The 72089-nt window shown below is 34.6% G+C and overlaps 1 protein-coding gene across 1 annotated transcript; it reads right to left on the bottom strand.

The window, feature by feature from the left end:
* Positions 1–27079: 27079 nt before the first annotated feature.
* On the bottom strand, positions 27080–67737 carry LOC145248283 (putative inactive peptidyl-prolyl cis-trans isomerase-like 6). Its single transcript, XM_080110155.1, has 8 exons — positions 67602–67737; positions 56571–56666; positions 54871–55059; positions 50137–50199; positions 47518–47659; positions 39788–39844; positions 36367–36502; positions 27080–27628 (listed from the first exon to the last, which is right to left on the bottom strand). Exons 1-8 carry the CDS (start codon positions 67686–67688, stop codon positions 27304–27306), a joined length of 1095 nt encoding a protein of 364 aa, XP_079966281.1. The 5' UTR covers positions 67689–67737; the 3' UTR covers positions 27080–27303.
* Positions 67738–72089: the final 4352 nt, after the last annotated feature.

Raw genomic sequence — 72089 nt, 5'->3', positions numbered from 1 at the left:
TTTCTGTCTGTTTGTCTCTCTTTCTCTTTCTCTCTCTCTGTCTCCCTCTCTCTCTCTCTCTCTCTCTTTATCTATCTATCTATCTCTTCCACACATACAACACATACAAACGTGCATTAGGAAACATATACTCTCTTCCCTCCCTCACACACACACACACACAAAGCACATACTCTGATAGATACACTTTTTGTCTTACTTAAACATATACATTGAGAGACTAAAGAAACTCTCTCTACTCTCTCTCTCTCTCTCTCTCTCTCTCTCTCTCTCTCTCGCGCGCGCGCTCTCTCTCTCTCTCTCTGTAAATATATATATATATATCCTCTCTCTCTCTCTCTTTATATATATATATATATATATATATACATATATATATATATATATAGAGAGAGAGAGAGAGAGAGAGAGAGAGAGAGAATGCTTCTATATATGTTTGTATTTTTTACACATACAAACATATGCACTGAAAGTTTTCTCTTTCCTCTCTCTTTGTCAAGCACATGCGCTAAGAGACACAATTTCTCTTTCTATCTGTCTTCCTCTCCTTTTCTATCTCTTATACACACGTTCACTGAACGATATTCCCCCCCCCTCTCTCTCTCTCTCTCTCTCTCTCTCTCTCTCTCTCCCTCTCTCATGCACGCACGCACACACGCACACACACACACTCACACACACACGCGCGCGCACGCACACACACACACGCACACACGATGCAGACAGATACACAGAGACATATTTTCTCTCCCTCGAACAAACTGAGCCATACAACCACATCGTTTCCTCTTTTTCGTCCGACTCTTCTCGTCTCTAACGTGGAGCGTCAATTTCCGGTTGCTAGGAAAAGCTAATGAAAGCATATTAACGGATCCAGCTGCTCTTCGTGATAGTGATGATTGTGATGTTTCTTGTAGATTACGTCGATGACGTGTATTCGACACGTTCTTGCATTCCATTGGTCAACGGGTTGTGCTTCAATCAACGGCATGGTCTTGTCTGTGTTACGCATGCGTGTATAACGATGCGCAGACGACAACAAAAAAGTGAGAAAAATAGGAAGTCAAAAGAATGGGCAACTAGCATTTATTTATATATTTATTTATCTTTAACTAGCTGTACTTATCCGATGTTGCCCGGGATGTCTTTTTTATTTTTGTTTTTCTTTTACACCTTCAAGTTTTTTTTGTTTTGTTTTTTTTTTTACTGTTATTATTGTTGCTGCTTTTTGTTTTTAAATTTATGCATAATTAGAATATTCGTCCCAGGAGAAGGGAAAAATAATTCCCAAAGCAAAACAGTTGTGTCCTCTTTTATATTTATTTATTTATTTATTTATTTATATATTCAATTTTCTTATTGTTTCCTTCTAGCTGGAGATGGAGCATCCTTCAGGATTCTAGGCATCCATCCGCTATCTCATATATTCCAACCGAGAACTCTTTTTAAGATTCTACCCAACCCTTTAAGTGAAATTGTTTTTATCTCTCTTGCACTTGGTTTATCAAGTATATTTACCAGGTAGATCTTAGAATTCTTTTCGTGTGTCCCGTTGTTCCTATGATTACTAGAATGATGGAGATCTTTCTAAGATTCCGGTTTCTTTTATGTCGTACTTAAGGCCTTGGTATTTCGTTATCTTTTTATCTCATCTCACTTGGGGACGCTAACTTCTACTAGGGTTGCTTCTTTCTCTTTCCTGTTCCATATCATTATGTCAGTATTATTAAAATCAAAATATAATACTAGTAAACCTTATGTCTGTAATACTCATTCTAATTTTGATCAAAACTCATTACATGATTCTGACTTTAGGAAATGTCTAAATTTGAAGGTTTAAGCTTTTGTTATTATAGCGGCGCCGCTTATCAAGGCCTGAGAGCCACTCAAGGATAATGGTTAATGAATGACAGGTGATATAACACTGTGATGATCTGTCATGGTGGAACTTGAGTAGAAAATAATTATTTAAAAGTACGGCTCAACAAGAACTTGTTTACATTGAACTTGAAAGCTACTGTTATAGCCAGCTGAGAAACAGCTCCGCCGTATTGTGTTATACAGACAAGCAGTTTGAGGTGAAAGCTTTGCTCATTGAATTTTCGTTTAATTTTAGGCACAGATAAAGAGTACGGGAAATCGCTTAAGGAGAAATTGAAATTCAGGTGTTCTTTCTTAATTAATGTCTTTAAATAATGACTACCAATGGAATTTAATGCAAACCTGAAATTTTCAATTTTTCAATGTTGTTACCATCTCCTGAAAAGCACTAGAAATACTTCAAAGATAGTGGAACTATGAAATTTTTATTACTTAGCCTATATTTAACAGAAATCAAAGTTGTCGCGGAAGGCTCTTCCCCCCATCTTTTTGCCCTCTTTACATTCTACTAAATTAAACTAAACATAGCCAACATTACAACCCTTGCGTCAAGCACTCGTGTCCCAAAATGTATAATGGTCAACAACAACAACAACACCAGCAAAACAATGAGGACGATTTCCGTTATTTTCGTCGAAACTGGAAATATTTTCAAATTGTCACCGTTATAAAATTGCGTTTCTTTCGCCTGTGTCTTTTTAAGTTGAATCAATTACGAATAACTAAATCAAAGAAATATTAAAAAAAAAAACAAAAAAAAAAAAAACGAAAACAACAACAACAATATTATATTTTCAAAGCTAATCGAAATGAGGAACTATTGTAAGTTAGACTTGTTTTTCCTTTTTGAAAATGCCGCGGATAACAAAACAACAAAAAAAAAAAGAAAAAGAAACAAAAAAAACAACATAATAGTATTTTCAAAACTGATTGATTAGAGGAACGCATCAGTTTTTTAGTTGGAAAAAAAAATGAATCTGATCCAGAACAGAAAATGAGGAAGTGTAGCATCAGAACAGATGCTACACTTTCGTCTTAGCCCGAAATAACTGCTCTAAGGAGCTGTGATACACTTTGGATGACTATATACAAGCCCTCCTTCAAATGCGAAGTTCTTCGTTTGTAAATAAACAAAATATTGGGGCACTTTAAAATGTTTATATGAAAATATTTTAAGATAAGATTTACAAGCTCATAATAGAACTGTTGACTATCAATTCGATAGTTGTAGACTTAATACTAGTCTAGCAGTACTCAAGAGTGGTGATACAGCGAAACAATCTGTCTGTGGATGATTATAATTATTTATTTTTAATAAATAATTTTTTAAATATCCATACACATATATACATATATCAATCAATCAATGTCAATCAATAAGAGTTTTATCACTCAATGAGGAACCCCTTCCTGGACTTTAGCCATCTATCTCTGTCCCGAGCTATCTGCTGGCACATGGGACCCATGTGTTGTATTAAGTCGTCCCTCCACCTCATTCTTGGCCTTCTCTTTGGCCTCTTATGTTCACGAGGTGTCCATCTTTTGTTATGTTGTCTGACTAAGTGCCCTGCCCATCTGAGTTTGGATGTCTTGATAGTATAGATAGATAGATAGATAGATAGATAGATAGATAGATAGATACATACATACATACATACATACATACTTGTCTTGCATTTGTTACAGATTCATTCCAATGTATTAAGTTTTTTCCCCATAACGGATAACGATAACGCCAAATTGATATACCCCCCCAACTCAAAGCAGCAGCAGTAGTGAGCAACCAAAACAAAAACAGCGGAAGCAGAAAAAAAAAAAACGATTTATCTAAAATACTCAATTTTTATTGGTTGAATACTTAAACTTTAAATGGTTAATAGGATCCCTTCAACGAAGCATGAACAGTCGCTCTTGGAACCGAGCACTTGTGTATTTTTCAATATAAGCAAGAACCCATGCACATCGTGGGAAAAGAATCAAAACTCGCCAAACGTATCCTTGTTAGTCAGAAAATAAATGCTCAAACAAGGGTTCTTGACGATCAAGACAATCCACGATCATCTATATCACTGATATATAACTTATCAAGGAATATTTCTTCAGTAATCACCAAGCGAGAATCAGATGTCAACAAAATAATCACCAAACCATTATCTTCGTTGAAAAAAATGAATCGATAAGACCAGCAAAAAAGTATTTCTTCGGGCCTCGACAATCGTGAATCATAAATTTCTTTTCCAATTAGCACGATTAATTAAGCTCAATGAACATATATATATATATATATATATATATATATATATATATATATATATATATATATATATATATATATATATATATATATATATATATATATAGGCTGAGTCACGGAAACGGATGTTTTTAATAAATAACAACAAACTAAACGACTTAAGTAGGTTTAAAGAGTACCTTCCTCACTCCTCTATCCCTTACGCAAGGAGAGCAAGGAGCGTTCTAAAAATATCCGTTTCCTGTGACTCTCTCTCTCTCTCTCTCTCTCTCTCTCTCTCTCTCTCTCTCTCTCTCTCTCTCTCTCTCTCTCTCTCTCTCTCTCTCTGTGTGTGTATATATATATATATATATATATATATATACTATCATGTGTGCCTGTGTGTAAAAGAGATAGAGAGAGAGAAAGTTCCCTATGGACTCGAAAACGACTTGACCGATTTGTATTAAATGTCACACAAAGGTACTTTATGTGGCTAGGAATGTGTTCTTAGATAAGTTTTGTATCGGAATGTCTTCGAAAATATCCGATGAAAGAAGGAACAGTGGATTTTGACCAAAGTTAACACCTTACACAGCCTTACATCACAAGTGCATTGAGAAGCAGTAAGGCCAGGTATATAAAATCAACAGCAAATTCTGTGATGTGACAGGGATGTAGTGGAAATGAATGTTTCTGTTTAGAGCACAATTGAAGCATGATACTTGACTTTTGCATTTTAAACTTTAATTGAAGCCAGTAAATGAAAAAAAAAGTTTTATAAAATCAATAGTAGGTTCTCTACAATACAATGTATTGTAGACTACGTCACTGTGGGGAGACATGTGGAGCTTCCTCCCGGTACATCGCGATGGGTCCCCAACTAGAGTAGGTAATCATTCGATTTGATTGAAAAATGAACGATTTCTCCAATTTCGATGACAATAAAAATATGGGAGTGTGAAACATTCGTTGATCATCATTCAATCTCGGCGGGCAACGTCGTATCTCCCTACTATAAGTGTGTGTGCGCGCGTGTGTGTGGGGGGGTGTTTGTGTGTGTGTGTGTGTGTGTGTGTGTGTGTGTGTGTGTGTGTGTGTGTGTGTGTGTGTGTGTGTGTGTGTGTGTTGAGCTTAATTAATCGTGCTAGTTGGAAAAGAATTTCTTCTATATACTACTATGGCCACTAAAAACTATAACCTACCAGGGCCTGGTCGTACACGCGGCAAGAAACTGTGCACTAATCCTAAGTCCCTGTGGCAACACTTTTTACTTCGTCTAGTGTTGGACCTCTTAAAATGTAACCAGACACTTATTTGTCACTGGAACTATCGCTCTAGTGCTCAGAGCGCACAAAACGCGCGTGACTCTCAGTCCGTGTGACAATGACTTTAGCACACTAGCTTGCCGTTCGTCGTCAGATGCTGTAGTTTCAGTTCTTCTCATAGGTGCTTTGGTGAATAGCTGATTGTAGTGTTGGCGCTGCAAATAATTGGGTTTGCAAATCCAGCAATTCAATCATAACTCAGAAATGTTTTTTATAAACGATAATAATTATTCATAACATATTTTTAGGTATACTTCATGCAAGGGAAAATTGATTCTTCGGGTTCTTAGCGGTTTTAAGACGCATGATCTTTTCAACAGGTTCGTTCAGACAGCTTTTCAAGTTTTTCAATTTAGCTCTTTTGAGGAGGTTATATAACCCTGAGGAAGAGCCCAAGGCCGATGGGTGTTCTATTCGATAGTCAGCAGAATTTCTCTCTTCACTTGCTAAGCACAATGTTTTTTATGGAACCCTAATTGCGACCACCATCTTTTTGAGATTAGCATTTCCTTCTCTATCGTTTGGAGATTTCCTTTCACTTTTATTGTCTTTCTTTTCTGTTTTCTTTCCTCTTCTGGGCCCTTTTTCTTTCTTTCTCTCTCTCTCTCTCTCTCTCTCTCTCTCTCTTAAACCATATCTCTTTTTAATTCTATTTCCCTTCTTTCTTTCTCTCTTAACCCCCTTCTTTGCTCTAAAGAAACTTTATTATCACGATGTCGGTGGTCTTTCCATCTTTCAAGATAATTCTTATCACCATATCGGACAAAAAAACATATTCCAGACTTTGAAAAAAAGAATGAATTTCTTTCGTGTCAAACACCTCACCTAACCCTTATCCCGTGAGCAAGGTGAATTGGTATAACCCGATGTGTGCAGCAGTGATATATATACATACTAGCAGGCCACACTGTGTTGCCCTGTCATAAAATACGCTTAAATATGATATTTTAATTCATGCAGATTTCTTATCTACGCATGCGCAAATATATATTTATACATTTAACTATATTAATTTTTAAAGTTTTGATATGCATATCGACTCAATTAGATGATAATGATTCATGCTGGAGAGCTTCATGTTTCGGTTTCGATTCTAGCTGATGGCACTCAAGTAACACGATAACATTGCGCTGTTAATGATGGAGACTTTCTACATTTTTTTGTATAACCCCTAAGTGCATCCAGTGGAGAAGCCCCAATTTGCGAGATTTTGGAGAGTGGAATCGTCCCTTACTTACTATTACTCACAGGTCCACTCTGATCGAGGGTTGTAGTATGTCTTATACATTATTATATTGTACCCAATATATAGTAGTGATTACAAAAGTTTTAAAATATATATATATAACTTGAGTACCATCAGGTAGAATCGAAACTGAAACATGAAGCTCTCCAGCATGATTCATTACCATCTGTGCTGAGTCCATATGAATATCAAAACTTTAAAAAATTAATATAGTTAAATGTATAAATGTATATTTGCGCATGTGTAGATGATACACATTTAGTCAACTTAAGCCTGACAAGTTCCAAATTTTCCACCTTAACAGCTATTTTCTTCTGGCTAAATACCAAATCAAATTTGTTCCACATGTCCAAATTCCCTATATATCAAGTTTCAAGCGTGTAGACCCAAAATTGACAGAGTAGTTTGGCAGAGATTGTTCCGCACACACATACCACTTTCATATCTATATAATTATAAAACCCTGTGGACTGTCCGGGCATGCTTGCTTGCTTGAATCTTGTCTTTGACAATCGGTGACTTCATCTTTTAAAAAAGAGATGACAGGTGAAATGTGTGCGTGGTTCAGAAGCTAAGGAATGAGGGTGGTGAGTTGTATGTTTTGGTTTCGATTCTAACTGATGGCATCCAAGTCATATATATATATATATATATATATATATATATATATATATATATATAGTGTTATAATGGAATAAATCCAGAGGAAATCCGGGTATGAGAGCTCAATGTGGTAAACAGAGCAATAAGATAAAAATTATAACACGGAAATTACATAATTGTCGATGCAATAATTTATTTCAACCTTATGGTATTTTCAAGCATCTAAATCAGACAATTACATTTTTGATACTGAAAAAGAAAAGAAAAATCGTGCTTCGACCCTCAAAAAACCAAAGGTGGTGGTAGTAGCAATCCACTTAATACATTTATAGAGAGGGTGGTAGGGATTTAAAAAAAAATAAAAATTAAAAATTAAAAATAACAAATAAAAAAATTAGATTAGACACTTATAAGCGGCAGCTCGATGTAACCATAGATACACACACACACACACACACACTCACACACACACATACGCAACACATACACATACACACACACACGCCTCTAAGATGTACGTTCTGACATGTAAATGCCTTGACACGCGTTTACTAACCTAGGAAGGGGGAGGGCGAAAGTATACGGATATATAGTGAAAGAAATAGAACAGCGCGTAATGGAAAAAAGAAGAAAAAAAAGAGGAAGAAAAGAAGAGGATACAGTGATTGAGTCATGGAAAGTAGGTCTATTAAAAGATAAATAAATTAATAAAAATATAACTAAAAAAATAAATAAATAAAAATAAGAAAATAAAAATAAAAAGAATATTATATATAAAGTTTTAAAACTATCTGTATGTTATTATGTAAAAATTGATATTATCTTATAATTCATTTAAATATTTTATATGTGATATAATACTATGAATTTAAAAATTGAGTCTATATATTTAATATTTTATATATTTTCATGTAAATAATTTTATTGGTGATTATAGCGGTCGTTGTAATTAATATTTCAATTCTTAATTGATTAAGAAGTGGGAAAATGTAATATTGATCGCCCCAATTCGATAGGACGTATCTAGTTTCGGTTAATATATACTTTTATTTCCTCCGTACAACAAAATTATTCTCATGCACGCATAAAGAAATAAGTAAAATAATTAAATTTTTGTGTTGATTTGTATCAAATCTAATAATATCTAGTTTTAGTATTTGGTCTTTTTGACTTAACTCAGTTTAATAACTAATGTATTATCTGCAGAGAAAAATTATTATCTTAAGGCTATCTCATTTATTTATAAGTAATTTGGACAAGCCAGGTACTTCGGGGAATATATATATATATATATATATATATAAATATATATATACATATATATATACATATATATATATGCCTAGCGTAGATTTCGGACAACAAATCGTAAAGTAGTTATTATCGAGTATATACCGGACAACACTATAATTGCCGGTGGGGTGGGGTAGGATTGTTTATCGTAATTAATCTAGTGGTGTTAGATTCGGTGTCTTTACCATTATAGAATTCTCTGTTCGTCGGATCTAGAGTTATTGGTTATTTTAAATTTACATTTATGTCTACATCTGGCCATCAGTTCATCTCGTTTGTTTAGGAGATTACTGTGTTGGTACTTCAGGATTCTTATTTTTTCCTCAAGGCATAAACTGCATCTCTGCCTAAAGCCGTTTGGAACGTCCGAATGACATAGGATTGACCATGAAATCACTGGGGATCGATTCTCATTTTTTAATAACCACCATTGTTTAGCTAACTCGGTTTTATTCTTAAGTTCTGGGTTATTGAAAGAATGTTTGTGGTCATAAAAACGTTGTTTCCAGCTTCCGGCGGAGATACCGAAGTAAACTTTTTTGTCCCTGTTATTATCTTCTGGGTGGATAGTGGCCTTATAAACCACGCACTCAACTTTACAATTACCGTCCAGTGGGCAGTTATTTTTCACTTGGCAGTTACATTTGTCTACTGTCGCCTTATTTCTATTAGAGTTGTTTAATATTTTATTATTATGAGTGCTAATTATTCTGTCCATGTTTTTAGTGCACGAGTAACTTATTTTAATTGTTTTTCTATTAAATATCTTCCTAAGTGGATTATTTATGGTAAAATGTTTATCTATTAGGTTCAAAAATACTTTCCCTATGTTTATGTTGGATAGTTGACAGTAAGGGGGATTAAACCATATTATTTTCCGGCCTCTGTTCTTAGATTTATTTTTGTTTTTATTTTCCTTCTTAATATATGTGAGTTTTTCACTGTATCCGCTTATCTCTAGTGCTCTATTGTATAATTTTTTATTTGCTTCAAAAATTTCTTTGTTAGCCGAAAGTTTATTAATCCTAGTGTTAATCGTTTTAGGTATTTGTTTAATTATGCAACTTGGATGGTTAGATCGCTATAATCACCAATAAAATTATTTACATGAAAATATATAAAATATTAAATATATAGACTCAATTTTTAAATTCATAGTATTATATCACATATAAAATATTTAAATGAATTATAAGATAATATCAATTTTTACATAATAACATACAGATAGTTTTAAAACTTTATATATAATATTCTTTTTATTTTTATTTTCTTATTTTTATTTATTTATTTTTTTAGTTATATTTTTATTAATTTATTTATCTTTTAATAGACCTACTTTCCATGACTCAATCACTGTATCCTCTTCTTTTCTTCCTCTTTTTTTTCTTCTTTTTTCCATTACGCGCTGTTCTATTTCTTTCACTATATATCCGTATACTTTCGCCCTCCCCCTTCCTAGGTTAGTAAACGCGTGTCAAGGCATTTACATGTCAGAACGTACATCTTAGAGGCGTGTGTGTGTGTATGTGTATGTGTTGCGTATGTGTGTGTGTGAGTGTGTGTGTGTGTGTGTGTGTATCTATGGTTACATCGAGCTGCCGCTTATAAGTGTCTAATCTAATTTTTTTATTTGTTATTTTTAATTTTTAATTTTTATTTTTTTTAAATCCCTACCACCCTCTCTATAAATGTATTAAGTGGATTGCTACTACCACCACCTTTGGTTTTTTGAGGGTCGAAGCACGATTTTTCTTTTCTTTTTCAGTATCAAAAATGTAATTGTCTGATTTAGATGCTTGAAAATACCATAAGGTTGAAATAAATTATTGCATCGACAATTATGTAATTTCCGTGTTATAATTTTTATATATATATATATATATATATATATGTGTGTGTGTGTGTGTGTGTGTGTGTCATCCACATACAGTAATGTTTCGCTGTTTCACAGCTCATCAGTGCAGCTAGACAGGCAACTACCTCAAGGTAGGATGTAAACCCGACCGTCTGTACGACAGTCAAGGCTCCTAATCATATGCTATCATATGAGAGCGAATTGTGAGTTTAACGATGTTTTGAAATACCTAAGCTCGATTTGTTTACACAAAGAGCATTGCTTATAAGCTAATGGTAATTCGTGTATCACTTCGCAATATGCTCAACTCAAGATGAGGAGCACACACACACACACACACACACACACACACATATATATATATTAGTTTTGCTCTCACTACTATATATTAGGTTCATTATAATAATAAATAGAGAATTATCACTATAATAATTAATACATAATCTGCATGAATTAAAATATCATATTTAAGCGTATCTTATGACCAGGAAACACCAGGTGGCCTACTAGTGTGTGTGTGTGTGTGTGTGTGTGTGTGTGTGTGTGTGTGTGTGTGTGTGTGTGTGTGTGCACATATATATAATTTATTTATATATATATTTTGTATTTTGTGTACAAAAAGTTGATAGATGAGACAAGTCATTGGTACCGTCGGTTTCGAGTCCGATAATTAGGACCATTTAAGATATCCATATATGAGTATTGGCTGAAGAAAGCTTGATATGGATAACTTAAACGGTCCTAAGTATCGGGCTTGAAACTGGCGGCACCAATGACTTGTCTCATCTAACAACTTTCTGTACACAAAATACAATATATAAATACGCTCTTATTTTCGGATTTTCCTTTTAATTGAACACTCTGCTGGATTTCTTTTTCCAAAAACTAATCATATATATATATATATATATACTAGCTGTACCCTGCCACGCGTTGTAGTGGCTCAATTTGGTGTAATGGAAAAATCTAATAAAAAGAGAAAATGCATGTTTCTTATATTCTTAGTACAGCAATCCACTCCAAAAAGTAAAAAAAAAGGACGAAAATGAAAAAAAAAAATGGTACTCTTGCAGAATTGGATCCTGATCCTTGGGATTACCGTCAATCATGGCTTGGGTTTGACCAACAATCAGGGGATGAAGTTGAACGTAGCAAAAATGTTGAAACGCTAAATGTTTTTGTTTTGTTTTTTGTTTTTTTCTGGGTGATGGAGGGGGGGTTACTATACACAGATTCGAAAAAGTTGTCCAAAAACAAATAAATGAAATCAAAGGTAAGGTAAGTTACGTTTCTACCTAACTGAATAATTTTTTAGTGTTTTTATGTAATGTAAGATGTTTAGTCGGCTCGAAAAACAGAAATGGTTGCGGACTCTGTTGAATACGTTAAGTTTGGGAAAGTAAGTTGAAAACTAAAAACTATACGAAATAGTGTCAGAAACCTACCGAATATATGTTACCATGAACTAGGCTGGCATAATCGGTGGTTTTCTGACAGTATTTTGTATAGTTTTTTTAGTTTTAACTCACTTTCTCAAACCTAATGTAATCAACAGTGTCCGCCACAATTTATAGCTTTCAAATACCCCGATAAACACTGTTTTTCGAGCCGACTAAACGTTACTTTAAATGAAAAGGGTTTGTATTACTAAACACAGATACAAAGAAGTTGTCAAAAAATAAATATATAACAAATAAATGTTATCAAAGACAAGAAAAGTAAATGTTCTACCTAACTGGATAAGATTGTAGTGATTTTATGTAATGTATAATGTTTAATCGGTTCAAAAACATTCAATATATGTTACCGTGACGTAGGCTGGCATATAATCGGTGGTTTTAAACGTTTGCTGGATACAGGTGACGACTTTTAAGAGTCCCTTTTAGTGAGTACCTGGTTTGAGGATATTTGTACAACTAAACGGCAAATCTGCCCCCCAAAATCCGGTATTATTTTACTTTAAGGCCCGTTTCATGTTCGTATATAATGAAATATTTTATTGTAGATTTCGGTGTGCTAAAAACGAATCTGCAAACCGTTTCCGTCGCAAAAAGAAAGTTTTCATGATATGAAGAAATTACTTTTTCGAAAAGTGGGTGATCACTTTTCTATGTAAATTTAGCTTAGAATTAGCACCCACTTTCTGGCCACCTGAGAGAGGGGCATTTTTCTGTGTGTTTCTTGGCTAAAAAGTTTTTTGTTTGATTTCTTTTGCATGGTAATAACCCCTGAACTCTGGGACTATTTTCCATTTCACAGCCGTAACTTCGTTTACGATATGCGCGAGCATAAACGAAAGCTGTTTAGCAATAAACATGGGGGAAAATACCCCCTCTCTCAGGTGGCTAGAAAGTTAAGTTTACATGGGAAAGTGATCGCCCACTTTTCGAAAAAGAAATTTCTTCATATCATAAAAAGTATTTTATTTTTTTTTGCGACGGAATCGGTTTGCAGATTCGTTTGTAGCACACCGAAATCTACAAAAAAAAAATTGTTATATGAATGACTCATGAAAATACCTGAACACTAAGAAAGAAAAGTTCACTGGAACAGAAAAACGGAATCACTACCGGCACATGTACAGAAAAATGCGATTAAACTTACATACATCAAAACTAAAATAAACAAAACGCAAGAAATAACGCAATTGAATAAATGGCTTTAAGCCTTGTTTGGAGCGATTCCCATATAAAAAAAAAATCTGTTCGAAGTTTGGATTTCCTATTTGACGTGTTCTTTATTACAATGATTTTATTGCCGGTTGGTTGATGGTTTGGCCAGTCGACGAGGCGACAAGACAAATGTAATTGATTCAAGTTCATAGTTGATTTAAATCAACATTTTTGCAATTTCTACTTTATCAATATTTTCAATTTCTCTATTGACACATGACCGTTTTATGCAACGTTTGTTCAGACATTTTTATAGAAAGATTTTGTTTCCTTCTCGTTACTTAGAAACGGTTCTATCAAAAGTCAAACCCATGTTCTTTTTTGTTGTTTTTATTTTTAGATGCGGCCGTGCAACTTTTTTTGAGGCTCTGACCGTCCGTTTCCTATAAGGTATATTTTATAATTTCTCTATAATGCATTATTTTATAAGAGCAGTATATAATTCGTATTATTTGGGTTCTTCAAGCTATTGTTCTCATCTTGAGCGTTATTTTCAGAAGGTTCCGGTCGATGTAATCTCCTACCTTCTGCAGGTGTATCTTGTCGAACTCGGAAATCTTCTGTCGAACTCGGAAATCTTCCTATCGCATTTGGGAATCTTCACAAAATTCGAACGGAAAAATTTATTTAATCTACGAGGGATAGCATGATCTCATTCCGTCAGCCATAACTGGGTAGAATTCTTAATTCGCAATTGTATTTTTGAATGTCGCCCATAATAAGGATTGATGCCTCAATCCCCTGAAGAGTGAAACTTTACAACTGAATTTCACTAAGTACTTTATCCACTACGCCACGGGTCCTTGCGGATAATTCTAGTATGAATTTTAGAAAAATTGTACATCTAAAAACTAAAATATGTTTAAGTCTCCTAAATTTCATACTAAAATTTAAAATTATTTCCCTCAAAACGCGGTATTTTCCGCAAACAGAGTTCCTTTCCAAGAGCTTCCCGTCTGTAGGATAAATTCCATAAGACTGCTTCCTTGCTAATTACAACACGGTCGTCTTCAAATGCAAATTCAGCAGACACATATTATGAGTCGTCCTCAGAAGTATACGAACTTACTCCACGCAAACAATAATTCTCGATCCCCCATGATATTCTTACTCTTTCAACTTACAACCATTCTTATCTTTGAGTGGTTCTATAAAAAGAAACACACAATCATAGTTTTTCTCTTCTAGGATCAGTTGCTATATGAATGCTTGGTGACCTAAATTGCGTCTAGTATATATATATATATATATATATATATATATATATATATATATATATATATATATATATATATATATATATAATTTAAAGGAGATTAGAATAATAGTCTAAAGAGCTAAGTGTATTTTAATGTAATAGTGAAATTACTAGTTTAATTAAAATACAGGAAATGCTCGTTGTAATTTAGATATATAATAAGCTCGATAGTTAAATGTCCTAGAGCTAATTCAATATTAAGTAATGTGATTTATAATTTTAAAAATTTTAAAAATTTTAAAATTTAAAAATCAAAATTTAATTAAATTAAAAATCAGTTTCATAAGAAGGAACAACAACAAAGTCAATTATCTGTACGATCGTTTCGGAAATCCGTGCTTTTTATTTGTGGTATACATGAAGTCACGTAGAACAATTATACATAGTTTTTTTTTTGGTAAGCACGGTCTCCTCATCAGCAAATTTAGGAGGATTTCTATTGAATTGAAAAGACACCAAAAATAAACCTAGCATTAAAAGTAAGGCAGATGAATCTGAAAAATTGAATTGAAAAAATGAATTTCTTAATTTAATTAAATTTTGATTTTTAAATTTTAAAAATTTTTAAAGTTTTTAAATTATAAATCACATTACTTAATATTTATATATATATATATATATATATATATATATATATATATGTGTGTGTGTGTGTGTGTGTGTGTGTGTGTATATATATATATATAAAGCTGAATGTGTGTGTGTGTGTGTGTGTGTGTTTGGTCACGAATAGGCTCCTATATGGTTGACTATTTTAAAAAACAACTGATTGCATATAATGATATAAGATGTATCGAGACACAGGAATGGGTATGTTTGATCTGGCAGAACGGTGGTTCATTAAAATTGTGGGGGTCTGCGTTCGCGCCTGGTCCACAAGTATGGAAATAAAAAAATTGAACAATTGAAAAAAAAACGTTTACAAGTGTTTTTGATGTAGATGTACATAATAATACTTTGATAAGTATGTTTTAACTTAAATATGGATTGTATGATAAAATTGTGGTGTCTGCGTTCGCGCCTGGCCTCCATAGAATGGAAATACGCACAAACTTTAATAAAGACTTTTCATATCTATCTGCGTAAGTATACTTTGATAATTATGTTTCAGTTTGAAGAAATATGGTATAATAAAATTATGGGGTGTTCGTTCGCACCTGACCTCCATAGAATGGAAATATGTCACAAAGTTTAACAAGGTTTTTTAATATAGATCCACAGAATATTGTGATAAGTGTTTCAGTGTGAACAGGAATGATATAATAAATTATGGAGTTTATCTATTTTATTTTTACTTTCATCATATTTTGCTTTGGTTTTGATACCCCCAAATTCGAAGCTATCTCTTTACAACCTTTCCTTTTCATAACCTATCATACTTTCATAAATCAGAGTACATTTTCTATAGGTTGTTTTTTAACCCAGTCAATGACGGGTACTTTTGCTAGTATATATATATATATATATATATATATATATATATATATATATATATATATGTGTGTGTGTGTGTGTGTGTGTGTGTGTGTGTGTGTGTGTGTGTGTGTGTGTGTGTGTGTGTGTTTTTAATATACCACGTTAACAAGGATAGATACACTCATTTTTGGAAAGTTTTTCTTTCATTGGTCACATCGTGTACATTTGTTTTCGCACCAGTATTGTCACATAAGCATTCAATTGTTGATCAAATTACAACTTGCACAAGCCTGGGATTCATCAGCGCGTGAGAAAAAAAAAAGCAATATTTCAAAATTATTTCACTACTGAGCTATCTAATTCAGAACGTTATATTATTTATTCATATATAATCACTTCTCCAACCAGTTAAATTACACACACACACACACACGCATACACACACACACACACACACACACACATATATATATATATCTGTGTTTGTGTGTGTGTTTATTAATGTATAAATCTACAGCTGCGTCTATATGCAAATTTAACATCAGATGTTGACAATAGGCCGCTAAATGTTATTATTTTTATGAGATCTTAATATTTTTTGTTAATATATCTTTTATTATTTTATTTTGTTTGTTTTTTTTTCTTAATTTTTCTTTTCTTTTTTCACATTAGTTTTATAAGGCAAAATAATATAAAAGTATCAAAATAAATAGTTGCAAATAAACTACTGACACTCAAATTAGTCTGTTTTGTTAACTTGATAAAACTTTTTTCAATAACAAAAAAAAACAATAGTTTTCTCTATCACTCTATATCTAAGTTCATAATATTGAGTAAAACCTAAAAAAAAACAACATCATAATAGTTCTTTCAATATCAAAGACACAACTCTTTATACCAATTAATAACTTGCATTTAGTTTAGCGTAGTTTACTATTTAACCGATGAGGACAGAAAGATCCCTACATTCTATATATTCGTAAACATATCTTTTATACTTATGTTTCTTTACCTATTGGTATTTATTTGCTTTCCCACCAAAGCAAAATGTGACACGAGGTCGTTTTTAAAGTGAGGTTAAACCAGCTCCCCGAAAAAAAGGGAAAAGGGGCACCCTGGTTGGGTCCAAAAATAGTAATTGTCCCGGTATAGAGGGTTTCCCCTCCATTGACTGGGACAAATTATCTTAAGTGCAGCATCTGCAGAACAGATACTACACTTTGAGGTATTTATTTGTCCCCCACTGAGCAAATTAGGTACAAGGCCGATTTTTAAAGTGAGGAGTGAAGGGGAAATGGGGACCAACTCCCCGGGGAGTAAGGGAGCTTGATAGTGACAATTGGTATGAAGGGTTGCCCCTACATTGACCAAGATCTTATATGTGGGGTCGCCCCCACATATGGTCTTTGCTTGCAGTATCTGTCGGAACAGATACTACACTTTGATCCCAGCCCGAAGGCCGAGGTTTCTTTACCTATTTCAGATAATGGAACAATGCGGCAAAGTAAAACAGATTCTTACTTTCGTGTGCCAATGAGTATGGTTAAAAATACAATCTGTTTCGTAGACGTATCAGCATGTTGAGGCGTGGCTTGAGTGTGACGTCACGGAATCAAATACGTATATAAGGATTAAGATTGGAAGGAAGAAAGGAGGAAAAAGAGAAGGGAGAATAAAAAGATCAGAAAAAGAAAAAAGATGCGTGGGAAGTTATGCTCGGCCAGCACGGGATGAATCTTCCTCTTATCTATTTGATTAATAACCAGCTATGTCTGGGGTCGTGTATTGACAGCCAGCTGTGACTGGTACCGTGTATTGATAGCCAGCCATGTTTGGTGCAATGTATTGACACCAGTTGTGTCTGGTGCTGTTTATTGGCAACCAGCCACATTTGGTGCCGTGTAATGAAAGCCGACCGACGTGGATTTCAGAAAGAGGGAACATATTGGTGTTAAATACGTGTCGACGACTAGCGTGATAAACGAAAAAATAAATAACTTTTTTCTTGCACTGGAAAGTTTCTGTTGAAGTTCTCATTTCCTTTGCAACTGTCTCCACATCATACAATGTTTAGGCCCGTTAGAGAGAATCACAACGTTACATAGATAACAGTTCTAATATGTTATGTCATCGTGGGTTCGAATCTCACATTACACATTTGTTTGTTATTGTATCTAAGCCATTCCTTCGCCGATATTAAATATCATCATAAACCTGAATAATTTTATAATAAAAATGTACATGAAAAATATTTGATTGATGTTCTTAACTTCTAATCTTGGCTATAAGATTCAAGAAAAATTGGGAAATCCGGGATAGATGAGCACTTCAGTTAATTTTAAAGAATCAAGGGAGACCTTCTTAATATCATAGAAATGACCATAAGTGAAAAATGAATCTTCAACGTTTGGAGTACTAAAACGACTCGCGCATGCGTAATGCAAGATTAGACATCGAGGCATAGTTGCTTTCTGGTTTAGACTGGAAGCTGGCTAACCGTTTCTAGCCCATCATTTCTACGTTTTTACATGCTTACATACCATGATGGCAATGCTTGGATCTCCGTCTTTTAGATGGGCAAGTTAGACGAACTCCCATATAACTAACCATTTGCAGCGTGGTCCTTTTTCTATACAATTTATATTTATCTTTTGTTGCCTAACACATTCCCCATGCAACATCACCGAGACATATTCATTTTCGATTGTATCTATTAACTATTAATGTAAACGGTACCTTAATAATTATCTCTATTAAACTGCACCCTTATTTATGCATCATTATTAGGGCTATAACACCAGCATATTCTTTACATTGTTTTGACTCTCGAGTATATATCCGACACAGATAAACACAATTAATCAACCGAGAACCACATCACTATACATAAAAACATAGATCATTGGATATATATATATATCTGAGAATCAAAACAAGGAAAATAATATGCTGTTGTCAAAGACCTAATCATTATTATATCCCTCTTGTACGTTTATATATGGCAAAATTTCTGTGGGAAAATGAATGTGTATTTATGCAAATCTAACCTCCATTTTATCTTTTTTTTTTTTACCGTTTATTTTCGGTCCTCGTGTGTACACAAGAAAATATTGGGTTGACCAAAACGTTCGTCCGTTTTTTTTTGTTTGTTTTTTCTTTTTTTTTTTTTTTTTTAATATTATCTTTCCGACCTATTAAAGATTGTTTTATATTCTTATTCTTCAAATCCTGTATTTGGTGCAGTATGCTGATGACAGTATGTAATAAGCTTCCAAGCATGGAAATTCTTACATTTGTGCTAGCATTTCGGGTCTAAAATCGAAGACCAAGCAGAGCATTACCAACATCCGATACCTTTTTTATTTAAAAAAAAAAAAAAAAAAAAAAAAAAAAAAAAAAAAAAGCACAGAAACCTGCAGAAAGATATGTGTATAGAGAAATGCTGTTACAGCACAGGTGTGCCAGAAAGTATTAACTCGATCCCGAAAAGTACGTTCTTCGGTGAAAGATGCCCTGGCCGGTCAAAATCGGCAACAAAACAAGCAAATAAAGAAAAATATGGAAGATTTTCTAAACGTTTTATTTGAAAACAATTAATCGATATTCTTAAGATGCATCCATTCCAGCTGCACGTTTTGCGATGGAAATGTCAAAGCATTAAAAGAAAAGAACAAAAAGATGGAAACGACGTGCTAGCCACCGAAACTTTACAACGTAGTATACTTTTCTCCGGTTACACTGTATTCAATGTAACAGCGTTTTTACTATTGGATCCTCATAACTTAGTAAACTTTTTCTGACCACACCGTTGAACAAATTTACGAATCGCAGACATTCTCAACATTCCTAAATCGCCGATGGAAAATGTGTAACGTTGCAGTTACAAACAAAAGAAAAGAAATAAATAAAAATTCAGGTCAGCATTTTTTTGTTTTAACAAAATTTTTTATTACCGTTACTTTCGGTATCACTTAAAAAGTATTTCGCTGCCACATGTCTTTTTTAGTCAGGATCCGTTTCTCTTTCTTCCTACCGCATGCAGGACACAGCCGGCTCATTCTCGTTCTCGATTTACACGTCCATTTTCTTCGACGTCAGACTTTTTCCCGACCACGTGGTGCATTTTTCTCCTCTTTTTCCCTTTTTCTTCTCGCGCACACTTCCTAATTTGCAGATGAGCGTTTTTGGCTACAGCTACTGCTGCTGCTAATTTCTTCACAATCCAGCCATCCTTCGCTGCTGCTGATATTTTCTCACGCACCCATATGCACTATGTTAGAGATGTACGATATAAATTTCTAAACTTGATGTTTCGGTTTCTCTTTACTAAAAACTAAAAACCGAACGAACTTTTTTGGCCAACCCAATGCTTGTCCAATATTGCAAAGTCCGTGATCGAGAAAGGTGTGCAACGTGTTTCGCCATAAAAATGTACGAAATGGGATATTAAATAATCTCGTTTGACAATTGCTTTTTGTGTTGCGGACGTGATGAGTCAGAACCTGGATTGAGTAGTGAAAATAGTTTTGATATTTCATCCTCGCCATAAAAAAGCCCGTTTCTATCAAGGGTGTAGAACCTCGACGTGAGAAAAAGCAAGTACACACTGAATAATGAAGTATCATAGGTATTGACTTTGTGTGGTCAACATTCTCTGCAATCCCTAAAAAAACGAGCTTAATTAATGTTGATAGAAAACGTTTTAGCACTCGAAGGATTAAGATGTTTAAGTAATAAAGATCAGTATTCAAAAAGATGTTATTGAAGAAAAGTCCACTACGCAATTAAGGTCCAGTGACAGTACCTTGTTATGCTGAATACGGTGTGTTCAGAGGAAGTTTACTAAATTATGGAGACCCAATAGCAACTAAAAAAAACGCTGCTATATTGAATACAATGTAACCAGAGTAAAGTATACCACGTGTCTAACACATCGTTTCCATCTTTTTATTCTTTTCTTTTAATTCTTTCGCATTTCCATCGCAAAACGTGTAACTAGAATGATTGCATCTTAGGAATATCGATTTTTTGTTTTTCAAATAAAACGTTTAGAAAATATTCCGTTTTTGTTTGTTTGTTTTTTTTTTTTTTTTTTTTTTGCTTGCTTGTTTTGTTGCCGATTTTAAGAAAACTATGAAGACGGTTAATTTTTAGTGACAGGATGCTTTGTTATTTTAGAAAGTTTCAGTTTAATAGTAAGACTATTTTCCTAATTCGCTATTATTTCTTATCAACTGTGTATCTTATGTTAGGAGATGCGTATTGTTTTTACTTCAACTGTGATTAAATGCTTTAAAAGAAGGCTGCTGCAAACCTGATTTTATGCAGCCTGTAGTGTTCGTTGACTGACAAAAAAGAAAAGAAGAAAAATGGCTGCTATTTCTCTTTATATGTTTGTAATCTTGTCACCTGATGTGCAAATGAAATGCTTCTCGTTTTGAATAAAAAGGCTGATTTTTCAGAGACTCAGGCAGTTTGAATTTGGAAGTTGGAGTAGCAAGTTTTGACAGCAGACTTACGAGTTTTGAAATAGTGAGTTTTGACAGCAGAGTGTCAAGTTTTCAAGCAGGATTTTTGACACCAGAGTGTTGAGTTTTTACAGTAGTACTGTTTGATAGCAGCGTGACAGATTTTTAGTTGTGAGTTTTGACAGCAGTGCGTCAAATTTAACCCTGGAAATTATCACTTGGAAAGTGAAGAGTAGTTAACTCTTGACTATTTAACCATAAAACATTTAAAAAAGTTATAGAGAGTTCGTTATTGTTATCAATAAATATTTTAAAAAAAACACAGGGTTTTTGTTTTGTTTTTGTTTTTTTTGTTTTTGTTTGTTTTTGTTTTTTGTATTTTCAAGATTAAATATTAAATTCATAAAAGTTTTTGCATCAACCAAAATTTTGAGAGTTGTCACCCCATCGCAGGAAAAAATAAATCCAGCGTCTACAGCCAATGCCTGCGCATTAAAAGAATCTGTAGAGACCCATTTGAGTATGATACCCAACCGCTTCCTCCACAGCAACTACCCTTCAAAATAATAAAAGAAGCCATCGACAGAGCATCGCGTGTAAGCAGACATAATCTGCTGACATACAAAAAGAATAATAAAACGTTCGCACGAATACCTATGGTTTTTGACTTTAACAATAACATAAAAAATCTACACAGACCCCTCAAGCAAATATTCAAGCAACTGCAACAGAACACCACTCTTAACATAATATACAATACACTCCCCCACATTAATGTAAAACGACAACTCTCCAACCTATATTCTCTACCAACATCCACGAAAATAGATTTCACATCAAGGAAACTGAACATGTAGGTGCCAAATATATCAACATATCAACGGCACATCCACCGCTCCCTGGGTCAATGTCCAACTCACACTCTGTGTAGCTTATTTGCCATATATATTTCCAAAACTTACTAACTAGCTGTACTTACGTATCAAACACTGTCGAAGTAAATACTGAAAATATTTATATAGAATTTTATGTAGATACATAAAATAATTATATATATAAATAATTATATATATATATATGTATATATATATATGTGTGTATATAATTACAATTAAATTTACCAAAATGATCCAAGATGGTAAAATCAAAGTATATTATAAATATTAAAGAATTAATATTTATAAAGTTATCGCAGCCAGATGTAAAAGCTCGATAAAACCAAATAGATAGAGCTTTAAATACGAGCAAACAGTTAATAAAAAATGTTAAAAAAACACTTTGAAATGAGTTAAAAACATATTTCATCTGAAAAGGAAACACTAGATAAGTGGATATATATATATATATATATATATATATATATATATATATATATATATATATATATATATATATATATATATATATATATAAACTTTAAGCAAATTTCATCAAAACTGAAACTGACCTGCCAGGATACTATATATACATATATAGGCAAATTTAGGCATGTTTTATTGGTTTGTACGTATAGGGTCTTTTTACCAATTGTCATAAGAAGCCGATCAAAGTATATATATATATATATATATATATATATATATATATATATATATATATATATATATATATATATATATATATCCAACTTGTTATCCAATTTAGTAGTTATGTATTGGTATTAAATCAGAAAGTGCGAATACTCTAAAGTGTGGAGCAGTTATAGGGATGATATTATTTATTTAGATAACATGGCGCATAGAATAATTACTATATTATGGAGAAACTACCCTAGTTGCTTTTCTACAAAAGAACAATTCCCGCTCAGCTAGTTTATTTATGTAGCAGGAACCTTTAATAGTTGTTTATCTTTCACTGTATAATAAAGACCAGTGTGTATTTATTTGTATATTTATATGTACATAAATAGGCTCCAACCCCTGTCCCATCGCCGCAATGTTGTATCCATGTGCCTGTTTTATAAGTATTTTAATGAAATGTGTTCTGATGAACTCATTGTAGTTGTGCCTCCTCGACGTACATATCACCAACAAGCCTGCTTAGCAACAAAATCTCAATTCTTCACTGTTGAGGTTCCTAAATACCAGCAAAATTTCTACTCTAATAGTTTCTTCCCTTAAACAGCTAGACTTTGGAATTCCCTTCTGCTACCTGTTTCCCTGACTGTACTGATATGCAGAAGTTTAAATGCAAAGTAAATCAGCATATTGTTAATCTTTCTTATGCATGGTCCGAATTAGCAGCCCCTTATGTCCAAGTGGCGATATGTCTTGTTTAGGGTGAACGTGAGTAAATTAAAAAATGCGTACTTCCATCACGTCAGACATGTATTAGCGAGTCAAACATGTGTTCTTTATTATAGCCGTCGGACAAAACCATTTCAGATGGTGAAAAAGAGCGGGAAAGCAAATAGTAGGTCAGATAACCACTTCAAACTCCCGAGATCACAGTGTTATATCTGTTCTTCAGATGCTCCATTTAAATTTCTTGTTCTCTGTCCGTGGAGGAGAAGTCCTTCACGACTGAGACAATTTTTAATTTGTGTCCCTTTTCTCCGCGTTAAAAAACGACCCTGGTGTCTAACTCTGTCCCGTGGGGAGGTATTGTAAATAGGAACTCACCTGAAATGAATTCTAAAATAAATCATCTTTCATATAATAAAAAGTAGATGTTTATTACACTTTTGGTCATGAAAAATAATAACAATAATTTGTATGCGGAAACTTAAATTACTGACGTAATTCTATGACTTTGCATGAATATTTTAACGATATATGCGGTTCTTTCAATAAGGTTTCAGACTATTTTTATAGGCATTTAAAATTGTCATAGATTTTGGAAAATTCAGTATGTTATTGCCATACATCTTATGAGACGACTGGACAATTTTTATGATTCCAGGTTCAAATGAACAGCTACAACAGGAATTGAAATACATCCTACTAAAGCCTGATTGTCACAGCTGGTGAATTTCAAAAATACAATATGGACGTAAGGACACTTTAGAAGAACGCTATGCAATAAAATTCTGTTTTAAACTTGGAAAAAATGCCACAGAAAAGTATGGAATGCTTCAGATTATTTTGGGGCCATCTTGCATGAATCGGGCATCAGTTTTTTGAGTGGCATAAGAGATTTAAGGAGGCAGGAAGTCTATGAAGGATTATGAGCAGTGTGGGAGAAGTAAGGAAGTCAGAACATCACAGTTGATTAGCCAAATAAAGAATTTCATGGATAAAGATTGTCGTCTGTCTATAGAAATAATAAGTGCACAGTTTGATGTCAGTGTGGGAACTGTACACATAATTATTCGCGAGTAACTGAAGATGCAGATTTGCACGAATGCACCAGTCTACAACCCCATCCTTGTCACAAACTATTTGACCAAGATATGCATCAAGACATTTCCTTACCCTCCTTATAGTCCACACCTTGCTCCCTGTGACTTTTGGTTATTCCCTAAGCTCAAGAAAAATTTTAGAGACTTTTCTTATATGACAATTGAGGAGATGAAAGGCTGTGACGAGAGTTGTTGACACGCTCACACAAAGGACTTCCATGGAGTCTTCCAGAAGTTGTTGGAATGGTACAACAAGTGCATTGCAGCTGGGGGAGATTACTTCGAAGGGGACTAGTGTTTCATGCGCGTATTATCAATAAACGTGCTCACACAAAAAAGTCTGGAAACTTATTGAAGGCACTTCGTATATGAGTACTAGTCTTAGAATAAGTGCTTTATGTCAAATTGATGGTTGAATATGGTTATTTTTGTGCTTACGTTTGCATTAAATACTAATCCAATTAATGTTGTGTATATGTTGGGTGTATATAAAAACGTATATGTCGTATAGCCGTCTATATAGCGAGTATATACCCGTTTACTTGTGTCGTCTAATATTCACTGTTATTTGCGTACGTGTTGAATATGTGTAACGCTTTCTTGTGATCGTCTAGTGTTTATTATTTTGTGATCGTCTAGTGTTTATTATTTCGTGATCGTCTAGTGTTTATTATTTCGTGATCGTCTCTAGTTTTTCTGTTGTTCGTCGAATTGATGCGTGCATAACATTTATGACTATTTCTATGATCGTCTAGTTTCTTCTGTTTGTACGTGTTGATATATTAACAGAAGCAATTTAATAACGGACATATAATATTTACAACAGACTTTACAACAAAATGGAACGGATAATACTTCTGTGGGGGTTTAAAACCTGACCAATCGAGGCAAATATACCCCATCTATCCGTTGAGGCAAAGATACCCCATCTATCACTTTTTCGCATATTTGAAGCTGCGATTGAAGATTCGTCCCAATGAATCGACCAGAAGACTCGGATGTATTTTCAGCAACTTTATTCCCAAAATGTTTCTCCACTGAGAAAGTTGTATGCTTGCCCTTAAGTTCTACATTCTATCGATATGGCCCCAACAGCTTCCTCGGGGTTCAGAGCCATTACGACCTGTCACCAGCTCGTCTGTCCCTCTTAAACTCTAATAACCAACTGTAAAATCTCCTTTGTAATTACGTCATCAATAGACTTAGCGTAAAGAATCAAATCGCTTGATGTTTTGTCATTTTGTTATTTTTGTCGACTAAAATTTCTAACTTGTTTATTCAACTAAAAATTCCATTTCCATCTAGTTAACATTCCTATTTGGATGGTTGGCTGTTATGTTTTTTACGGCATGTCAACCCTTTTTATGTTATTTAATGCCGAATACAAAGATTTTGAAGAATTTTTTTTTTTAATAGAATATATTTGTTTTTTTTCTTTTTGTTTTTTTGTTTCAAGTCGGTTTTTATTTAACCCATAGTTGGGACCCTAACAGGTACTACCACTCCCGGTCAGAGTGGACCTGGGAGTAACAACAATTAAAGGGTGGCTCCACACTCCCCAAAGCCCGCAAGCTGGGGCCTCACCACTGGATATAGTTTAAGGTCATATCCATAACCACATTCCTATTTATTGTAAATAAATATTTTATTCCAAAATACCTATTTTAGCTGACCTTCCACACAATCATAATAATAATCGACCAGCACTCCTTCCGGCGTTGCCCCGGAAGCAACAATACATTAATCCCTAAACTGATACCATAATACTTAGTTCACTGCACCTTATCATACCAAAGATCCATACAAAATTTCAGCTAGATCAGACCAGAAATTTCAGAAAAAAGTGGAACTTAAATACTAATTTCTATTAACCCCTATCCGTGTATCGAACGAATACCATGATACCTAATTCGCTTAACAAGTGTTCATGTAAAATTTCAGCCAAATCGTCCAATTAGTTTCCGATAAAAACTGGAATTAACAGACAGACAAACTAATAGAAATATAATATAGAAATATTTAGTGTGAACACTGGCGAAGCAGATGTTGTTTTAGTTTTTCTTCGCAATTAATGGAGGATACACATTAGTACATATATACGTTTTTATTATTTACGAATTATTTATTTTCTATCAATATTTAATATAAGATGAGTAATTAATACCACGGTTCGTTTCTATGCATTTTCTTCTTTAAAAAATGCTCATGACACAAAACCAAAATTCCACGCATCTGTATTATGTGTTTTGGTGGCTGATGCATTGTACGAACTGGTTGTCGTTACTTTTGCATATTATGGACCGGGTTCCGTATAAATGTCCTATATAGCTGGACATACAATGTCGGGTACTTGTGTATCTATGTTACCGCACTGAAATAACGTTATTAGTTAGAAAGCCATTCTTAACATGGTGATGGTGTTTTGTAACTATTCTGTACTTTCACGTGACATTTTAATAAACGAAAATTTCTTAAAAATTGAATTTAACTTTTAAAAAAATTATTATTTTATTTATTTTTATTTATTTATTTATTTATTTATTTATTTAACAGGTTTCCGAGCGTTTTATTAACGGCGCTCGACATAATTTGGCGGCGACATCAGGCGTCGGTCGAGCTTCAGCCGACATTTACGAGAAATTCGGTTCGTCATATGCACAATCATTGACTTCCGGTTTTGTTTTTGTTTGTTTTTTTCTCTCGCATCCTATTGCGTTTCCGACTCAACTGTTTCATTCTGGTCGTCTTCGTTCGAGTGTTCCTGTCCACTCGTCTCTTCCTCCTCAGTCTCTTCTTCTCCTGTTTCTTCTTCGTCGTCTTCGTTTTCCGATTCCTCTTCAGTTTCTCCGATTTCTTCTTGCGACTCTTCGGTCTCTTTACACGGCGCAGGAAAATCGGGAACGCTGTACTCCGGAGTTTCTTCAAAGTCGAACAGCTCGCATTTCGTTATGACAATGCTATTACAGGGATGCTCGTTCATAGTCTCCTCTTCCTCTATTTGGTTCAATAACTCCGTACCTTCAAGCAACTGGCTGCAAATGAAGAAAAAAATTAAAATAAAATTAAAAATTAAAAAAAAAACGAAAATAAATGTTGTTACAAAGGAAAATCGTGGATATAGTCTTGCCCCGATTTGCCTGGTTTTGTAAAATTTAAAACTTTAATTTGGGACAACAAAGCGGAAATATTTCGGCAGTTATTCATAATAAATACTACATTCTCACTATTGAAAAAGTAAACTGAGCGTTGTCCTCTCTTACACGTATTAAAACGTTTTTAAATATTTAAAGAAATACGTTGGAATACCGTTTTTTTTTGTTGTTTTTTTTTTAAATAAGAAAATAAATAAATAAATAAATAAATAAAGGAATAAATTTCTAACGGAGAAAAGAAAAACATGGTAAAGTGCAAAGGTTGAAAGGACAAGGCACTGAAACATTTTATGTGTTTCATGTTTTTGTGTAGACTTTTCAGGGTTTTTTTTATTGGTTTGGTTTTATTTACCTTGGAGTAGGTATAAACTTTTTGTAAATTATTTTTTAGCATATGAAGGTGTGTAACAGTATAACGTCTATATGTAAATACCGAACCGAGACGTGATAAGGAGGAGGAAAAGAACTATGAAAAAAAAAGAACGTGTGCAAAGACAGAGAAGCACGTTCAGGAGCACGTTAGAGATCTGGATGACGTTCGAGAGGACAGAGGTCAAAGAGAAGGAGCATGATCATGATGTTTTATTTGGGAAAGTACTCGGAAAAATGTCATTGTTACAAAAGAAATTTTTAAAAAGTTGAGTTATTACTTGTCTTTTGTTCCTTGCGACGTACTCTACTACAACGAATGGGCGCAGTGTGCAAAAGCATATACGACGTTACACAAGAAGAGATTGAGTAGACATGTTCATTTAGGATGGCGTCGTGTGTATTCATATATGTGTAAATCGGGTAGTCACAAAAACGTATACCAGCGGGTCTGTTTCGTCCGTGAGAGAGCGTTTGCGAGATACTGTCTGTTCTCCTTCGAGAACATCGTCGCCGCCCCAACATTGTTTTCGTGGTCTTCTCCTTCGTTATCTCTTCTAGCCGTGTTGTCGTCTTTCATATTGACGGCTGCAGAGGGTTGCGTACAGGTTCACAAATATATATATATATATATATATATATATAAAACTACTTCATTTATTCACATAAATTTAATATACGAGAGTATAGATTTATGCGTACGCATAAATTACTATATATATATATATTAGTGATGGTACGATTCCAATATTTTTCCCAATTCCGATACAATTACCGATTCCATACTAAATTCCCGATTTCGATACAATTATTGATTCCGATTATTTATAAATCTCTAAATATTTAACTAAAGAGTTGTTATTTTCCCCGATTTCTGTAAAAAAAATATACATGTTAAATATGCAGATATTTTCCTGAACGTAAAATTACACTTGTGGGATATATATATATATATATATATATATATATATATATATATATATATATATATATATATATATATATATATATATATATAGAGAGAGAGAGAGAGAGAGAGAGAGATGCAAAAGAAAGCATAAAAAACACATTCTATAGATTGTGGGGGATGATTTATAGATTTTGGCTTTACTAGTATTTTAAGATCAATAAATATTTATTATTTTATTATTATTACCAGCAATGGAAGATTTAGCTTTACACAAAATCAAATTAAAAAAAAAGACAATTAAAAGAATCGTTTTGGTATCGGAAAATAGGCACCGATTTTTTCGATTCCGATACCGATTCTGATACTCCCAAATTAGTCGATTTGTCCAATTCCCGATTCCGATTAATCGTCCCAACACTAATATATATATATATATATATATATATATATATATATATATATATATATATATATATATATATAACGATGCAAAAGGAAGCATAGAAAACATTCTATGGATGTCAGTTGAGCCCTAGATGCGTGTGTAATACAATCGTGGGAAACGACCCTTTAAGCACTATCGTCCATATCTTAATTTTTTTTTCTGCCCAGGCCGAGTGTATGAGTTGTTGTCAGTTCATCTCAATCTCCCAAAGCTTTTTCAATCTTGTTCTAGCCACAACCTGCATTCAACTTTCTCTAACTGACAACTGCGCTTAACTCTCACTGTAACATAGCGTGGATGCGCAGATGCAAATGCATGTGAAATGAAGTCATCGGTAAATAAAAAAGACTATAAAAACAAAAAGAGAACGATCATTTTAGAGCCGGGGAGCACGCTCGAGATCATGTGAGAGCGCAAATAAAATTCGAGATCATGTGAGAAGAGTGGATAACGTTCGAGATCATGTGGGTGACGTCACAGCCGTAACAATGAGGAAATAAATGTCGTTGTTTCAAAGAAAAAGCGAGTTGAAGTTATTTTCGTATTCTTTGTCTCCTTAGCGACTGAAACTGCATACAACGTGTCAGTTTCCAGACAACGTTACAAACTGTCGCAAACTTTGCCAACCATCATAAACTGTCACAAAATTTATGGAAACACCTAAAACTGCGCATAAACTAACTCTAAATATATATAATATTTTTCTACTTTCTATTCCGCCCCTGTTGCCGTCTCTCATATTGGCAGCTGCCGAGGGACGCGCCCAGGTTTACAAATACAAAAATAAAACAGAACAAAACGTAAAAGGAATCCACAAACTCAGACACATTCTACAAGTATCAGTTGCTCTCTCTCTCTCTCTCTCTCTCTCTCTCTCTTTCCCTCCCTCCCCCCTCTGTGTGTGTGCGTCTGACAGCACCAACACTTGAACGCTAAGGTCAACATCTGCTGTCGAGGTTGAGTATTCGTCAGTCGATTGATCAATTCATTTTCTCATCTCCTCCGAGCCACAATATGCCTTCGACTGTGTCCAACTCCCAACTATCCTCAACTCTCACTGGTATCAACCGTCGCAAACTCGAGACTGCCCGCAACTGCTGTAAACTATTGTAAAATTCATAGCCACACCTAAAACTGACCATAAACTAACTAACTAACTAAATATATATATATATATATATATATATATATATATATATATATATATATATATATATATATATATATATATATACATATATGTACATATATGTGTATGTATATACACACACACACACACATATATATATACATATATATATATATATATATATATATATATAAACACACGTTTGTCTAATTATTTGTCTCAAAACAACTGCCACACATTGCTTAACAATACTATTTCAGCTGCCATTTGTTTTCGTTGGTGAATAACTTTCGATGCCGTTGTTCTGTTGACAAACTTATTTCCTCTTTTCTTTTATTTTTCTTCTTTTTTTTTACTTCCAAACATGTGAAGGCGGGGAGGGGGGCAACGTCGATAGCATCAGCCACATATACGTTCAGCGAGTAGTGTGTGTGCACTTTGTTGTGTGTACAGAATCTTGTATGTATCTCACATTGCACTTGCCGAGGCCCCTCAGTCAGGGTCCGAGATCAGCTTCTAATGATACCATAATGTGCAATGTGGAAAAAAAAAACAATTGACAATGAGAAGAAAATGCTGTGTTTGGGTGTTTATAGTGCAGGCAAAATTTAACAGTGAATATCTCATACGTTGGTTGAAAGAAACTGCTGATTAGAGCTTTTGTCTAATCGAGAATCGATAAGTAAAAACAACATTCACTGTCGCCGCTGCTTTTAATAAGAACATGCTCAATTAAATTCATTGATTCTTGATACAACTTTAAACAACATCCTGTTCTCTATTGTTTATTTACCTGCTCTGCAGGCGGTTAGGCATAAGGTCAACTAAGGTTTTGAAAAGCCTATGCATTAAGTACATTCTAGCTCACAAAAATATCTAAGCACTATATATATATATATATATATATATATATATATATATATACATAGCGTTTAGATATTTTATTTCATTTACACTGAGGAAGATCAGAGGATCGGTCGAAAATATGTGCTTTTGAAGGAAACATTATTGTTTTTGTTCTAAGACTTTTTGTATTCCTACACGTCAACACATAGGAAATAAATACAGAAAAGATATAAACATTTAGATATTTTTCTTATTGATTTTTTATTCATACATATTTGAATATATATGTGTGTGTGCGCACGCGCGTGCGTGTGTGTGTGTATATATAAACTTTTAGGTATCGCTACACATTCATGAATATATTTCAGCCAACTAGTTATAACTTACTAAAGACAGCAGCAGGCGATGTTGCTTTTACAAAAATCCAATCCTTAATGGATATTGGAGAAAGTTCACAAAAGTTTTAGTCTGGAGAGCAATCACATGATATTAAAAATTAAAATAAATTAAAAATTAAAATAAACCCAAGAAAAAACTATATGACAATACGTAGCACTCCCTCTGACGCCATCGGAATTCTCCGGTAGGGACGCCTAAAACGATTAACTATAAACTAACCCCTTTTTCTGGAAGACGTTAACACGCCCAGAAGAGTAAACCTTTTAGTACTCAACAGAATCATACCTAAGCTCGCCAGCAACAAAGTTATTGTCGAGCTGATTCTCGAAGACGTTTCCTTGACTTATATGAACAACACCCATTTAAATGTTATTTTTATCTGGAGTGCAGCAAAATAGTAATACTTGATGGTTTCCGGTGATACATCATCACTGGGAAGCTGCAGAAGTGAATTAAGTTCCTCTAACACTAAGACGACAAAAACTAACACTAATATTCTACAAAATTATTATATTACCTGCTTACGATTTATACAGAATTTTTCAGGGTGGGGTGAATATTATAACCACCTCCATCCCCACCAAATAATTACACTTCGCCTCAACGTAACTTTAATAATAACATGTTGAAATATTATTATGTATAAATCTAGGCTTTTTAGCCCTTCAAAACACAGGAAAAAGTTATAGTCCGTTGACTTAGAATGAGTGCTTTATGACAAACTCTTAGAGTTAACATCGTATTGTGGTAACTAATTCCTATTAATCCCCATTAACCCTTTATTGTGCACTGAACGGATGCATAATACTTAGTTCGCTGTACCTTATTATAATAAAGTTCCATACAATTTTTCAGTAAGATTGGACCAGTAGTTTCAAAGAAAAGGTGGAACGGGCAGACAGGTAAACAGATAGTATAGATGGATGATCAAATAACAGATTAATTAGACGAAATAGTAATTTAAATTCAATGTTTTAATTGCTGGCGGTCATGATATCTTTAATAAATTTGGAGGAAACAGATGAGGCATCATATTACGTTTGAACTTTTGGATTTAGGACAACCATAAAAACTCCCAGGCAACATCGGGTAGGGACAACAAGTCTTTAGTATAAATGTTGTGTCTCTAGGGTTTTTTTTTGGGGGGGGGGCAATTATTTCATCATTTTATTCTAGCTGGGGATGGGGCATCCTATCAGGTATCATACATTCCAATCAAGAGATCTTTTTTAAGATTCTAACCATCCCTTTAAGTGCAATTCTCTGTATCTCTCTTGCACTTCATTCACTGGGTATATTTGCTAGGTAGTTTTTGAATTTTTTTCCAATAGTCCCATTGCTCCTATAATTATTGAAATTCTTTTCTTTGTCTTTTTACTTGGGAGTCAACACTTATCAAGGCCCGAGTGCCATTCAAGGATAAGGGTTAATGAATGCAAGTTGGTAATGTAGTAATCGTTAAATTGAATAGAATTTAATTATTTGTGGTGACGGCTCAACAAGAATTTGTTTACATTGGACTTGAAGGCTGCTATGTTGTATTCAACCGGAAAGCAGGACAGTGAAACAGATCTTGGAAAGAAAGCTTTATTCATGGAATCTGCGTGAGGGAAATCGTTTATAGTGATTGCAGTTAGTCGAGTGGTTTTTGTGAAAGTTTGGTAAGGGGGAACCATAAGTTGGAGTTCAGGCGAGCACTTGCCATGAAAATAACGATGAATGAAGATCTTCCTAAGATTCCAGTTTCTTTTCATGTCTTATATAAAACCTTGGTATTTCGTTATCTTTTACCTTTTACGTCTGTTTAACCCAGCATCATTGGAGACACTAACTTCTACTATGGTTGCTTCTTTCTCCTTCTTATCCCATATCACTATGTCATGCTTTATGGCTCCGTTTTCTAGGTACGTGGCTGTAGGAATTGCATAGTCATCGTGCATGGTGTATCACTTATTTCCAACTGTTCTTTCTGGTAAACATGTTCCCAAAACTTAGTGCTATGTTTAATATTAAACTTTTTACAGATCTTCCGGTGGAGATATTTCATCATCATTAGGACGGGCTCCTTGCCCGGACCAATGTGATTCTTCCTCTCCAGAGTTTCCTGTTTTCCATCAGCTGCCTCACAGGTTCACAGTTGGTGTCGTGTGCTATTTGCTGGATGTACGTGGATCTAGGTCGTTCTTTGCTTGCGCGTCCGTTTCGTGGAGTCCATAGCAATGTATCACTTACCAATTCATGCTTGCTCCTCAGACAGTGACCGGCAAATCGTAGGGGTCTCTCCCTGATGGTATTAGATATGGCAGGTAGGTTGCCATACGGCACATACACCCGTCTGCTACGAACAGTATTAAATATATCCTGACAAAATCATCCCACGAAGGAGATATACACTCCATTCCGTCGCATTGTATAGCAGCCGCCCCTTCCCCAGCCGCCCCTTCCCCAGCTGAATCTTATAGCTGTATGCTCTGTATGTCCAGCTTTATGTTCAGGATCCCATCGAAAACAAAGCTCTATACCAAGATCAAACACAATTTATCTTCTCTTCTCTATTCTTCTATCTTCTTCTATCTTCTATCTTCTCTATATAAATAAAATGAACTCATTTTTTCCCGTGGGATTTTGACCTTAATAGGATTAAAAATCAAGATATTTCATGCAAATACATTATGCACAAACGGCAGAACAATATCTGAGGTTTGTTATAGGCTTATTAGTTCTCAAATTCCTCGATAATCTTAGATTTCTATACTTTTTCTGCTGAGAAGTCACGGCCAAAATCGGTTAAGATCAATGGAAGTGGTAAAATATTTTCTCTCTAATAAATTCCTCCTCCCCCTGCCACCACTTAACACCGTTTGGAGATCGTTCACAAGGAACAGTTGAGAAGAGAACACCGGTTTGGCTTCGTAGTTCTATCATGTTAAGTTATTTAAAATCACTAAACTAAGCTGCAGTGCTCTGTGGCGTAGTGGTTAGGGTGCTGGACAATTCACATTATATTTTCACGTTCGCGCCGACCTACCACAGTGGTTTTTTTTTTTTTTTCCTAAACAACTGGAATGGACTTTTCTTGGTGGCCGAACTGTTAACGTTGCAGATGTTTTTTTGTTTTTTTTTCACACTTTATTTTCCTACTTTTACTCATGACTCCGGGTTTGATCCTTCCTACTTACCTACCATAACATTTTTTAAAACTCCCCCCGTCCCGGAAACAAACACTCGGGCAACGCCGGGTACCCCCGCTAGTTTCAAATAAAGTTTTATTAGGAATCCAATGGTGGTATTGCTGCGTTATTGCTCGTCCACAATCTGCATCCTGATCGATTGCAAATAACACTCAACATAGTTTCATGGTTCAACCTCTTTATTGTTCTTCTGATAGGAGAAAATATTTAATGGACCATGGGATTAATTTTCCATTTATTCGTACTAATGTTGGGACGATTCCAATGTTTTTCCTGATTCTGATATAATTACCGATCTGAATCCTTTTTAAATTTCTGAATATAGAGCATCTTTCGTGGTGGTGGGGGGAGGTCTATCACAAAACCCCATGTAATATGTGCGTATATATTTTCTTTTGGAGTTATTTATAGTTTTTTGTTTTACAACTAGCTTAAATATTTATCATTTTATTATTAATACGATTGCGTGGATAATAAAATTTTAAACACAAGCACACAAATAAAAACAATAATAACGGAAAATAAACACCAATTTTTTTTTTTTTTTTCTGATACCGTTTCTTAAAATGTTCCGATGTTTTCGATTTCTGCATCTGATTCCGATTCAATCATTCCAACACTAATTTGTATCAAAACTTCTTTCTAACAACAGTACAGGAAATTGATGCTTTTTTCTGGGGTCTAGCTGAGATAGAGGCCGTCCGTCCATAGCGTCACAACCACATCCCTCCAGTATACAATAGTATTAATTTTGTATTGATGCCTTTTACACTAATGTAGTTCTATTTTCACTCGCCGGGAGAAGCACTCTAGTTTGGAAGTCAGTTTCAATAATTTTTTATCTTTTTCGCCCACGGTTTTTCTAATCACCTTCAAAAGTCCGATGCATATCTCCGTAACACGCCTTATTCCAACTCAACCACCTGTTCTATCCACGGTTTCTTTTATGCGTCTAGTATAGTCTCATTTGCATGGACATGGTGAGATTTTGTGTTACTCATGCATGATCATTAAGTATAAAAGCAACTGCGAGTAACCATTTCTTTTTTTCGTTTTTTTTTTCTGTCCAGTGATATGTAATCATCGAAAAATGATCAATATCTTAGGAATAGGAGGTGTGGTCAAATGAAACTTCTTTTCTTCTATTTGTTTTATATGGCGCAGACAACGCCGGGTAGCTCTGCTAGTTATAATATTAAAATAAAAATGGAGATATGGGATTTAGAGTTGGAGGGATAAGAGTAAATAAGAGTCCTTATTCATTCCCGGAAAACGCCGTGTTTGCTAGCTGGTAAATAAATAAATCAACATATGATTGAGAATTCTCACCCGAACGCCACATATCTGCAGTTCATCCACGGCGTTGCCGTTAATGTGATGTAGAATTGAGAATTGTTCGTGTGGCGGCCATGATTGGCCATGCCCAGAATACCTCGATTATTATGAGGAATCGCAAAGTTTTCGTCTGAAAAACATGTCGAAATAAAAATTTTAAAAAACTAATATGAATACTAATGAATAATAATACAACAACAAAAAATTGTTTAAACAAATTAACCCTTTACCGCCAAATTGTACTTTCAAGTCGCCTTTCAAAAAACAATATTTCTTCCTCTTATGGCTTGTCAGCCCAATCGGTCTTCAAAATACAGGTCTATGCATGGTGCAACAAGTGAATGCGGGGGTTGTTTATGTTCGTGAGTCAGTTGCATGCTAACTCCGTCACGTGTGGGTTTCATGGTTAAAAAATTTTTTATTGCATAAACAAAATTTGGCGGCAAAGGATTTAGGTACAAATTATCTATTCTGTTCAGTTCTACACTTCATTTTTCAGTTCTTTGGATTACTATGCCGTCGTTTCGTGTGTGCGTTGGTGTATATATATATATATATATATATATATATATATATATATATATATATATATATATACATAAACCTTTAGGTATCGCTACATCTTCATGAGTATGTTTCAGTCAACTAGTTATAACTGACTAAAGACAGCAGCAGGCGATGTTACTTTTACAAAAATCCAGTCCTTAGTAGATATTGGAGAAAGTTCACAAAAGTTTTAGTCTAGAGAGCAATCACATAAAATTAAAATAAATTGAAAATTAAAATAAATCCAAGAAAAAACTATATGACAATATATTGAGACAATGAATAAAACAACAACAAAAAAAACAATAGGATCACAAAAATAAACCTGTAACGGGAAAAAGGGGAGAGGAATAAGAAGGGAAAGGGAGTGAGGATGTAAAAGGGAGGAGAAGGAGGTGGTTATTTGAAATTATAATCACACATAAGAGAATAAATGTCACAATAAAAATAATAATTTTTAATATATATATTATTTTGATTCATCAGACTACTGTTCTCATCTTGGGTGTGATTTTCACAACGTTTCGGTTGATGTAACCTCTGACCTTCTTCAGGTGTATCTTGTCGAACTCGGGAATATTTCTGTCAAACTCGGGAATATTTCTATCGAATTTTGACGGAATTTCGAGTGGAACCTTTTATTTACTTCACAGGAGTAGCATGCTCTTGTTCCGTCAGCCATGACTGGATAGAGGTCCTAAGTAATTTGCAATTGTATTTTTCAGTCACCTACACTGAGGATTGAACCTTAAACCTTCAGGAGAATGTCGCTTTTCAATTGATTTTGCAAGTACTTTAAACACTGCGCACGGACCCGTGGTAGCCCTTTTATTAAAACTGAAAAAGTATTTATCTAAGTAATCTGGTTAATGTAGCGGTTTATCTGGTTATTACGGTTTATCTGCAATATCCTTATAGGAGTCTGTGACATATTTCAATTGTATGGACGCCTGGTGAGAACGGAAACCTAACGATATCATTATATCATCTTTAGACAGAACAGATACTACCCTTGGATTCTAACAATAAGACCAAGTAGGTATATGTTAGTTTCACATACAGACCAAAAACGACAGCATATTTTTATTTTTTTACATTGCGTCTTCGGTGATCAGGAGATCCTATTTATTAAAAAAAGGGGATAAAAGGTGATAACATACCACGGACATTAAATTAGCGTATCTGTATACTAATTTAATGTTCATAGTATGTTATAACATTGTATCATTCTTTTTAATAAATAGGATCTCCCTATTAAATAATTTATAATCTGAAAACCGTGACAAACATACGTACATGCGTTAAAAGTACTACGGTTTTAATATATAGATTCTTGTCCCGTCAGGAACAGTATTTAAATGTACATACACACACACACACAACGAACTCTCGATTAGACTATCACACCACTAGCCGATAATAGAAGCACATGAATATATACACGATTTGCATCCCCCCCCTGTTATACAGACTCACCAAAACATTACATATTCGTTCTGATGCTGTGATAAAAATGTTACGTTTACGGTTTTTTACAGAGTGGAACGATAAATTTGTCGCCCTAAAAATAAAAAACAACACTACAGATTTATCTTAAAACTTTTATCGAAAAAATCAATTCAGGTAACTTGATTATGTTATAGAGCTGACATCTATTCAATGTAACCATCTTTGGACACAAACACCGCATCGATGCGAGTCCGGAACTGGGAACATGCCTTTTTCAAAAGCACTAGCTGGAGCTCGACGAGTACTCGGCGGATGGGGCGATCAGGCTGGCTTTGAGTTTGTGGGAGGTAATGTTGGTGATGTTCTCGATATATGACGAGGTCAGAGGAGGAGGAGGAGGGGGAGAGTGAGAGTAGGGTACAGTAGTAGTACTCCTCCTGCAGGCAAGCCTAGGTCTCTTTGGACTTGTGGACAAGTGCTGAGTCTTGCTGTCACACCCACGGTCTGCCAGCGGCCACCTGATTGCACCAGGGATCATCACCACACTCTTCAACACATCCATGTACACTTTGGTGTTGACTTTCAAGCCGACTTTGCAGATTTTAGATGGCATGATGTGGCCCTCACTTGAAACCACACCAAAGACCATAACCTTGGCCGGAAACTTTGTTTTCATCATCCTGGTTATTCGTAGCAATCCAGCGATGCATTTCGAGGGTGCTGGCAATGGTCATGTTGTAATAACTTGGACCGATAGAGAGCATGAGTTGTAGAGCAGTGCATCTCCAATCTCACTCATTGAATATTGTGTCACTTTCAAATATGATAGAAGGCTCCTATCGCTCTTGGGATTTGTACACAACTGGCCAACTAGCAGATGGTCTTAAACAAAAAGAGAAAACCGGTTTTTATCAAACGGAGATGGAATCATGTCGTCTTTTCAAGGGCAACAATTTTATCGTTCCACCCTGTATATGCTGTCAACTGTAAATATATATGTTAATTCTACTTGGTTTTAGTTTTATCTATTATTTGTTCTGGCCATAGGTATGCCTTTTTTACGAGATAGTCACTACTTATCAAGGCCAAAGGCCACTCGAGGACAAATGTTAATGAATGTAAGGTGGTACTTTAGTAATCGTCAATGATGTAGATTGGGTAGAATTTGGATTATTTAAGGAGACGGCTCAACAAGAACTTGTTTACATTGGACTTGAAGGCTAGCATATTGTAATCGGCTGGGAAGCAAGCCAATGGAAGAGTATTCCACATGTGGGCAGTTCTAGGAAAGAAGCTTTGTTCATGGAATCTGAGTTTAGATTTAGGTACAGATGGAGAGGGGTGAAAATTGTTGATAGTGGTTGTAGCTAGTCGAGCAGAATTTTGTGGATATATATTTAAGACGGTTTACATTACTCACCTTCGAATTCTTTTCCATAAATCGATTCCCCATCGCTGCCATTACCTTTAATTATATCTAAAACAAAAAAGTAAAATTATAGTTAAATAAACAAATACATAGATTTGAATGTAAGTAATATTAATATCGTATGACAGGGTACAAGGCTTAGACAATTGAAATTACCTAAGGGAATACCTGTAACGAGAAATCTAACTTTTAGGATATTTACTGAAGGAAAAATTTTCACTCAGCCAGCAGACATTTTTTATTTCCATTGCTTTGAGATTCTAAGCTGAAGTTCTGTATCTCTACTTATATATAAAAAGCACTGTCTGTGTGATTGTCTGTGTGTGAGAGTTATTTCCTTATGCACTTCAAAACGGTTGGACCCATTTTTTTTTAATTTCACACAATTGTACTTTATGTGTCTGGAAATGTTTTTAGATAATTAAAATAATCTGAAGACGGAACGGTCTGATTTTGACCAAAGTTAACATGCTTATACAACCTAACATCATAAGGGTATTTGAGAAGTTTTATCACCGCACAAGCAGAAAGACCCGGCGTATAAAATCAGCAGTGGGTTCTCTAATAAGACAGGGGTGCGTCCAAAGTGAATGTTCCTGCTTAGAGCACAACTGAACCATGATACTTGACTCTTGCATTTTAAACGTTAATTCAATCCATTATATAAAAATAATTTTATAAAATCAATAGTAGGTTCTCTACCATGTAGTGTAGACTACAATGTATTGTGGACTAAGTCACTGCGGGGGGGGGGGGCATGTGAAACTTCCTTCCCGATGCGTCACGGTGGGACTGATTAGAGCAATCAATCGATTTGATTGAAAAATGGGCGATTTCACCGATTTCGATGACAATAAAAGTATTAGAAGTGTGGAGCATTCGTTAATAATCATTCAATCCCGGACAATGTGGAGTCTCCCTGCTAGTAATTTATATATATATATATATATATATATATATATATATATATATATATGTAATTGCCTGAAATCAACGCTATCGAATAAAAATCGCATTAGTAAATCACTATTCAGAACTCAAAGAAAGTGGACGTTCGCCAATAGTTGAATGGAAAATAGTACGACAAGCCAGTACATGTAGAAATTTAGACGACCGTGTAGATTATGTATGAATGAGAAATTTGTAATCCTAAACTTTAAAGAACCTCAAAATCTATTAAACTACAGAAACGAAATCACAAACAGCCGTTTGCACAGAATAAACTTTGCTTTAGGATAACAATATATAAATAATAATAATAATAATAATAATAATAATAATAATAATAATAATAATAATAATAATAATAATAATTTAATTAAAAAATTAAACTAGCATATCACCTAAAATATAGAAAAAAGTTAAGCAAATGTATCTAAACACATTTGGGTTAGAACATTACGCAAAGAAGAATAATCCACCCCTCTCCAAAAATAAACAGACATTTTCTAATAAAAGCCAAACTATTGGCTACTGAAAACAGGAGCGGGAATAACAAGGAATCTGAGTGATCAATAAGCAAAGTCAATACCACATGTATACATAAAAACACTTGGTAACATCAATTCCATGGATTAGTCTGATGAATGCCGACAAAGATGAAACGTGAAAACTTCCATATAGCTTAATTGCCATAGGTATCTCTGTTTCTACTTTATAAGTAAAGCTAGATAGTATGTTATGAAAAAATATATTTTCATAACATACTACCTAGCTCTACTTACTAATTTAGCACTGAAAATACTATATCTCCCTATAAAATTTTATGTGGATATATGAAATAAAGTACACACACATACACACACACACATATATATATATATATACATACATATATATATATATATATATATATATATATATATATATATATATATATATATATATATATATATATCAGGGGCGGAGATGGGACTAGTGCCACTCGTGCCTGGCACAACCAATAACTCGGTCAATGGTATTCAAAATAGATTAAAAATCATCCATTAATTTCAAGCAAACATACTTAGTCTGATCTCAATTAAATTATGTATCTATTCAAGTTTTGATAACTAAGTAGCCAAAAGTTCATAAATATATCTGGGAATAATACAACGATGCTGTTTTGAATGGATGGTCTTTGTCTGGCCACCGTCAGATCCATTGAACATCCCATAAAAGCGGCTACAATGTTAAACACGCGCAATCCGTGCCAAGCACAAAAATCCTCATAATAACAGTAATGTTAGAGAAATCTCGCTTTTCACTGTAGCCAATGGCAAAATCAAGTCAAAGTATCGTGCTCAAAAAATTTAGCACAATGTGACTGCTGACGCCTTGGGAAGAGGGAGAGGAACCGAGAGAGAGAGAGAGAGAGAGAGAGAGAGAGAGACACACACACACACACACACACACGCACATACGTATGCATAAACACATAAAGAACGATTACTACTACTGCTGCAATGTGCAGTAGTATGTGTAAACATAACCATGCGAGTGATGAAGTTATTGTTTCATTAATAAATAAACAGGTTTTGAATGAGAGTGAATTTGTTTTGTTTTTTTAATGAGGAATGTTTTTTTCGTGAATTTTGAATCATAGAAATCTACGAAAAATACGGGTTTTAAAGTCAATTTATATTAATACTAAGAAAACCCGTCAAACAAATGAACCTTCATAGAATTCCGTAGTGGTACGTAAATACTTTTGTAATTTTTTTTCATAAAGGTCCTGCATGTAACTTTTTCTGCTGCATCCATCATTTCACAGCTATTTAAACCCAACTTTATTCATCAATATTACTTTTTATTCTATGGGAAAATTTAATCGACGTTTTTGGAGAACATTACTTCAGTTGCCAAAAATATTTCAGTCGCTTCACTACATTCAATTTTATCACACCTTTATTTACGAATTTTTTGCATCTTAGAATTTTTGGATAAAATTAAGATTTTCAATGTTCTCAATATTTCCACAGATAACTTAAACTGGTCAAGATATAATGTTTCAAGATTCATCAGATGAAATTTACATTTTGGAAGTTCCCTGTATTTTGCGTATAACGTCACTTGGGTTATTTTTCCTGTGTTTCACGAGTAAGTAGATTATTCCCTAAAAGATTTTTTAAAAAAAGTTGTACTGCATTTGCTGTTAATGATGTGTATTTAAAATGAGATATAATGGAGATGGATATTGTGCTAGACCTGAAAAATAGATCGTTTGGCCAGAGATATGTAACCGAGAAGCGAGAAATTATCAAATAAATATGGCGAATAAGGTTAGAACTCGTTCGTTCCAATCCAAATGGTTTAATGACATTGACTGGTTATGTGCAAGTAAATCTGGGGAAAAACTCTATTGTTGGCCTTGCTTGCTTTTCACGCCTAAATCAGGACAATCATGAACTGATACTAGCAAAGTAAAGTACGTTAGTCAATCTGTGCTATACAATGGAGAGTCACGCAATAGCAACTATGATGTCTTACTTTGGGTCCACGGACCAAGGGTTGAGAACTGAAGTTGACAGAGGGCGGGGGGGGGCACGAGTAGAAATAATAGGCTAGAGTCGCCACAGATATATATATATATATATATATATATATATATATATATATATATATATATATATACAGTCGTGGTCAAAATCATAAGACCACTTAAGAAAGTAAGTGTTTAAGCATATTATCGAATTTTTAATCATACAAATGGTTGACACCAATTTCTTCCACACAGACGTGGACCTTCAGTCCTGATAAAAGAATTTTCAAGCATTGAAATGTACTTCAATGATGTTTGCCGGCCTTTCACTACTTGCAACTTTAGGATCCCAGCTGACAAGAAAGATAATTATTAGATCAGAGTTAAAGTTTCGAATAAAGCAGATTTCATTTTTTTTTTCATCATATTTTCCCTTTTGGCAATAGTTTCAAGCAATTGTTTGATTAAAAATTCGATAATATGCGTAAACGCTTACCTTCTTAAGTGGTCTTATGATTTTGACCAGGACTGTATATATATATATATATATATATATATATATATATATATATATATATATATATATATATATATATATATATATATATATATATACCATTCTTGGATTTTTTACCCTTCACCGGACTATCCATTCATGTGAAATCTTTTTATCATTTTTCTTTTACCTCCTATTCCCCTTACCTCACCTTTTTTTTTAACCAAGTAAGATCTGTGACTTACTTGTAGTTTCATTAAATACTTTTATATGCAAAATCCGATCCCGCATTTTGCTAATTCCTGCCCTCTGATGAGAAGGGGAGTATTTCTTCGAATCTCCGTGGATTAAGGACTATCCACTTATCTTGTGCTTCCATTTTTAAAATTAAATGTTTTTAACTCTTTTTCAAGATGTCTTTTAACATGTTTTATTAATCATTTGTTCATATATATATATATATATATATATATATATATATATATATATATATATATATATATATATATATATATATATATAATAACTGTATTGTAGTAATTTCCTAGACGTAAATCTACTGAAACTCCGGTATTTATCGAAAATACCTAGATAACAAGCAGACCGTAATTATAATATATTTATTTACTTATACAAATATTATTAGCAACATATGTAGAAATTAATATATCTGTTCCTTGCCTTTTGGCATAGGAGAAAAGTGTAGTATCTGTTCTGAAACTAAATTTCACCTTTTCTGACTTCGATCAGTCGAGGAGAAATCCTTCTAGACTGAGGCAATTTTTATTTTTTCTTCTCATTCAGAGTGTCCATTTTGGGGGGACTGGATTGTCTCCCACATTAAAAACGGACTTTGTGGTCTAACTCTGCCCTCGTGGCGAGGCAAGTAAATAGGAAACATATAAAGAGATTATGAGAGAAGGACTTATGATATGTATAATAAGTGAGGATGTCATAATTATGAGTGAACAACTCTGTTCAGTCATAGCAGACTATGGATACCCACGGAAGGGTGCCTGCGCATAAAATTTTTGTGGTAAGAATTGCACAATCTCCACCCACAACTCTCCTGATTAATAATTATATAATTGTAAGTAGATCGAGGTGATTGGTGAAAAGTTCGGGTATATATAAAAGAAACTATTTAAAATCTGATTTGATTCCAAAGATCCGACCCGATGATGATGCTTTTTTCTGAAAGAATTGCAGTAGAAACATGTATGCACATATGTAGCCAATAATTATTGTATAAATACATAAACATTATATAGATATACATATATATATACATATACATATATATATACATATATACGTATACATATATATACATATATACATATACATATATACATATACATATATACATATACATATATATACATATATATACATATATACATATACATATATATGCATATATATGCATATATATACATATATACATATATATACATATATACATACATATATACATATATATATACATATATATACATATACATATATATACATATACATATGCATACATATACATACATATACATATACATACGCATACATATACATATATATATATATGAGAGAGAGATAGAAAGAGAGAGAGAAATAGTCTAAAAGTGTATGAAAAGAACTTAATAAATAATAAATGCGAAATAGCCACAGACTGTACACATGGAATATGTATTTTGTAAAAAAATACATTATTAATATTAGGTATGTGAGATGGCGATAGGAAAAAATAAAATATAGAAACTCATCTGAACGCGAAGATTTGAACAGAAGACGCCACGTGACATCTATTTGCGTTATGCAATAAACATTAAAATAGGCGTACAGAAAAGATACTCGAAGTTCAAGTTCTCTTTTTTTGTGTCAGAAAGAAAACATGGAAATAAAACTTGAAAAAATCTTATTTCAAACGAACGCAAAAAAAACATACTTATGTTATTTTATTTGTGCGTTCTTGAAAATCGCCAAAAGACGGAATGAAGAAAAAGTTGAAAAAAAAAAATCATTTGTTACAAAATACATAGGGAAAAGTAAATAAAAAATAAATAATAAAAATGTATATAAATAGATTATAATAGATGCAAGAATTTAAACTGAACTATATATCCAATCCGGCTTGAATCGAATAAAATATCATACGCTAAGTAGAAATATACATATATATGCACACACACACACACACACACACACACACACACACACATTTTTTTTTCAATTTTGACCCCATAGCAGCTATTTTTACTGGCTAAAATCAAATTGAATTTATTCTACAGGACCAAATCTCCTATATATCAAGCTTCAAGTTTAAATTGACAGAAAAGTTTGGTAGAGATTGTTCTCCATATGTGCGTGTGTTTGTGTGTGTGTATTTCAGTATTTAAGTTTTCAAATTTTTTAAATGAAATTTAAATATTTATATTACTGTTTATAGATTAATTTTATCTTGATAAAAGTGCTCAATATTCGAGATAGAGCATCAATTTATGAGGGTAGTTAAAATTATGCCAAATTATGATTTATAACATTTATTGTTTATAAAACAAAGAATACAAAATAAAGTGAATTATTTCCTTATTCCATGGAGTTTAAAAATTTTGGCTTTTTTCTTTAGAAGAAAAAAAGGTTAGCAAAAAAATTTATATAACGTTGCTGGTTAGCTCTCTTTGAAGCGTTTAATTTTTGTGCTAACCAGCAATGTTATAATGGTCAACAACGAAAAGCTAAACCAGCAGGAGGAAAGGGTAATGTGCAGAAAGGATCAAGTAACACTGACTCGACTGGCCTTAAGTATAGGCTTACCATAATTAACTGGGCACCCTAACACCACCTGCAGGAAGCGTGGCCTCGGCAAAGAGAGTGTAGAGCACATTTACGATTGCCTATGCATCCAAGCAGAACCACCGCTCCCCTGATATCCTCGCCTCTAACACCGCCCTCCCCTATCCCTGGCCAACGAGTGTAACATAGCCACTGACATGTGTGCAGCAGCACCGACACCTCACATACGCAAATGACGAAGCCATGACACAAGGTGACGTCACAGCGAAGGAAGAGAAGGAAAAGAAAAGTGGAAACAAAAAAAGGAACTATGTGGGCGAACAGTGGACTTGGAAGCAAGAGTCAGTGCGAAAGGAATTTTTAAAACAAGATTCAGTCCGAACTTTGAGCAAAAGAACTGGTTGGACGACCATGTGTTATAGGGCGAGCTGCAGACATAGCAGTGGAAATAAAAAGATAGATTTAAAAAACGCGTGGTGGAACAGCGAGGCAAAGACGGGCCGGCGTGAGATTTGAGGCCCACGTGGCGACAGGATAAGTAGACATGTCGACACGGGAGAAGCAAAAACATATGTTTGAAACGACAAAGTTTTGTTAACTACATGACAACTAAGAGACTTTTAAAACAAGATGCAATACATTGTTTGGAAAATATCAGGAATAAATACCTTTTATTTCAACTAGAAAAAAGCTGAGTCGGATTTCCTTTTCTGTTTCTTTGTGACTGTCTCTGCATGCAACGTGTGGGTTCGATTGAAAATGGAATGACAACATTACACGAGGAGGACTTCATGCAGACCAAACAATTTAAGGGCACGATCTTTATGGGCACTATATAAAAGTCCAATTCGTTCAACAACGAAAGTTTACAGAATCTACTCGACTTTCAAGGTTTCAGTTAAAGGCAAAGCTAAGTGCGATTGTCCGTTATTGAGATGGAATGTTCATATCTAATAAATCGAAAAACACACTTACCTCCTCCTTGTATCCATCCGCCCGGTACAATCCTGTGAAATATAGTATCTTGATAAGTCAACAACCGGTTCACTCCATTAACAAATCCGAGACAAATTCTTTTAAAATTCTCGCAGGTTTTGGGAAGAATATCGTCAAATAGCTTGGGGGGAAAAGACAAAATATATGTTAAAACTATTATACGGTCTCGTACGAGTATAATGCATCTTTTTGGGGAAGTAAACGATAGTTATTAAGCCGGGTGTAAGTGGGGGGGGGAAAGAAAGGAAAAAGTTTCTAAATTTTTAAGATAAGAATTAATATGTATTTATTTCTTATGTATTTATGGAATGGAAAGAGTGTCGACCTAAATTAATACGCTAATGGAAACGACCTGACGATCTTTCTATTTCATAAGTACATCATCCATCTTTTTTTTTATTCTGGCTATGATGCTTCGTCGGAAAAAAAAAGAATAAAAGCATTCGTATTATTTGGATTATTTTTAGGTCATCTTGAGTGCCACTCTCTAGATGTGAACAGTAGTTCGAAGAATCCAAATAATACGAATAACCAATCTTCATCTAAAAAAGTTTAAAAAAAAAGAATCAGAAACATAAAAAATAATTCAGAAACGTTAAAACATTAATTCCACCATTCGCCAATAAAAGCCATTGTCAAGATACATCCCAAGAAGGTCGGAAGTGACATCGGCCGGAACGTTACAATCATAACACACAAGATGAGAACAATAGTTCGAACAATCCAAATAATACACAAAAGAAAGTGTTTATTACCTAACACAACAGATTCTCCAACATAGCAGAATAAAATTTAAGGTGATTACTATTTATTTACAGAAAAAAAAAAAGCAACGCCTACAAGTTTACATTGTCCAGTTATGGGCACACTGATGACTCAAGATAATGCAGATTTGCTTTTACAAACTATACTGTATCTGGGATGCGTGTATTTCGTGTGCAGACCTTCGATAATTAGTAGAATTTCTTATCCACAATCAAGACTCTGCGATATGATGTATTTTAGACGCAAGTTTATTGGTCATCGACAAAGGTAAAAGTGAAAACAATAAAAACATTGTTTCAGAAACGTGTAAATACAAAATAAAGACGAGGCAGATACGAGGAGTTTATCAAAAGCTTAAGAGAGTCGTAGACTTAATAAGCTTACATAATAGAACGCATACAGAGCATAAAAATACTGCTCGAAGGAAAAATACAACTTGTGCTAACAGCCGAAATAGGAGAGGTTAGATAGAGGTTTCACGTGTAGTAAGAAGAGAAAGAAAGTTCGTTCAGGTGAAAGAAATAATACTAAAAATAATACATCATTATTCGGTTTTATTCTAAGAAAGAATAAATGCGATAATTCTAACCGGTGGTGCTAAAAATGGTTGCGATATTTAAAGAGATAGAAAACTATGCCATAAAGTCGCGAGGAAGGCAACTAAATGTGGTCGGGGCATTGAAAGCCTCAGCCGCTGAATAAGTGTGAAAAAAAAAACTTTTAAAAGGGCCTGCAATGGGATATAAATCCAAGTTCATCCTTATCATTTTCTTTCGTATTTTCCTTATCTTATCTTGCTCTTATTGGTTCAGTGTGATATTATCGACGTCATTGCTGTTAGGAATTCTTTTTAAAGGAAAAAACTATGACAAAAAAAAAAAAGGAAAGCGTTTATCAGCAGAACGAATGCATAGAAAGTATAGTTGATAGAAAGATAATGGGGAAGAAGTTGTTCACAAAGGACGACAAACGGGAGCTGAAATAGGATGGTTAATCATCGATGTCTCCGTGTAGTCTGAAGAGACAATGGACACTCCTGTAAGGGTAGCTACACATGTGAGGTAAGAGAGAGTTGCGCAATCTCCCAACCACACCTCTTCTGAATTGGCACTGCTTGGGTGCAATGGTAAGGAGAGGCCCAAGACTGACCGAAAACAATTTATAGGCACTTTAAGGAGTGGCAATGAGTTTTGTAAAAGTTTACTGCCAGTTGTGGGTTTGCGACAGTTGAAGACGGCTTGCTGTTTGGGACTGTTGAAGGCAGGTTGTTGCTCGGAGCAACTCGAGATGAGTTGACGTCAACAGAAGAAGTAGATGTGAACTTCAGCACTTATACGGTTGTTTTCCATGATGCCATCACACACACACCAGTAATACCAAATAAAACAAAACCATAAACTCAAAAATATACATACAGCATTAGAGGGGGGGCGGTTGCACATTCCTGACTCTTCGAAATGAATGGATGATACTCCTCCTCCTCCTCCTCCTCCTCAACACCAACAACAACTTAGCAGAAGTAGCAGCAGCAGTTTAATGTTCGTTTTACGTTGTCGATTTCATTGGATGGCTTTTAAAAATGCACTTCTAAATTAACTTATCTCTGGGCAGATCGTTATTCGTCACGGGTTTTCTCATGGCTATCGTTATCCTTTTCTCTCGTGTTTGTTCCTTGTCAGTTTTCTTTTTGGTTGAGCATACACCAGGTTGTCACACATTGATCCCGAAGGCTGTCTTTTTCGCATAGCACTAACATTCCAACATTTAAGCTAGGCAAACGAAGATATTAAGTGCTAATTAGCATGAAGTAAAAATTAATTGCATCAATCTTACCTCAATGAGAAAATGGCTTTGCGGCGTTTGACCGATGGAAACGTACATGTAGATGAAAGTATGCTAGAAAAACAAAGTTGAAAAATATTTATCAAGCTAAATTAATACAGGCTTATGATAATAAGATGATGAAATAAATCCAAAGAATTATTTAAAAAAAAAAAAAAAAAAGCGAAGAAAAAAACAAAAAATAGTACATGTATCACTTTTAGCTTTTTTCTTTGCTCTTGAAAAAGCCAAAGATATAGCGGGTGAAATATTGAGTTTTAGGTTTTACTTTTCCAATTTTATATTCATAGATGGTTATATATATATATATATATATATATATATATATATATATATATATATATATATATATATATATATATATCCGGACCAACTGTAATCATAACTCCCTGCACTGATGAGTCCCGAAAGGGTGAAACACTAGCGTCTGTAGGTATTAAAAATAATTATATATATATATATATATATATATATATATATATATATATATATATATATATATATATAATGATCCCTAGCTAAGGTTAAGCATATTAGGAAGTTATATACAAACTGCTATTAGTGTATTAAGCGATGCTCTTTGTGTAAACAAATCAAGCTTAGGCATTTGGACGATGTCAAAACATCGTTAATTCACTGAATAGCATAATGGCGAGAAGCTTTGGCTGTCATTTGGGCGATTGGGTTTCGATCTTGGCTTGGGTAATTGCCGGTCTAGCCGCACTGATGAGCTGTGATACAGCGAAAAAGTACTGTATGTAGACGGCTATATGTGTGTGTGTGTGTGTGTGTGTGTGTGTGTGTTAATTATTTCATTGAAAAATTACTCAGTTCGCATATACGAAATAAAATGGATTTAAAAAAGGTTTCATAATTAAAAAGTTTTTAATATTTAAAAATAATTTATATAACGTTTCACAAAGTACAAGCTCAATGAATGCTTTTTTTGGTTATATATATATATATATATATATATATATATATATATATATATATATATATAGATCAAAGGAGTTGACAGCCTGGTGGACAGTACATCGCCAGATATCACAGTCAACAGTGAGAGCAGACTACTGGAGCTGGTCAATTTATATCGTTTCTTTCGTGCTCCTCTGTCATGGCGCAAGTAGAGAGTTCGTCATATAGAACTATTTTGGGCAAGTGATGATCCTTCATTCTGAAGACGTGCCCGACCCAGCATAGCTGTGACTTCAGCAGCATGGCCTTGATGCTTGGTGACATAGTCACTCCAGTGGACGTTGAGAATGGTGCAGAGACATTGTTGGTGGCAGTAAGTTGTCCATGACTCGGAGCCGTACAGGAGAGTGGAAAGTACTATGACTCTGTACACACTGATTTTTGTGCTCTTCTTTAAGTGTCTGTTTTTCCAGACTCTGTTGTACAGTCTGCCAAAAGCGCTGTTTGTCTTGGCCAGTCTGTTGTCAATTTCACTGTCGAGTTTGTCATCTGATGTGATGGTACACCCCAGGTAGGTAAACTGGTGAACGGTCTTCAACTTAGTCTCGCCAACGATGATGTGGAGAGGGGGCAGTACTCTATTCAAGGAGCGGGCTGGTGGAGGACTTCCATCTTTTTCAAGCTGACCTCGAGTCCAAAGAGCTGGGCAGCCTCTGCAAAGCAGAATGTGAGGTGCTGCAAAGCTCTTTCGGTGTGGGCAACAAGGCCTGCGTCGTCAGCAAAGAGGAGGTCTCGGATCAGTTGCTCGAAAGTCTTTAAGTGGGCTTGCAGCCTTCTGAGATTGAACTGACTGCCGTAGACAGTATCGTCATCGTCAAGATCCTCGGTCGTCTACTTGAGCATGATGCTGAAGAAAATGCTGAACAGAGCCAGTGCCAGAACGCATCCCTGTTTTGCACCATTGACGATGAGGAAGGGTTCTGAAAGGTTGTTATTTACTCTGACCTGACCGCTCTGGTTCTCATGCAACTGAGGAGCTTTGGGGGGCAGCCGAGGCACTCCAAAATCAGCAAAAGCCCCTTCCCGCTCACTGTATCAAATGCCTTGGTCAGGTCCACAAACGTTACGTAGAGTCCCCTGTTTTTTCCTTGACACTTCTTTTGCCATGTCCATGGTACCCCTGTTTGCTCTAAAGCCATATTGGGTTTCTGGGAGGTAGTCTTCTGGAAGATATCAGTCTGTTAGGAGCAAACGGGCAAGGATTTTACTTGCGATGGAGAGCAGGATGATCCCCTGGTAGTCAGAGCAGACTGACATTTCGCCCTTGTTTTCGTACAAGGTAACAAGAACTGCATCACGGAGGTTCCGTGGGAGTTTTCCTTGCTCTCAACAACAGACAAGGAGCTCACTTGCCACTCTTCAACTGTTTTATGGCCTCATTGAGTTCTTCCATGGAGGGAGGTTCATCCAATTTCATCTTGGCTGGCAGATGAGGGATGTGAAAGATTGCTGAGTTCTGAATGACCCGGTCAGCTCTGAAGAGAGCCTGGAAGTGCTCAGACCAACGGTTCAAGATAGATGCTCCATCCATGAGGAGTGTCTGGCTGTCTGCACGACACAGAGGACTTTGGACGTGGTGTGCAGGACCATACAATGTCTTGAGGGTTTCATAAAAGCCTCTGTAGTCACCAGCGTCCGCATACTGTTGCGTTCTTACTGTGAGGTTGGACCACCACTCGTTCTTTAAGATTCTAAGCTTGCGTTGGAGGTTGCTGCAGATGTGACGGAAGGCCACTCCCCTCAGGGGACAGGACAGGCGAGCCAAGTTGGCCCGGTAGGCTGATCTCTTCCTCTCCAACAATTCTCGTATTTCTTTGTTGTTTTCATCAAACCAATTCCGGTTATTTTTAGTGGAAAACCACAGGACGGCCTCAGATGTCTGCAGGATGGCTATTTTCAGTTGATCCCAGGTGAAGGAATTTCTTCTGGGTCACTGACGTTTATGAGCTTGGACTGCAAGCCTGTCTGGAAGACAGCTCTCACTTCAGCTGATTGTAGCTTGCTAAGTTTGTTTGTTTTCCTGGGTGGCCCTCCCTTCCTTGGTTTAGGTTTGAACTGCAGCCAGATTTTGCAACGCACTAGGCGGTGGTCAGTATGACATTCTGCACTGGGCATTACTTGGGTGTGTAAGACATCTCTTCAGTCTCTTTGGCGTACTAGTATGTAATCTATGAGGTGCCAATGTCCGGACCGAGGATGCATCCAGGTTGTCTTTAGTCTATCAAGTAAGACGATTTAATTCTACATAAACATTTATGTCTGCCAACAACAATTGAACATGTCTACAACGATACTAACAAACTTTTCTGGACACTCAGTACACACGCATTTACACGCGACAAACATTTTAGATGATTTATGCTTTACACTACACACAGGCTCTCATGTCGTTTCAACTCTGTTCGTAAATAACTATATTCTTTGTATATATTGTAACTCAGTATTTTGGTTATATTCATTTGAGGTTGGAGTTTGAACATGTTTTATTTTCTCTACAGATTGGTAACCTCGATCTCTACAGTTTGTACTCTGGAATATTTACTTACGTTTTCCTCCAATGACTGGTTATTTTTCTATTTGTTTGTTTATTTTATATATATACTAGCAAAAGTATCCGTCATTGACTGGGTTCAAAAACAGCCTACAGAAAATGGACTCTGATTTATGAAAATATGATAGGTTATGAAAAGGAAGGGTTGTAAATTTGGGTTGAATTTTGGGGTATCAAAACCAAAGCAAAATATGATGAAAGTAAAAATAAAATAGATAAACCCCATAATTTATTATACCATACCTGTTCACACTGAAACACTTATCACAATATTCAGTGGATCTATATTAAAAAACCTTGTTAAACTTTGTGACATATTTCCATTCTGTGGAGGTCAGGTGCGAACGAACACCCCCATAATTTTATTATACCATATTTCTTCAAACTGAAACATAATTATCAAAGTATACTTATGCAGATAGATATGAAAAGTCTTTATTAAAGTTTGTGCCTATTTCCATTCTATGGAGGCCAGGTGCAAACGCAGACCCCATAATTTTATTATACAATCCCTATTTAAGTTAAAACATACTTATCAAAGTATTCTTATGTACATCTATATCAGAAACACTTGTAAACGTTTTTTAATTTTTTAATTTTTTATTTCCATACTTTGTGGACCAGGTGCGAATGCAAACCTCACAAATTTAATGAACCACCGTTCTGCCAGATCAAGCATACCCATTCCTGTGTCTCGATACATCTTCTATCATTATATGTAATCAGTTTTTTTTAAATAGTCAACCATATAGGAGCCTATTCGTGACCACACACACACACACACACACACACACACACACACACACACACAGCTTTATATATATATATATATATATATTTTTTTTTTTTTTTTTTTTTTTCAGAAAATGAATTTTTTTAACAAAATTTTAGTAAAAAATAAATTAAAAATAATCATTAAAATGTATATTCCGAAAAATCTTTTGAAAAAGTTTAGTGTCTCCTTGAATTGTCTCCTTTGTTCTGAAAGGAGTTCTTAAGAAATGAAAACAAAAAGAAATGTCCCAAAGAAATTCCAACTAAATAAAGCTCATATTTAGACTCCTCACCTCTGGCAGCTGTATTCCAAAATTAATAATGATTGGTTAATTAGTTTAGGAGTAAATCCTTTATAAAGAAATCTATAAACATACACAGATACATGTATTCCTAGGTTGTCCAGTGGAATATTTACTTACGTTTTTCTCCAATAACTGATTTCTGTAATCTTCTTTTGTTAAGACTGAGTACAAAGTTGGCGCAACTCCATCTTCAAAGCCGTGATTGTTTACGGCCCAATTAAAAAAATCTATGTAACTTCCAATCAATTGATCATTGACGTAAATCAACTCATCATGTGAATAAGTCCACATCTCCCCTCGATGACTCTGAAAAATGTTTTAAAAAAAAAACAAAAAAAGAAAATAAATAAATACCATAACACTTGAAGAAAGGAGACCTCCACCACTACAAAGTTCATCTTTCAAATTTGGAGTATCAGCTTTCGAATTTGAAGGGTCATCTTTCACATCACCTGTGTGAACATTCAAATTTGAAGGGTCAACTTCCAAATATGAAAGGTCAACTTTCAAATTTAAAGAGTCAACTTTCAAATATGAAGGTCAGTATTTATCTATTTGCAGACTGTTATTCTCATCTTCATGGTTGTTGTTATTTCATCACGTTTCGGCCAACTAATCCACTTTAAACCAGATAAGAATGAAAAAAAAACTTGGATTTATAAGATCAAAAAAAATCCAACCGTCATCGCCCTTTGGGGCCCGTGGCACAGTGAATAGGGGCATTGAATATCTACGGTTTAAGGTGAGCATTGTCTGAAGAAAGCTGTTTCAATCCTTCTCAAAGCAGGCCGGAGGATTAGTCGGCCAAAGCGTGCTGACACAACAGCAACTATGGAAGGCATTAATTAACGCAAATAAGTTTTTGATGAGCCGTTCCATATAAGTTAACAAATTTACCGAATTTCCATTACTAACGATTACTATATTGTCCAATTTCTACTGTACACTCTTTAACCCTTATCCTCGAGTGGCCTCTTGGCCTTGATAAGTGGTGATGCCTTTTTAAAAAAAAATAAAAAATTACTGAGGTTACAATTAAGAGACTCAGCATTCTTATCCCGTCGTGGTTAACCACCTGAAAAGGCCAGAGGATAAGTTGGCCAAAACGTGGTGAAAACAACAACAACTATGAAGATGAGGATAACAATCAGCAAATAAATAAATAAATAAATATACAAATTACTTATCTCAAAGAATTCCAATAAAATAATATATAATGATAGGTCAGCTTTTAAATTTGCTGTGTAAGATTTCAAATTTGAAGGATTGGCTTTAAACTTTAAAAGGTTAGCTTTCAAATAAGTCACCTTTTAATTTTACATATGAAATTTCAAATTTAAGGGTGGACTTTATAATTTAAAAAGCCACCTTTCAAAGTTTCAAATTTTATATAAAACTCGACAACTTCGCCACAGATGAAAATTTGAATGGTTAAATCTCAAATAATTTCTCCATATTTTTTACATCTAAGCATTTTATAATGCTGAGGAGAAAGTCTATGTATACAATGGAATCCACAAGAGATCTGGTAATTGCAAATATTTATGAAACAAAACATTTAAGTAACTCAACAACATTTTGGATAAGTAAGTAAAGTGTAGTATCTGTTCTGATACTACACTTAATGTATGTCCTTGGTCTGTGGAGAAATCTAGCAGTAAATTTTTATTTGACTTTTTTTCTGTTTTAATAAAATTTTTAAATGCTGATTTTTTTTAACACAAAATTGATTGCATTAAATTCAGGAAATGTTGACCATAATGTATGATGGCAAAAATTGAACTATGCTATGAATTTATGTATTTCCAGCAACTTACCCTTCTCTGCTCTGCGATAAATTGATTCCATTCAAACTCAAACATCTTTACAATTATTGGTTGGGCAAAATTTGCTGCACTGGAGCGAGCGAGTTTCTGCAATGAGAATAAAACCAAAGCAAAAGTATAAGCGCGATAGAAGAAACTACTCACACATTTATTTGGTATGTCAGGTAAAGGAATCAGGGAAAGAAAAAGAAGCAAAGAATTTGTGTTTGTAGCTAAATTCTTTTTATATGTGGTATTAATTGGAATATGAGGGGAATAGCTGCTTTAGAATGGACAAATTGGGACAACAAGGATCTAACAACTCGAGGATAAAGGTTAACAAGTGTACTGTGGTCACAAGGACAATAGTGAAGTAATCGTTAGTTGTGGAAGTTGGGTAGAATTTGATTATTTAAAGGAATGGTTCAACAAGAACTTGTTTATATTGGACTTGAAGATGACCATGTTGTATTCAACCGAGAAGAAGGACAGCAAAACAGAGCTCCACAAGCAGTTCTAACAGCAACAACAACAAAAAAAAGAAAATCGGTTTTCATCAAACAGAAATGGAATCATGTCGTCTTTTCTAAGACGACAATTTTATCATTCCACTCTGTACTTGAGCCAGAGAGCATTACCCTTGGATTTTCTTAAGGGAAGGGACCCACATGCTTCTATGACATGATGTTGAGTTTTGTTTAAAAAAAACACCAACTTTGATACGTCAACTCATGCATGTCACACCTGCATATTCTGAATATCGAGAGTTGGCAAAGAAAAGTAATGTTGAAATGTCATTTTTAATATGTGAACTTTCGAAGGTTAAACGTAAGTTGACTCTACTTGCACATAATTTGTTCAAGTGGTTATGTGATGTAGGGGAAGAGGTGTCTTTTGTGTGAGAGATATTTTTACAAGATCAAAGTCATTATCCACTGGAAAGCAAAGACTTGGTGATATGAAATTTGTGACACCAAACTTCATTTTAGAATTTAGAAAATGGATCCACAGTGTCAGTTACTTATGATATAAAGCTTACCTGTCTGTTTAAATGTATGTATGTATGGATGGATGGATGGATGGATGGATGTCTGCCTAAAACTTTCGACAGAGGCGACAGATTTTCCAAAAACATTAATTCCTTCACCCTCAACTGGGCACTTTTCTACAGGAAGAGGTCGCTTTTTTCACCGATATTTTCGAAAGTCATCCCCTCTTTTAGATTGACTAGTCTTAATTTAAATCTTTCTTGCTTCCGGTTTGCTGATGGATAAAGACGTCACATTTTTTTTTACGTTCTTTTCTTCCTTCGCAGTACGGGTTCAAGCCTGCCTGCTTACTACCACTTTTTTTTCCGCAACACCCCCCCCCCAAACATCCAGGCAACGCCGGGCACCCAGGCTAGTTTTATAATAAAGTATATCTTTAAAGAAAAAGACATTTTTGTTATTCTTGTGTGCAAACATTTATTCTAGCTTGAACAGAATGAGTTTGAACTATGAAGCTCTGGGGTTCTGTGAGTGAGGCTGAGGGGCTCCAGAAGCCCTTTCTTAAAGAGGACCAAATGCTTTATATGGAAAAATTAAATGGTTGCAGACATTTAATTATTGATCTTTTGTTACTGGTGAAGATACATAACTGCAGGTGTAAAGAGTTTCAAGATGGTTCATGCAAAATAAAAAATAAATTAACAAAAAATGCAACAATTTTTAATAAATCACAAACAAAAATTGATTGTAAACATTATCATTGTTAGTGTTAAAATTTGAAATTAATGTTTTCCATAATTATTTTAGAAATTATCTTGTTAGTGCTCCGTGAAAATCCTTTTCCCTGCTCAGGGGTTCCATGGTGCCTTGAAGTTTGGGAAACCCTGCCCTAGTGCACTGGGTTCTCAGAAATACATCTGAACTTGTGTCAAACTTCTGAAAAGGAGGTAAATAATATCATAAAATTATGATACAAATCAGTCCTGGCAATGATGGGCGATGGCAGGCATAAAAAGTGCTGCCACATAACCTTGTATGTAATCTCCTGGCAAGAAAGTAAATAATATGAATGTAAGCGTCATTATGTTTAAAATTTATGATTCAAGGGAAGTAACTCAGTTAATTTTTTTTAGGAATGATTTTGTCCTTGCAGTTTTCTTCTTAATCTCCTTTAACCTTCTGTGTTGGCTCAAGTAGATAATCTGTCATTCCTCAACGCTGTACGTATGCACGGTTTGCCGTCTTTAAACAAACTCCCTTATTCTTCAAAAGTCTTGCTTTCATGCAGTCCAGGATCAGTTAATTTGCATACAAACAGCAAAAATTCACATTACTTTTGTGTGACTGTTGGGCATAAAATCAGTTGCACGACACCATTTTGGTTTTCTATTGTTAAATAATTAGACTTTTGTTCGGAACGCACCCCTACTGCCTTGAATAATGAACTATTCCATGACGTCATTTCCATCCATGACGTCACTTCTGAGTAACAAGGACCGGTTAACAAAGACAGTCAGAGATGGACACGCAGAGAGGATGGCCATCACTAACTAGTCCAGCAGTTGAGCAAAGATATTGTTCAATTTAACTTTTCTATGTATTTTCGTTAATACGTATTTAGTTAATTATTACTGTGTTCTTCTTCGTCAATTTTTTTTTTTTTTTTTTACTAAGGAGTCACCACTTATCAAGGCCCGGAGGTCACTTAAGGATAAGGGTTAATGAGTGTACAGTTATCAAGGGAAACATGTCGTAGTCATCATTAGTAGCGGATATTTGGAAAATTGGATTACTTAATTGGATGGATTATCAAGAATTTGTTCACGTTGGATTTGAAGGTAACCATATTGTAGTCAATTGGAAAGCAGGAAAGCGGAACAGAGTTCCACAGGCGTGCAGTTCTAAGAAAAGCTTTGTTCATGGAATATACATTTAGGTTAGGCACAGATAAAGAGTGGGAGAATTTATTGATAGTGGCTTCAGCTAGACGAGTGTTTTTCATGAAAGTCAGGATCGGGGGACCATAGACTGGAGCTCAAACAATTATTCAAATACTAACATCACAACAACTTTATAAAACACATAAACGCATGGGTGTAAATTATTTTCGCATTCATTACAATTTTCGCTACAGCGAGCTTGCTCACAACTTCTCAAACAGAACACAACAAAGGAGGCGTGTCTTTGGATTCCAGAGAGGAATTGCTAACCAGTTACTTATTCAAGTACATAACTAGCTGCATCAATACCAAAATTCTGTGGATCTTTAAACACAGTGTGGGCATGAAATAGTGTGGACAGCGCAGCTAGTCAGAGATCATGTGATACTCATGGCACTAGTTTTAGTGCAGAGTTACCCATAATGCAACACTGAATTACTCCTCATTTTATGATCATATCACACTATCCAGGCTTTCAGTGGATCAGTTATAGTGCCAAAATCTTTGCTTTCATGCCCAAAAAGTAAGAAATGATACACTATCCACGTACCACTTTATCGGAGAAGTCACAAGATGCTGAGAAAAGTTCCATTCAAATAGCATTTTTACTCAAACAGATTGCCTTTAGAATAAGCTGCCCCCTGTCTCCTCAAGTGCATTAACATGCAGAAATTTAAATGTAATGTGAACAAACATCTCGCTGCACAACTCCCCACTTAGAATGACCACTATAAATCTGGACCCCTAATCGTAGTAACCCCTTATGTCTCGGTGGCAATATGCTTTGTTTGAGGTTAAATTAAGTTTTTAAAAAAAAAAGACAGAAAAAAAGATCGCTGGTGACTGGTTGGGTCAGTATTTATTTTATACATTACTAGTAGGGCTACCCAGCAGTGCCTGGGGTAAAAGTGTAACATGACTTCTATCCTTCTATTTCACCTTCCCTTGTTTTCGCCTTCCTCTCCACCCGCTCATTCTTCTCTCTGGACACACACATATACATCTCATGTTGACATAAGGGAAATAACTCTGTAAAATAAAATCAGAGTTATTTCCCTTTACATGATAGCATGAAAAATGCGTGTACGTTTTGATAACATTACAGAGTATAACTGGCTTTTGACTCCCAAATAATGAATCCTTTTTTTATTATTATTAATTTTAGATATTATACATCTGGGGTTATGCCACTTAAAATGATACCAACTTTGTGGGTGTTTTAGCTAGATATACAAACAGACATTTGTCTTTTATATTAATAGAAGGAGATTGAATATATTATTTCTAAACTTTAGCATTCATATTTTTTGCAAGAAAGTTTTTATTGGGAAATGGATGACATCATAAAGGCTTAATGGTATTTTTTGATAGCATTTGAAAAATTAAAGCTCATTTTTTTGGCATCATCCATTTTCACGTAAATAGATATATTTCATGATAATAATGATAATAATAATAATAATAATAATAATAATAACTAGCAGAACCCGTGGAAATTCCATGGTAGTTGAAAATGTTAGAAACACATTATAAATAAAATGAATAAAAAATAAAACAAACAACGACGAATTATAAACATTTTTTAGTAATTTTTTTTTTAACCTTTTAAAGCTAAAAGGAATTCATTTTTAAAATTTACATTTTTTATCAAGGAAAATTCAACACATGACACATTGTTTTTTTTGGGGGGGGGAGGGGTAATTTGGGATATAAATTATATAGAAACAGATATCAGTTCATTTGCAATTTTTATTTTAAAAAGAATCTATAATGAAAAAAAAAACTTACAGTCTCCTTATAACATGACTTTTTTATTATAAAATAAAATAGCCAATTTGAAACCGTAAACAGACAGGCATGTTTTTTTTTTTTTGTTTAGAAAATATTTGGAGAGGAAACGGTTTAATGATTGTTAACAGATAAAGAACGACTATAAAGGGAGGTAATTCGCTTCTCATTAATTAATGTTTGCGATGATAATGCTTTTTTTTGTGACATCGGACGTATGGATAAGTAAATTAATATTTAGATAATAATAATAATAATAATAATAATAATAATAATAATCCTGATTTCGTTTGATAACGTCTCCCAAAAAAGAGATGGGGTTCATTCTCAAAGTACTCTCCCTCAATTTCAGTTCCAAACCAGGAACTTCTAAGATCAAAGGTATTGGTGGTACCAACAATAGCAGATGTCTGAATGTCGCCAAACACATCAGAGATTCTTCGTTTTTTTGTAATGTCGCCCGACCTAATGTACCTATTACCACCAGGATTAATCAAGTTTTAATCCCATGCATACGTTTTGTCTCAAAGACCAACGTAGTGTAATTGTTACACTTCTCATTCTCCTTCTCAATCACGTTCTCGTCCCAGAGCACTAAAAAGTCTACAATTTGCCACCTTTTTTTTTTTTTTTTTTTTACACGGTGGTCACCACTTATCAAGGCCCGGAAGCCACTCAGATCTAATCTATGACTACCATTTTGACGATTATGTTTCAATTGCTTGATTTTCATGACGCTTTTGTTCCACCATATCTCCATATTGCCAACCTCACTCTTTCTTACATCTTCAGGTACCTCCTCAAACCACTTCCTAGCACACTTCACCCCAATCTCCCTACAAACGTATTATTATTATTATTATTATTATTATTATTATTATTATTATTATAACAACAATAATAATAATAATAATAATAATAATAATAATAAAATTTTAAAAAATAAATAAATAAATATAATAATAATAATAATAATAAGAAGAAGAAGAAGAATAATAATAATTACTGGAAAATGGAAATCATAAAATCCTTTGTGATATAGAAGTGCAAACAGATAAACTAATCCAACACAGAGACCAGGCGTCATAATAATAAACAAGAAGGAAAGAAACTGACAAATTATAGATTTTGTTGTTCCAGCAAACCACAGGGTGAAGATGAAAGAGACGGAAAAATGAAGTAAATATGTGGAACTTGCTAGAGAACTGAAAGGTATGTGGAACACGAAGACAGTCTATCCTCGCAAATAATTTACTTATACCAAATTTCTATCAAAAACGATTACTACGCTACTGCCCCAATGACTACAATGCACACATAAACCCTTATCCTCGAGTGGCCTTTCTAAAAAGAAATACCAATGATTATAGAGCACTAGTAGGAGTAGTGGAAAACCTGGAAAAAAGATAAATTGGAATCAAGGAAAAGATTTTTCTTTCATACAATTCGCTCCAGATAAGGCATGCATCCATTTTATTTGCGTATACATTCAATTTTCATGCACACCCAAAAGAAAAAATGTTGACCAGTAAAAACAATGTGGATAATATATTTGATAAATATATTGGATAAAGGCCTTTATATCTTAAAAAGTACTTGTCAGAAACAATTTTGAATGCGATATTTGTTCAAAACAGATCCGAATAACCCTAAAAATCAACTTTTATAAGGTAAGTCTTTAGTTGGTACTCTATCACGTTTTCTATAAAACTATTTAAACTAAACTTTTTAATGGCCGACATTTTATTTTTGAATAAGAAAAACCCCGCTATCCCAATCTGTGGTGATCTTTTGGGAGGAACAAGCTCCCCAAAATTAGATACTCTGGATATATATTTTTATTTAAATGTATTTTGCTTGAATTTGTTTTGTTCCTTACATTAGAAACTTACCTTGTATTTGGTTTAAATAGATTATTCAATAGTTTTGTAAATACATATAAAAAGAATGCACTCTTTGGCTTAAATAGTTTTATTAAAATTTTTTGTGAATATATAAACAAAAAAACGCTTTCTACATAAAATATAAATCTTGGTTGTAAAAGTCCATACACGTCTGTTATTTTATATTTGTTTACAGAGGCTGTGTACTTTTTTTTTTTTTTTTTTTTTTTACACGGTGGTCACCACTTATCAAGGCCCGGAAGCCACTCAGGGATAAGGGTTATTGCAAGGCTGTGCTTGTGAGAAGGTCAAGGTAAACCGGGTGTCCATCGAATTCAATTCTCAGCAAATCAATTTTTCTTCAAAAAAAGACACAGAACTATTGTCATCTGCAGATATAGCTCAGTGGAAGAGTATTCGGCTACAGATCGAATGATCCCCCTGTTCAAGCCCAGGTGCCCCTTACCATTTTATTTTAATTTTTTCTTATTAATGAGTTCAATTTACGATAACAGAAGAGGTAAAAGAAGAGGATACCAATTAAAATCGCTGCAAGTCATTTCTTTGTTTGCATATTTTAAAACTAAACATTAATCAGAAGTGACTTTTCCAGGGCATTCATTGTCAAACCCAAATATCAGCTGACGTGATATTGCAAACAAACACAGACAGAATTTAATGAACAAAATTATCATTATTATTTTCTATTTTTTTTTTTTTTTGTGCGAATTAGTTCCCCAGGCGAATAATTCCTCGTAATATATAATAATCAATAGAGGATTGATTCTATAATAATGCAACAATTAAAATATCATCTTTAAGCATATTGTATGACCAGGCGGCAACGCCGAGTGTCCAGCTAGTCTCTCTCTCTATATATATATCTATATATATATATATATATATATATATATATATATAGAGAGAGAGAGAGAGAGAGAGAGAGAAGAGGGGGGGTATGATCCGTAAAGTTTGAACCTATCAAAATAATTAAAAGTTCAAAATATTAGATAGAGCAATTAAAGAAATAAGAAAAATAGATGATGAAAAAAAATCAAAAACATTAACATATTTATTGATCCATCAAGTTCAAACAAGGAATTATAATAATGAAATAATAATTTGCTTAATAAATATTGTAATTTTTTCAATTTTAATTTTATAATCTATTTTCCTATTTCATATACTAGCAGTTCAGCCGGCTTTGCTCAGGCCCTATGTACTGTTCATAGCTTTATGTGCATATGTATATATATATATATATATATATATATATATATATATATATATATATATATATATATATATATATATATATATATTAAAAAGTTTGACTCATGCCATCTAAAATTTCAAGTGTTTAAACCCAAAACTGGCAGAGGAGTTTAGTAGAGTCTGCAAAGGTTAACTCTTTAAACTTTGACTTCTTGGCTGGCAATTTTTTCCCAAAAATACTGATTAAAAAGCTTGTTGCAGGTCTGAATACCCTTTATGTAAAATTTCAAATGTTTAGACCAAAAATTGGCTGAATAATTTGGTAGAGATCGCAGAGGTCAATCTTTTTAAAAATTGACCCCAATTTTAATCCTTTAACATTTATTGTTTTGGGCTTAAATCGAATTAAAAGTTTGATCCATGTCCAAGTAATCTACATCTAAAATTTCAAGTGTTTAGATCCAAAATTGGCGGAGGAGTTTGGTAGAGTTTTCAAAAGTCAAATCGTTAGACTTTGACCCCTTGACAGTCAAATTTCTGTCCGAAAACCGATTAAAAATATTTTCCCAAATTTCAATACCCCTTATGTCAAATCTCGAATCTGTAGACTGAAAATTGACAGAGTAGTTTTGTAGTGAAATGTACACATACACAGACACATGCCCACACACACAGAGACAATTTCACTTTTATATATATACTAGCATGATGGGTGCCCGGCGTTGCCGGGTATTTGGAGGTGTATGTTGAGCAAAAAAAAAAAAAAAAGCGGTCAATTTTTTTAACTTTTACCCCTATTATGACCCCTTAAAATTTATTGTTTTAGGCTCAACTCAAATTATTAAGTTAGATCCATGTCTAAGGAACCTATATCTAAAAGTTCAAGTGTTTAGACCCAAAATTGTTGGAGGAGTTTGGTAGAGTTCTCAAAAGTGAAATCGTTGAACTTTGACCCCTCAATCGCCAAATTTCTGGCCGTAAACCGATCACATCAATTTTCCCAAATCTCAGTACCATGTATATCAAATTTCGAGTCTGTAGACTTAAAATTGACAGAGTTATTGCGTAGGGAAATGTACACACACAGACACACAGATACACAGACGGACAGACACTTTCACTTTATATATATATATATATATATATATACTTGTTTATTGTTATATAAACATGCTCACATCCCGCTGCTACAAACAGCCACTTGTTTCAATCAAACAACAGATATCATCAGGCAGCGACTTGACTATTCAAATGTTCATTGAATAATGGATTTTTATTTTAGGTAGGAACTCTTTAAAAGTTGGAGTTAAAAAACCTTAAAACACAGAACTTTAATTATAAAATGTAAAGAGGGAGGGGCAATCTAAATAAAGTTAAAAAAAATTATAATGGAGAGAGAATGATTAAGAGGAGAAAAAAAGAAATAGAGAAAGAAAAGAAATAGAGAAAGAAAATAGAGAAAAAAAATAGAGAAAAAAAATATAATATGGAGAAGAAAAAGAAAAAAAGATATAAAGGGTTACTATAAAGAAAACAAGGGCTAAAAGAGAAAAGAAAGAATGATGAAATATAGTTAAAGAGAGAAAGAGAGAAATTAAGAATTAATGTAGAGAGGATATATTGTTTTTGTAATAACGTGTCTCGTTACTGATATGTATAATTGTTCATAAATTGGTTGACACACAGATCTTTTTCTTTTTCTATATCCTCTCTACAAAATTCACCACAGAATTACCCCATCCTATATGTAACACGATGTAACTTTATTATAAATTAATATTATTAGTATAACTTTTGTACCATTTAAAAGAAGAAGGGCAAAATAAACTAGTAATATTTTTTTTAATTTCTTTCATCGAACGAAAATAATGAAATTGCGAGACGAAAATCGTGTTTAACATAATTGGAGCTTTAAAATAATGTTCCCATGTAGTAGACATTCCGAACGTGAAAACATACCCGTATTTAATAAATCTAGCAAAAATCAACTAATCGTCAGATTTTTGTGAAATGTTCGATACTTACCCATTTAAGAATGAAATTACATATAAAATGCAGTTTTCGTAAAATATACGAGGGGAAATATTTTTTAGTGCGTACCCCCCTCCGCCCATATTTATTTTTTCGAAATTCGAACAAAATATACTTAAATCTATCGAAATTTCTATTTATTATGAAGCATAAGAGTTCAAATAAGTAAAAAATATTTATTTTTTAAAAATTCAAATACACATATTGAACAAAAATTTACCTTGAAGTTGCAATTAAAAAATTGATATAAATTTAATATTATTATGTTTTTTTTTTAAATAGCGTTTTTTTTTTTTTCGAATTAATATATACTATACTCAGTTGAATTGCCAAGAAAAAGAAACTTCGTAAACATTAGTTAATTTTTAAAAGATTAAAACGATTAAAATTCCATTATTTTGAAATGTTCCGTTACAACATAGATTTTTAATTAGTTGTGTTTAATTTTTTTGTTTTAAATATTAAGTTTTAATATAAACATGACTCTTGTCAGCTATTTTATCGCCAGATTAAAACCAATTTGAAAATATTATTGCACAAATATTAAGCATTTTGTAGGCCCCCCCTCATATTTTGTTTGTCTCTTTTTACCGAACAAAATATGGAACCCCGTAGGTAACCAAATGAACATTCAGTAAAATCGTATTTCGTATTTAATATACAAATGTTTATAATATTATTAATCATAAAACTGTGTAAATCTTAAAACCTAAGAAAATTATAACAAAGATTAATTATTAATTGCAGTTTGAAGAAGATAAACAAAGGTTTAAAAAAAATCATTGTCGCTTCTGCTTTTCCATAGTTCGTATAGTTAACACAAATCTGACGTCACGGAAACATGCGGTCCATTTTTCACAATCGGTTGGCAGACCCTAGAGAGCACATACAGCGCCTCTCCCACATTGGTCACCCATCTGGTACTGATCAGTTCAACGTTGCTTAACTTCGATGATCTGGCGAGAACCGGTGTCAACGCGATTATGCCTACAGAAATAGAAATAAAATAGAATGGAAATGGCTACAGCTGATATACATTTACTACTCTATTTTTTGCAGTAAAACTAAAACAAAAACAAAGGGGGGTGCGCGCGCGTGGGCGCGTAATTTATAGATGTACATACGTGAGTGAGTGACTCATCTGTTAACTATCTCTATGATGAAAAGATTATGAAAACGTATTTTGGGTTTACTAACCAGGGCACAAAGCTGAGCTCGCTTGAACGAAACGGCATTAACAAGGCCGAACATGTGGACAACGTCTTCTTTGACGGGGTTCGCCATTGTATGTGATACGTGTTTACCTTAGATACGCCAAGGGAAGTAACTCTATTTATATTTTCGCTTGTCCGCATGAATGCTCGCCCCTTTCATCACTGTAAGCTAAAAAAAAAAAAAAAATCGTCGTTCTTATTTACTTGCCTCCCCACGAGAGCAAAGTTAAATCCAAGGGCGATTTTTAATGTTGGGAAAATCTAGCTCACCTCTCTCAAAAGGCGTACTCTGGATTGGGACAAAAGTTTGGTAAATTTATAGATTGATGCGTTCCCTTAAATCATACCCCCACCCCACCCCACGAAAAGAAAAAGTGAGATTCTACTTTACAGGAGATTACGAGTAAACATCTTGAAAACTTGTCGGAAAGAAGAAACAAAAAAGAATTATTTTAGAGTGAGTCACAAAGTTTTATATAAAGTAAATGCAAAATGATCGGCGCTGTTTTACAATTGGTCACTGTGCAGAGAGAGACAACTACTGTTTACTAAAAGATTCGTTAATTTTTTCATCTCATAATTTAGGACGCGACATTTTTTTTTAAATCAAAATATTAAAAAAGAAAGCTGCGACGAATTTTTTTTTTTTTTATAACAAAGTTGTTCTTGGCCTTCGGGCCGGGATCAAAGTGTAGTATCTGTTCTGCAGATGCTGCAGTAGTGCTGCTGCAGTGCTGCACTTAAGATAATTTGTACCAGTCAATGGAGTGGAGGGGAAACCCTCTATACTGGGACAATTATTATTTTTGGTAACAAGAGTGCCCCTTTTTTGCCTACTTTTAGGGGAGCTGGTTTTTACCCCACATTAAAAACGGCCCTGTGCCTAATTTGCTTTGGTGGGGAAGCAAATAAATAAATTTAATAATACAAAACTAACCTTCACTCCTCCATTCCCTCTAACCACTTTAACATGCCTGGTTATCTCCCACTCTGCCGTAAGGACTCGGACAGACATATGCATGGACTTGGAGTCTATATTCGTAACACCCTCCCCCTGACTAGAGAAATAAAACTAGAATCAGAGGACCAGGCCTTTATGTGCTTCAGACTAAATATGCAACACAATATTAGCTACTTGTATTTTCTCTACCGCTCTCCCTCAAACCAAGACTGTACCCTAATAAACAAAGTCTCAGACAGCATAGATATAGCACTCTCCCTCGATACTAGCGCACAAATACATGTATTTGGTGACTTCAATGTCCACCACAGTAACTGGCTAGGATTCTCTAATCACACAGACGTAGCTGGTAGCGCAACACATAGCTTCTCTATATCCCATTCCCTATCTCAGTTGGTTACATTTCCGACACGTTTCCCAGACCAGCAAGATCAACATGCCTCACTTCTAGATCTCTTTCTGACAACGGTTCCCAATGACTGTACAACAAATGCCCACAGCCCACTCGGGAATGCTGATATCGCTGTGATAATGGTAGAAATCAGCCTAAATTCTCGCCCTAAAACTGAAGATCCACTACTCAAAACAACGAGGTATTACAAAAAGGCTGATTGGGAAGCCATCAGGGAGCTCATCAGATGCCCCATGGCAAAATATCTTTACTCTTCCAGCGGAACAGTGTACAAATGAGACCACTGAATGGTTCAAAACTGCTATTGAAGCACATGTTCCCGCACAGAAATTCTATAGCAAGCCCCACTCCCCCCAATGGTTTACTTCTGCTTGTGCAGCTGCCATTTGTCAAAGGCAGCATGCGTTCCGCAGATTCAACCGACATAAGTCCAGCTCAAATAAACAGAAGTTTATAGAAGCTAGAAATAATTGTAAGAGAGTGATAGAGACAGCTAAGACAGATTACTCTGAAACCACCAGAAAACGCATCGAAGCACAGAAATTAGGAACCCGGGATTTTTGGAAAATCTACAACAGCGTAGTAAATAATGGACAGTCAACTATTCCCCCACTATCAAACGATCATGAGGTTGCTTGCACGGCAACTGACAAGGCTAATCTGCTTGCCAGTCGGTTTGCCTCAAACTCCACACTGAACTCGGTACACCACTCACTCCCTGATTTTCCTCTGCGAACAGACGCCTCACTAGACGATTTGAAAATCACCCCTTCTCAGGTACATGCTATTATAAAAAACCTAGACACCTCAAAAGCATGTGGACCAGATCTCATCCCGGCTGTGCTATTAAAAAAATGCTCTGCCGAGGTTGCTCCAGTTCTGTCCAAACTTTACAATAAATGCCTTAACGAATCTTGTTTTCCCGACTGCTGGAAAACCGCCTCTGTGGTACCAGTCTTCAAGAATTCTGGTGAAAGAACTGGCCCACTAAATTATCGCTCCATTAGCCTCCTCCCGCTTTTCGCCAAAATATTTGAGTCCTTAGTTAATCAAGCCCTAGTCCAGCACCTAACAGCTGCTAAACTCCTGACTGACAAACAATATGGATTCAGGCAAGCCCGTTCAACAGAAGATATCTTAACTGTAGTCTCTGAACGTATATACCGTTCATTGGATAAAACAGGGGAGGGTAGAGCGGTGGCCCTCGATATATCTAAGGCTTTTGACAGGGTATGGCACGATGGTCTTCTAAGGAAAATTAGATTATATGGAATCACTGGAAGAATTCATAATGTAATTAAATCCTTCTTAAGTAATAGAAAAATCAAAGGTGTCCTCAACGGTCATACATCCAAACAATACGACATAAATGCGGGAGTACCTCAGGGGTCTATCCTTGGATCTCTATTATTCCTGATATTCATAAACGACCTCCCTGATAAAATTGTTTCGGAGATGGGTATATTTGCCGATGACACCACTCTCTATAACAGATATGAGGGGAAAACAAATGAACACATATCCAAGGAAATGGCAGAAACACTAGAGGATCACCTCCAATCCGTAGTGGAATGGGGACAAAAATGGTTGGTCACATTCAATGCTGCTAAGACTAAGCTTGTTTCCTTCAATAACTACAAGAAACCTTCTCTACCACCAATAGCAATGGCCAAGAACACATTACCTGAAAGTACTTCTTTTAAACTCCTCGGCCTAACGTTTACAGGGAATATGAACTGGAATAGATACATTGAGAGCATTGCCAAGGCTGCTGCAAGGAAGCTTGGCTCCCTCTACCGTGCTAGAAAACTACTTACGCCTGACAGTATCCTATACCTCTATAAGGCAACCATTCGCCCATGTATGGAGTACTGTTGTCACATCTGGGCTGGTGCATCTGCTTCTTGTCTCTCGTTCCTGGACAGGGTTCAAAAGAGAGTCGCCAACCTGATAGGTCCTGAACTGTCATCTAGGCTTCAGCCTCTGTCCCATCGACGAGATGTTGCATCCCTCTGCCTGTTCTACAAATACTTCAATGGTGAATGCTCTGACGAACTGCAAACACTTGTACCTCCCCGATGTAACTACCCCCGACAAACCCGACAAGCTACTAAGTCTTATCCCTTTACAGTAGAGATCCCTAGGTGCAAGAAAGCCTTTTACTCCAATAGTTTCTTCCATAGAACTGCGGGTCTTTGGAACTCCCTTCCGGGATTCTGCTTTCCCAACTGCAATGACATGCAGAAGTTCAAGTGTAATGTTAACAAACATCTTTCTACTAATCTCCCTTCATAATGACCCCGCTAATTAAGTCCCTGATAGTAGCCCCCTGCTTCAAAGCGGCACTGTGCCTTGTTTGGGGTGAAAATTGAATAAAAAAAAAAAATTTAAAAAATTTCTTAAGGAGATGTCCCTGCCACAAAGGAAGCTATCCTTGGGGTTTGTGGAAGAGGTCAACAGAATTGCTTAGAGTAGAGCTAGGTGTGTCAGAATTTTGGGGGAAAGTTGCTGGAATCTGTGATAAATAGAGAAGTAATCAACCATCTCAGCATAAATAACCTTCTTAGTGGCACAATATGGTTTCCATTCTGCTAGATCTACAGCAGATGTGCTTACAGTTGTATCCCATAGGATTAGCGAATCTCGACAGAGGCAACCTTTCTAGGACAATTGCTCTTGACATATCAAAGGCCTTTGATAGGGTATGGTATAAAGGTTTACTTCACAAGATCTCCAGCTATAGTATAGCTGGAAATGTCTTCTCAATTATTAAATCATTTCTCTCTGATAGGTTTATAAGAGTAGTAGTTGATTGGCAGAAATCAGAAGCTCACAGTATTAATGCTGGAGTCCTTCAGGGGTCCATCCTGGGCCCAGCTCGCTTCCTGATCTACATTAATAATCTTCCAAATCACATCCTTACATCATTCGGAGACCTTTATGCTGATGACACTACCATCTATGGTACCACATCTAAGACCGTAAACGACCAAGTTCTCTCTGATTCTCTCTCCTCTGATCTTGAGCATGTGGTACAATGGGGAAAGAGGTGGCTTGTTACTTTTAATGCATCTAAAACCAAGCTTTTATCTTTACAT

This window comes from Euprymna scolopes, chromosome 26 (genome assembly GCF_053919585.1).
Source record: "Euprymna scolopes isolate OS-2025 chromosome 26, ASM5391958v1, whole genome shotgun sequence".
NCBI classification, from domain to species: Eukaryota; Metazoa; Mollusca; class Cephalopoda; order Sepiida; family Sepiolidae; genus Euprymna; species Euprymna scolopes.
Note: the sequence above shows the minus strand (reverse complement) of the source record. Positions and strands in the feature narration are given on the sequence as shown.

Coding starts and splice junctions, on each gene's coding strand:
- LOC145248283 (XM_080110155.1), bottom strand. CDS start 67,688: ATGGCGAACCCCGTCAAAGAAGACGTTGTCCACATGTTCGGCCTTGTT. Junction 50,200..54,870: donor ATCAGTTATTGGAGAAAAAC/GTAAGTAAATAT, acceptor TTGTTTTTCTAG/CATACTTTCATCTACATGTA. Junction 39,845..47,517: donor CGGATGGATACAAGGAGGAG/GTAAGTGTGTTT, acceptor TTTTTGTTTTAG/ATATAATTAAAGGTAATGGC.